At 40.3% G+C, this 72,089-nt stretch overlaps 3 protein-coding genes and 1 pseudogene across 9 annotated transcripts; 3 read left to right on the forward strand and 1 right to left on the reverse strand.

The window, feature by feature from the left end:
• The first annotated feature begins 6,155 nt into the window (after positions 1-6,155).
• Positions 6,156-13,901, forward strand: LOC143888449 (serine/threonine-protein kinase/endoribonuclease IRE1a-like). Of its 4 annotated transcripts, none has more exons than XM_077392889.1 (6): positions 6,156-6,443; positions 10,845-10,986; positions 11,098-11,145; positions 11,692-11,837; positions 11,945-12,263; positions 12,582-12,887. In XM_077392889.1, the coding sequence occupies exons 4-6, from the start codon at positions 11,824-11,826 to the stop codon at positions 12,630-12,632; spliced, it is 384 nt and encodes a 127-aa protein (XP_077249004.1). In that variant the 5' UTR covers positions 6,156-6,443; positions 10,845-10,986; positions 11,098-11,145; positions 11,692-11,823; the 3' UTR covers positions 12,633-12,887. The 4 variants fall into 4 exon arrangements, 3 of the variants coding, with proteins under 3 accessions (XP_077249004.1, XP_077249003.1, XP_077249005.1); XR_013254599.1 differs by lacking the exon at positions 12,582-12,887 and adding an exon at positions 13,290-13,901 and having other exon boundaries at positions 6,157-6,443; XM_077392888.1 differs by having other exon boundaries at positions 6,157-6,443; positions 12,601-12,887.
• Positions 13,902-21,893: 7,992 nt separating this feature from the next.
• On the forward strand, positions 21,894-30,627 carry LOC143888450 (serine/threonine-protein kinase/endoribonuclease IRE1a-like). Of its 3 annotated transcripts, none has more exons than XM_077392894.1 (7): positions 21,894-22,180; positions 25,569-25,710; positions 27,532-27,719; positions 27,819-28,068; positions 28,173-28,491; positions 28,820-28,933; positions 30,490-30,627. In XM_077392894.1, exons 2-5 carry the CDS (start codon positions 25,571-25,573, stop codon positions 28,408-28,410), a joined length of 816 nt encoding a protein of 271 aa, XP_077249009.1. In that variant the 5' UTR covers positions 21,894-22,180; positions 25,569-25,570; the 3' UTR covers positions 28,411-28,491; positions 28,820-28,933; positions 30,490-30,627. The 3 variants fall into 3 exon arrangements, with proteins under 3 accessions (XP_077249009.1, XP_077249008.1, XP_077249007.1); XM_077392893.1 differs by lacking the exon at positions 30,490-30,627 and adding an exon at positions 29,988-30,363; XM_077392892.1 differs by lacking the exon at positions 30,490-30,627 and having other exon boundaries at positions 28,820-29,189.
• An 8,719-nt stretch (positions 30,628-39,346) lies between these two features.
• LOC143888451 (uncharacterized) lies at positions 39,347-44,569 on the forward strand. 2 transcript variants are annotated; one of them, XM_077392896.1, is made up of 3 exons: positions 39,347-39,425; positions 41,720-41,974; positions 44,151-44,569. In XM_077392896.1, the coding sequence occupies exon 3, from the start codon at positions 44,192-44,194 to the stop codon at positions 44,423-44,425; it is 234 nt and encodes a 77-aa protein (XP_077249011.1). In that variant the 5' UTR covers positions 39,347-39,425; positions 41,720-41,974; positions 44,151-44,191; the 3' UTR covers positions 44,426-44,569. The 2 variants fall into 2 exon arrangements, with proteins under 2 accessions (XP_077249011.1, XP_077249010.1); XM_077392895.1 differs by having other exon boundaries at positions 39,364-39,425; positions 44,190-44,569.
• A 2,624-nt stretch (positions 44,570-47,193) lies between these two features.
• LOC143887451 (heme-binding-like protein At3g10130, chloroplastic) lies at positions 47,194-47,860 on the reverse strand (annotated as a pseudogene).
• Positions 47,861-72,089: the final 24,229 nt, after the last annotated feature.

Raw genomic sequence — 72,089 nt, forward strand, 5'->3', positions numbered from 1 at the left:
AGAAGGTTCAATCGCGGGAAAAGAGGCATCTGTTTCCAATGTTGTAGGCTTGCTGGTATTTGTAAGCTGAGATAGCACTTGAGAACAAAGATTAAGATAAAACAGCTTGCTTTTTTACTTATCGCATATCTCCTTTTAAACCTTAACTGCATCCGCAACAGCCAACTCTGTATCCTTAGTCATACAAACAACAGGGAGATTTGCTTTCCTCAAGTAGTGCCCCGTAAGGCGATAGAGTTGCGCCTGTAAGATAAAGCTTCAGTAAGTGGTCTATCACTAAAAAGAAAAGTGATGAATAATATCCACAGACATTGTTCAGTAATACAGTCTTGGCATGAATTTTGATAAATCAATTAAGTTGGGAAATTGAATATTTAAATTATTCTAAATCAACATCCACAGATGAAAGAGGGGTAATTACAGACTTCATGGACTCTAGCGACAAGGTTACGTCTTACTTAGACTTACCAGATACAAATGCTTCGGTGATGGTAACATAGGACCGGTTAGTAAGAGGATGGTTGCTTATGACTGATTAGTGAGGGGACCGATTGCATCAATGATCATAGATTTTTATTTAGAAGAGCTAAATTCTTCGGCTATCATAGTTATCCCTTCCATGCTATGTGAGGATCCATTCCGAACAAGGAATCCAAAGGCTTCAATTTCTTCTTGCTAATTGTCATGCATCTTCTTCTTCTTTTTGCAAAGGCAAAAGGTTCAATATTCGGGATCTGGTGATTGAAGATCTCAAGCTTAGGATTCATATTTCCTGCGACTTGATTCATCCATGAATCCAGAAAGCCGAAGAAGGGAAATCTTACTCTACAAATTGTCCATTTTACATCTTTAGATATGGTTGCATGATTATTGGATCGTACGGAAACTTTGGTTGTTTGACCATCGCCTTCAGCTTTTGGTTTCTCCAATACAATGTCCAAGCTTTCTTAGAGGGGATATATCCCAAGCAAATCATTGTTTCGAATGCTCAACACTAGACCTGGCAAACGGATGGGTCGGGCCGGGTCAACCCGCGGGTGATGTGGGTGCGGGTCACACGGGTCGGGTCAGGAGATGACCCGCATTTTTGCAGGTCAGAATTTAGGTGACCCGCGCGGCCCACTGGTGGGACGGGTCAACCCGCGGGTCACCCGCAAACAGGGGATTGTAATTCTCATGATTTGACCGCATCACTTTTTTCCCATAATTGTCTTAACTTTATTCATTTTATTGGTATTTTTTCCGTAATTTTAAAACTTTATAACCTTTTTAGGTATTTTTCATTTGAAACTCTATAAATTTAGCTATTTTACTTTTTTTTCTTATTTTTGTTTTGCTAGCGACCTTTGACATCTTTGCCATCTGTGCGCATCTTTGCAACAATGATGGCCACATGCGGAGAAGTGGCATAGGAGAAGTTTGCTAGCAAATTCCTATAAAAAAAACAAAGAAGGAAATGTTATCAACACTACTGTTTTCTTATGAGCGCACTCTCACTTCATTAAAAGTATGGTATGGCCCACACCATAGGATGATCCAAACCGTCCATTAGATGGGCCATAGCCTAAATAGGTTATGCTCCAAAAATCATTTCCATAGGATGATCCTAACCCTCCAATCTGAATGTTAGAGAGTTGATCCTAACCCTCTATAGATCGGAGGGTTAGAATCAACCAATGGAAATAATTTTGGGGCATAACCTATTTAGGCTATGGCCAATCTAATTGACGGTTTGGATAATCCTATGGTGCGGGCCATACCGTACATTTTATAAAGTGAGGAGTGCCCTCATCAAAAATACTAGTGCTAGTAACATTCTCCAAAAAATACGGTAAAAATGCGGGTGCCCGCGGGTTGACCCGACCCGTGTTTTTGCGGGTTGGGTCACCTGCGGGTTAGTTTTGACGGGTCACTAAAACTCAGACCCGTGCCCGCAAATTTGCGGGTGGGTCAGGTCGACCCGCGGGCATGGGTCGCTTTTGCAGGTCTACTCAACACAAATGGTTCCTGGACTGCCCTCTCACTCCCCTTGCAGAAAACATGGCTCCTCATAGGACTACCCTCTTACTCTCCTTGTAGAAAAAATGGCTCCTCATATGCAGCATGTAAGACAAAAGGCTTGATGTACGGCATCTCTTTTTTTGTGAGCAGTATAAATAGTTGGTACCCTAGATTTATCGAGTGCCGATAAGTTCAAATGGTATTTATGACGATGACATTTGAAATGCCACCATGTTTACGATTGACCATATTCTCTCTTATGGACCCAAGGAAGGAATGTACTTTGTGGGATCAAATGTTGCTTCTTCTGCGATGATGACATTGACTCTAGCAGGTCATGGTAGTGCATGAGTTGCTACATTGGACTATCTTCCCTTCCTTCAACAAGTTTTACACATAGTTTCAAAACCCCCCGCATCATCATGGTCCATGGACTCCCCCAAGTCAACTCCCTTTTTACCTTGGTTGTGTTCTTGTCCGAGCCCGCATTTTGCACTATAGGGTAGAACAAAACTCCTTTGACTCTCTTGAATTATGCCCACCTCAACCAAGTACTCGCCCGACATTGTGCGGAGTCAACTAGGATTTGCTTTGGTCGCGTGTTTTACCTCATCCACATTTAGAAATGCTGGTTTTGCAGGACATGCTTGAGGGTCATGCACTTGTCCATCAAATGTGTCGGACTTGGTTCTATGCACATGATCTATTGGGATTGCATCCTCTAGGGAGGGGATCGGTCGGTGCTTTGCAGTTGCCTTAAAATGGAGCTCAAAGACACTTTCAATTGGGTGAACACGGTCTTTATGTTGTTGTGGTTGCTGTTGATGCAATTGTGGTTGAATAGACAAGGCTTCCAACCACTACAACTGAATGGTAGTCACCATCTTATACATTGTTCACTCCACTCTTTCGTGGTTGTACTACTTTCCTCTGAAAATTGGAATTCTTGGCCAATGCCCCAATTTGCCCGAGTCTATATTCTTCATGGCTTCCCGCTTGGGAAGGAATTATGGAAATGGGCTAAAAAGTATTGGAAATTCTTGCTAAATTTCTAAGTACCATTTGAACTTTCTCAGTCTCCTTATGTGGCCTTCCTCTTCCAGCGGGTGATAACGGGCGCGGGTGAATACAGAAGCTTTTGTTTGGTCATTTTATTGGTCTCTGATTGTCAATTTGGCATTTTTGTTTGGTCATTTATAGGCTTCCACGTGTGACGGAGAATTGATTTATCAGGCAATCGTTTCTGGATCTCTAATAGTCAATTTGGCAAATAGAGGCCATACGAGACTAAGAGGCCGTTTGGATACATGGATTTTAGAATCTTGGATTTCCTCAAAATCGTAGATGAAATATGAGAGAAGAAGGAGATCAACCGTCGTATTCTAATTTCTTGCCCTTCTTTCCGTCACTAAGAGAGTAGGTGTTAAGTACCTTACCGATACGCCAAAAGCTCCAAAGCTGATGAAACGTGTTAGGGAAGGCCCTTTAAACCTATACCATACGAGGCCGGGTCCCACCCAGTCCCATACGTAGGCGCGGGGTGTAACAGTAGGATATCATCCCACCGTTCCAGCTTTTAGAAATCTCAGGATGGGGGGGAGATTTCTAAAACTTGGATTTCTGAGTTAAAATCCAAGATTCTATAATGAAGCGTAGCAGAGGGTCTCCTCTCGTTTCCCATCCATGATTTTGAGGAAATCCAAGATTCTAAAATCCGCGTATCCAAACTCATCCTAATCCCATATTGCCCCAATAACCCCCACATATATCCTAAACGTGCATATATTGAACTTTTTCCCTCGCATTTTGGGAAGAGAGTTCGGCTAGATCTTTCAAATGCTCATCTGCTACACCTTTCATCTTCTTAATGGACTGTAGAAATCAGGGAGGGGACTACCAACTGACCTAGTTCATTGCTGAATGAGGCAAGATGATTATTCTGGGTCTATTTGGCTGCCATAAAAATTGTGTTTCCCTGGAAAGCAAAGTAAAAATGATTTCCTTTCCCTTTTTCTTTTCCCAGGGACGTTCAGTTGCCATGCACGGTTTATTCTATTTTTCTTGCATGGAAGGAGGAATTTCCAAATTATAGCCTTTTGGGTTTCCCCCCAAATCAAAAGGAAAGAAAAGTATAACATCATTTTCACTTCTACATTGTTTGTACTCAGACCTGCATCCAAACTCCGGAAGTCATATATTCCCTCCTTTATATTTACTTGTGACAGCCCCTCTTGTGCATTTATGAGTTAGACTACCGTTTTGCACTAGAGGTGACTGTCCCAAGTAAAAGAACAGTCAAATATGTCATTTCCTTATTTTCAGTAAAATTTGTGAATGTAGGAATACACACTCTTGTAAAGGATTTTCCTAACAGCCCTTCCTATTATGCCGCGCTGAAGCTTATGGGCACATTTGGCTGCGAGGAATTTGTTTTCATGATAAATCGGCATCTTCAAGTGTGAAGTCCCTGAAAATCAGGAAAACAAATCCCGGACACGACTGTCTCCGTGATGAGAAGTTGCTACAGAATCGGAAAATGTTGATCTGGTTTTGAGCAGAGTTTTTTTGTTTCCGATTTTTCTCAACTTCTCGTCATGGAAACAGTCGTTTCCAGGATCTTGTTTCCTTATTTTCAGGGTCTTCACAATTGAAGAAGCCCGATTTATTATGAAAACAAATTCCTGGCACCCAAACGTGCCCTATAGGAATTACTTTTTTTCATGACAGAACTACCCTTGTTTTTTTTTTTTTAAAAAAAAACCCTTTCTTCAAGGATATTCGAAGTCATTTTTTGTAAAAATCACTTTTGAGAGTTTTTTGAGAAGGAAATGATATCAGCACATGCTTTGATATTTTCACTAGCGCACCTTGTTAGTTGTAAAAAAGTTATTACAGTTCCCAAAAAGCTCTCACAAGCCAATTAGAAAAAGGGCAAGATGGGTTTGTGCAATTATTATAACATGGTTGTGCTGATATCATTTCCCCTTAGGAATTTTTGTTAAGCTTTGATGGCTTGTTAAATTATAAATGACAACGTGAATTAGTGCAATTATCAAATTTGTAGTGCGAACATCAATAGCCTTCACTTCATTGCCTCATTTTTATAAAAAGCTTCATTCTATCCATGTAAAATTACTACTTAAAAATCATATTAGCAAAAAAGAGGAATGATAGAAAAAAACAGCAGTGGTGGTGCTCACTTTTCTCACTTTTCTCATGGCTTCGACTTTAAAAGTGGTGGTGCTCACTTTTCTCAGCCCCTCGTGTTCCACATTGGTGTGATAGAGTCCGTTGAACTGACACCGGCCCATTTTCATTGACCCCATCTTATCAGATGATCCTAGCATTCGATCCGTTAACATTGTTAGTCTTCCACCAAGAAAAGCTAAACCATTGATTTTTCTAGGCCTGCCTTGGGCCGGCCGATGAGGGGTTGACTCATAATGCCTTACAAGATCAACGGTCTCAAATTCACGTCCCCTTGTGGACCCAAAAATCGATTATTAGAATTTCACTCAGATTGAGTCTAAAAATCATCAATTCACACTCGCCCAATTAACGGTTGAGATGAAAATCGTTATATGCCAAATTACCTGTAGATCGCTCAGTCAACAGTCAACGGACGAGATAAAAACAATATCCACCAAAATCCCATCTCATATGAACACCGCACCATTCACGATTCTTTTGGATGGTGGAATCATTTGGCATCAAGCTCGTTAAAAAATGGGATTTGCTAGGCAATATAGCCTCAGGTGAATAAAATGAATAAGACAAAATCTGCTAGCAAATGGCCCACTCATGCTGGAGTGATCCAGACCATTCATCTGATCGGTCCCATGCTCTACAATATCACCGCCCCGAAATGATAAATTTGTACGCTCTGTAGGATGATTCGCACCCAATTGTAACGTGAAATATGGCGGACTTCAAAGCTTTTCAACATTAAATTACGTTTAATGTGGTGCGAATTATTTTAAAAGAGGTGCGAATTTTTCATTAGCCTTATAAAATTGACCAAGACACGTGATTCTCGTGTCCACTCTCCTATAAAATTACAAAAACCAGCCATGTTTTAATTTTTTTTTACAAAAGAGAGGGGTGGCCAGGAACAAATGAGGGCTTAATTTTAAAGACTAAAAACCTAAAGCCCTAAACCTAAATCGACTATTCTCCCATTACTCTTATCTTGCGCAGCTTCCGCTCCACACAGAAATCGAAATCGCCACCGCCATCTCCCTCCTTCGAGAAAAAAACCTTGTTTCTTCGTTCTTCCTTGCACTAAGTCACTAACCCTCTGCAAAAAACCTCCATCTCTGATCTCCCACCCTCTTTCGAGAAAGTCGAAACCCTAAGCCTCAACCTCTCCGAAAACCCTAGATCCTAATACCCTTTTGGCAAATCTTCTCGTCTCTATCAAGCTATTCATCAAAGATTGGAAGGTATTCTCTTTGAATCTCTTTTCTCAATTCTCTTTTCTCTCCCTCTCCTAATTTCTATTTAATCTGTATATTCTCTGGGCAAATATCATTTTGATGGATATCCCCCCCTGTAGCATAAATCATTTATTTTTAATGCTTTGGGAGTTCTTTTTTTCAACCTAGGGTTTTATGGTCGATTCTGGAGTTGGTTTCAACCTAGGGTTTCATTCTTCTCTCTCTGCAGCCCTTCTCTCTTCTTAGTTTTATTTGTGGAATGCTCAACAAGGCATGAAAATCTGCATTTTTATTTGTTAAATTTGGAGTTTTGTAAGAACTCTGCATTTTTATTTTTTAAATCTGCAGATAAGAAAGTTTTTCTTAACCATATTACTTACTATCATTTTCAATAGATAGCTTGCAAACTCTAGGATTAACAACAAAAGTTGAGGACCAACAAAAAAGTAATACACAGGAAATAAAACCAAAGTGCATTAGAAAAGATGGGAGTTATGAAAGGTAGCATTTGAAGCACAACAGTGATAAGGAGCTTCACAAAGTAAGATGGGTAAAATCATTCACAGCAAAAAAATGGGATTGGCTCCGCCTGATAAACTCTTCAACTGAAATGCAAAGATTCAACTAGAGCCGAACAAGACCTAATAAAGTCCCACGAAGTACAAGCCTACAATCAAAGGAGATATTAAAGGAAAAACAACATAAAAATATATTACGGATAATGAGGATCATAATGCACCATTTCCCTTACAACTAGTTCAGGTTCAAATAAGATAGTGAGAAAAATGCCAAGAAAGCCAAAAAAATGAGGATATAACCAGACTCAACATATTAAAAACTGTTACTAAAATTTATGAAAAGCATAAATCGGACATACAAAAATTGCTAGCATAAGCTACTTTATCTGTTTTTTCTAGTTAAAAAAAAATCTATTGATGCTGAATATACAAAATCAAACCACTAAATAAATTGAACACCAATTCAAACAAAGATTGCCAGAATTACAAATAAATTGATGTAGCAATACTTCATGAACAAGGATTGCGTCCAGTTTCAATCATCCTAGTTGCAAAGGCTGATCATGTTCCTATTTTGAAAGACAAAAAAAAAAAAAAACAATGATATTTTATCGCTACAGATCGATCAAACATCCTAATCAAATACAAATATAGAAGGGGGAAAATCTCCATTGATCCATTACTAGCTTCTTTACACAAGTAAATAAGATCAAACTTAGGATGCACAAAAGCGTAACTTTCTAATAGATCCCTACTGAGAAACCCTAATAAGCCCTAAAACGACATTAGAGAGAGAGAGAGAGAGAGAGAGAGAGAGATTACGGGCAGTAAGATTTGGACAAAATGACAATATCATGTTGAGAAATAGTTTTCTTGACGAGAAATGCGGAAGCATGTTGGAATGTTACCGTGCTAAGTGGGAGTCTGCCTAGGTATGGGACGAGGAGGGACCCCATCCAAATCTCTTATCGGTTGGATTGGATTCGGATCATAATTCATACATCTTGATCACGATCCATTTCAAACTAGACAGTCTATCGGAGTGTCCTAGTAAGTCCTACGTACATTTACACAGTTAAACCCCTGAGTGGGGGTTAGTCGCTTCTGATTTCAAGTCCCTAATGGACTTTGACAAATTGTCCATGACTCTCTAGGGACTTGGACTCTAATGTGCGGACACTTGGGATTTTGAGTACTCCAGGGGGGAACTTTTTAGAGTCACGTAGATATTACAATCACACGTTAGTCATCAACAAATACATGAATTTGAAGTCCTAGAGTTCTAATAATCAATTTTTTCTGTGATGCCATGGATTTATGGGCCCTATTAAAATATCTAAGTAATATTGTGCATTAGAAATACAGGCAATTATTTCAATTCTACAAGTTATATTTGTATCAAGGCATTAAAGGATAGGATTTCTATCTTCTTTGAGTGGTTAGGATCCAAGGATCTTCACACCAGGTTAATGCCCAGGTTGTCAAAATCTCAGATGAAACAGGGCCTTAGGAATTCGGTTTCAAATCACAATCCGCTGTCAAAACTTTTTAGAGTCACGCAGATATTAAAATCACACGTTAGTCATCAACAAATACATGAATTTGAAGTCCTAGAGTTCTAATAATCAATTTTTTCTATGATGCCATTGATTTATGGGCCCTATTAAAATATCTAAGTAATATTGTGCATTAGAAATACAGGCAATTGTTTCTATTCTACAAGTTATATTTGTATCAAGGCATTAAAGGATAGGATTTCTATCTTCTTTGAGTGGTTAGGATCCAAGTACCTTCACACCAGGTTAATGCCCAGGTTGTCAAAATCTAAGATGAAACAGGGCCTTAGGAATTCGGTTTTGAATCACAATCCGCTGTCAAAATCTAAAAGAACAAGGCCTTAGCAATCCAAAGCTCTAAGCATGAGCTATATGAGAAATGTTTTGAAGGGCCTTTCATACAAGTTTAATAGAACTCTCCATAAATTAAACCCAGTTTCAAAACGAACAGAGCCTTGATAAATTAATAGCTATAGCTACTGGTGTGAAAACGAACAGAGCCTTTCATATCAGTAGCTTTGGATTGATAAAGCCATGCATTTTTTAAACCCTGAAAATTTAAACTTTAAACCATTTGACTAAATCCAATACCACCATCAGCTTGTCATCTTTGTAATTTAAACCCTAAACCACTTAAAAAACATAAAGCATAAAGTATAAACACAACACAGAGCACAATAAACCCATTCCAGTTTTGAGAGAGAGAGAGAGAGAGAGAGAGAGAGAGAGTGAGTGAGGCGTCTTCGTTGTGGGAGGTTTCTGAAAGGGAGTAAAAATAGGAGAATGGGTACAGAAAATACCTTTTCTTGTGGGTTTGGTGGGGAGATTTTTTGTGCGGTGTGGAGGGAAACAAACCGGAACCTTCTTGTGATGGTAAGGAGGGAAACAAATGAGAAACCCCCTGTAATGGTGGGGAGGGAAACGAACTAGACCAGAGGGATACGAGATTAGGTTCCATGCTCTTTCTTACGGGTTGGGATGGGATGAAAAAGTCGAGATAGGGTTGATTTAAAAGTTCACTGTTTACGGTGAACTTTTAAGGTTGAGTGTTTTATGTTAAATGCCGTGACTTTAAGTTATGGCCGCTACGAAGTACACCATTTACGGAAACTTGCCACTTACGATGATTTTTAAAACGCGCACAAAAAGTACTCTGTGACTAATGCGTGACTTGTCAAATCTGCCAAAAAACCACGAATATCCCCCCCCCCCCCCCCCCCCCCTCCTCTGTAAAAGGGCGAGTGCAAGACATGTATTTGAGCGGGTGAGCTCCATTGGCGGCAACAACACAGTGGTCTTTTTATGAGATATTTTATTTTTGTCTTTTCACGTACAAGGACATTTTGGTCCTTGTAAAAATGAGTCCAAAAAAATCTGTCTTGGGTATTTTGGTCACAAATTGATGGTATGAGCTGATTTGCAAAGTTTACTGGATGACTTTATCTGCAAATTGTCAAATTTGAAGACTCTTTTTTGCAAATAAAGTGACATAGAAGACTTCATTTGCAAAAACCCCTAAAAAAATAATCAAAGAAAGTTTTTTTTTCATTGAGGGGCATTTTTATAATTTCACATAAAACAGGCTACAAACCCTAACTCGTCCTCGTTTTTCCTCTTATAAATCTCTCCCTTCCGAGTAATACAACTATGCGTTACAAACCCTAACTCCACTCCGTATAGGTAATCAGATATGCGTTTTGGAAGCATTTATTTTGTGTTTTCGTTTGATTTCTTTTCTTATTTGCCTTCTTAGGGTATGGTTCTTGAAAGATTTACTGTGTTCTAAAGCATACCTATTCATCACTTTTGTTTTTGATTTTTCATCAATCTATGTTTTTCAACTCAACTCAACAAAGCCTTTGTCCCAAACTAGTTGGGGTCGGCGATCTATGATTTTTCAGATCTAGCCTTAAATGTTTTCTGATAAGATGGCTTGTTTTCTTCTATATTTTTTATCTAGCTTGTTGAGATTAGAGGCTAAGGCCATTTCTTCTTGAAATACCCATTTTTTCCCTTTATTTTTACTTCGTTTTATTATGTTCTAAAGAATATCTATTTCTCCTCCTGTCTTTATTTTTTAATTGATCTATGATTGTTCAGATGTAGCTTTCTAGGCATTTTTTATCTAGTTTGGTGAGGTTAGAGGCTAGTGCTTCTTGAAATAGTCGTTTTTTCTTTTAATTTTACTTCCTTTTTTTTATTTTCTAAAGAATATAACTTATGTTTTAGTTTTTTTAATTGATCCATGTTTTGGTAGTCCAGTTTGTTTTCTTTGATTTTTTACCCAATTTGTAGATATTAGGGGCTAAGGCTATTGCTTATTGTTCATACAGTAATGATGGACCTATCCATGTCATTTCTTTCAATGCCGAGTTCCGCTTATATACCAGACGACGGCCTACGATTTATCTTTTGTTGTTGCCATTGCCTGAATTGCCGACCACCTCCTCTTAGAGACAAGGGTGGAGTAGATTGGTAAGCTTTTGCTATCATCCTTTTTCTTCATAATGGTCGAAACTCCTTTTTCTTTATCTTTTGATTATATACTTATATATAGCTGTTTTAATACCCATTTGTGTTTTGCAGTTATACACACACACATGGAACCGGTGATATAGGAAAAAAAATAAGCAGGTATATATGTACTTCACTTTATCTTTTATGTTTGGATGGAGTATATGAATTTCTTCATTATAATCTAGAACCTCTAAACAATATCACAAATCAATCAGATTCTTTTGTTTATTACTGTCAAATATGTTAAGCTTGTATTGTTTATTACTATATGCATTTTTCTAAGTAATTTCTAGTCTTGTTAACTATTACTATATGCATTTTTCTAAATAATTTTTAGTCTTGTTAACAATTATGGCCAATCTTGTGAGCAGTTTGCTGTCAATTTTTGGGAATTATGGTGCTTTTATTTAAAATCTTATGTAGCTATTTCTTATTCGACACGGTATTAATTATGAATGCCATTACGGGTCTGGGCAATGTATAAAAAGAAGATATTTCTGTTCTTCTCAATGTGCCCCCTTTTTAGAGTAAACTACTTTGCCTTCCTCCCTTGCTATGGGTTTGTAGATCTACGTTTTTAAGATGTTTTGATCATGCTTTCATCTATGATTTAGCCGACACTTTGAATTTATTGCTGACACACATGTTGTTTCGTGTCCACAGTGGATTTATTCAGCCTGGGTTGCATTCTTTTCTTCTACATTTCAGGGGGTGAACACCCATTTGGTCTTCCTTCTGTGTGTGCTAACCACACACAAAGAAGCTGTAGATGTTATTTCTTCTTTGCTAAACCCCATGCCAAAACTGAGGTAAGCAAATCTTCAATGTAATCGAAGTGGTATTTTATTATTGTTGTTGTTATTGTTGTTGTTAATAAGATCACACTTCTGACAAAGCACATGAAAATTGTTCCCAGGCCAAAAGCAATCACAGTTATGCGTCATCCTCTACTTTGGAATTCTGAAAAGCGCATGTCGTTTCTTCAGGATGTGAGTGACAAGGTAGAATCAGAGAGGCAGCAGGGTAAGGTAGAATCAGAGAGACAGCTGCAGGGTCCTCTTTCTAGCAAAATAGAAAGGATTGTGGCAATTAAAAGGTGGGATAGAAACTTGGGATTTACAGTTATACAAGACATTTCTTCTCATAGAAGGTACTCTTTAAACTGCACTTGCGATCTGTTGCGAGCTATTAGAAATATGTTACATCATTATGAAGACCTACCTCCACATGTCCAGGTTTGTTTCTAAACACAATAATTATATGATTTCTATTTTATTTCTCCTCCAATATGTGCCTATTGGGTTCCTTATTTAAATTAATTAATTTATTTGAATTTATTTCATATGGATAAAGTTATGGTGATAGTTAACACAGACCCACTCCCATGATTGAACATACATGTCCTCACTATGCTAAAAAGATTTATGCATAATTATGATGCCATTACCAAATAAAAAAAGTTGTAGTGATAATTGACTATCGTATTGATACTTTTATCGCTTTTACCAAATTTATTTTCTCTTACTATGTTCCATACTGAATGCTGAGTACAGCTTATTGTTTCTATATCAGGGACTTCTTGGGCTAATTCCCAAAGGATTTGACGATTATATTACAAGCCGATATCCAGATTTGTTAATTAAAGTGTATAAAATTGTATCTCAAGACTTCAAGAAAGAGCAATGCTTTAAGAAATATTTTCAATAGTGACTTTCGATCTCTGGGTGAGTTTGCAATGTGTAGTCTCATACTTATAAGGTTCACGAGTGATTAAGTAGTAAGTTCAGCACCTATGTTGTGATTACATTGTTGAGGTTTGGAAGATTGGAGCCTTTAAATAAATTGGTTTGTTTCTTTTATTACTTAGCATAGAAGTTACGAAGATCTCATTTGTTTGCAAGAACAAACAACCTAGGACAATTTTATTTATTTTGCTTGTGTTATTCAATATAAAACCCTTGTTATATTGATTATTCTTAATGGTTGTCATTTCGGTTGGTGCACAAAATGCATGGTCAAATCCCGATCATTCATGAATTATATTAAACTTTTTGAGAATCCACACAAGTTTTCTTTGTAAAGATTCACTTCCCAGGTAGGTTATGCTAGCAAAAATTTTACTGGAACCCATCTTCCGGGTATCATGATTAGCCTTTCATCATAAAGGCTGAGCAATAAACTAACTATAAACCCCCATCTTTTCCAAAAGAGTTTTGTCATAAAATTTGGGTCCTTTATCTAATATGTGGATCTTATTTCAGCGTGGGATTCGACCAACAGTATATCCCAATGGTGGCGTATTCAGATTGACGGTTCTGATCATCCATCACAGCAACCCAATCAAACCAGCTTTATGCATTTGTCATTTTTTTAACCAGTGATTTGTGGTTCAAATCTTAGACACTGACGTCGCTGATGTTGATTTGGCTGATTTATGCCCTGCACGTTTTGGATTTTTGGAATTGATATTGAGCCCAAACTGATTATTGGAAACAAAAGTAAATGTAAATTCGAGTCTAATGATCAGTTTTGGACTCTCACAATCGGTTCTCGAAACCAAAAACAAATAAGACATAAAGAGAATAACCCAAAAGCTCCAATTTGAGAGAAGTGATAGACTGTTATAAAACCCTCTAAGGGGCTTGTACTATCCAATTATCTCTGGGAGAATGAAAGAGCAATTTTTGGGATGAAAATAGGAAGCCTATAACTAAAGACATCTTTATAAGTTTATTTAAGAATACTAACATAGCATCAACCCTTGCCAAAAATACCCGACATGATATGCAGAAAGTATAACTAGTATAACTAATAACATGATTTTCTTTTCATTTTACCCAGATATGGAAGTAAAGACCATCTGCATCAATTGCCGACTATGCCGACTATGCCGATTGATGCTGAAATAATTAACTGATAATCCTAACTTTGTTTATGTAAAGTGGATGCTACATTGTGATTCTACAATTATAGGGTATGGAGTTACGCCCGATTTCTGCACAATGGGGTTCCCTGTTTCAGCATTTATACGATTTTCAAGTTCCAGTTAATTGAAGGCACAAGGATGAGGGAAAAACTGCCCAAAGCAATAATAGTTATTTTTGTTAGTATATGATGCCCAAAATACACAAAATGAGAATATAAACTTATGTTATATATCACTATACAATTTATATACATTCATAAAGGGAAGGTACAGATGATGTTGTGAAGTTTGAACGGTCATGGCTCACATTTTCTCCTTGGCAGCCTGAACATACTGCTCTGCGAACTTTTTTACCTTTTCGCCTTCCTCGATGAGGAAATTCGCACTTTTTGGCTTTGAAATGCTATTTCATAACTTCTCGGTTGTTTTCCCAACAGCCCAACGACACTGTTCAACTGTGATCACCCTGCTTTTGCACGGTGGCCTGATGTGCTCTTTGATGTAGGCTTCCGCCTGCAATAGTTAATTTGGATTAACATTCTCTAATGAAAAAAAGAGACAAGCCAAAAAGAATTTGATAGGAGAGAATGGAAATTATGGTTGAAACTATTCATATCAAGATTATGAGAGGAAAAAAAAAATCACAAATCTCATGGTCCTTCTTGTTTATTTAGAATATTTCTAGGCACAATGCAGATAGAAACCAATGAGGTCATACCGATCTAAATTGGTATTTCCAAGAAGCCATACAAATATCTCAACTGGGTCCTTGTTTTTATGGCACTGCATCAAATTATCTAAACTATTAACATACTGCCATGACACTTGTACCTGTACCTCTGAAACTTAGTTCGATGTTGCAACTACACCATTTATGAAGATAAGTACACATAGCTAAATATGTTTCCACCAACGGAGCATAAGGAAAGAACAAACATGCACACTGCTGAGATAAAGTCTTTCATGGATTTATTAAACTGTTTTTTCATTCATTATCCACTGACACTAAATGATAAAGACGGGTCCAAGTTGGAAAACAAAAAAAGAGTAATTCAGAGATCTGGTACAACTGTTGGTGACAAAATGGCAGTTTAGAAATATTTTTTCTGTTTCCCAGTAGAATTAAACAAGCATGCCATCTACACTTGCATTTGCAAGGAAGATAAGACTTGGGGAAACCACATAAACCAGTAGGCTTTTGGATTAGAAAATGTTAATGGCCGGATGTTTCAGGATTTGGAAAATGTTACAAATGCAGTGAAAACACAACACCCTTGTACCTTTTTTAGATACATATAGACAGAGACCAGGCTCCTGTTTAGTATTGGGTCTCGCCTCTTTTCTCCAAACATTCTGACTTGTAAAAGAATGATTTGGCGAATTTTCACCTCCATAGGAGTTGTGGTCGACAGAGAAACGACATCTGAAGTTATTTTCGGCACAGAACTCAGTCACAAACTCAGACACCACAGCTGCTTTATCTGACCGATAATTTTTACCCTCTCCAGGAGTTATGTCTTCAGATGTTGCTTGCTTTTCCATAACTTTGTTTGGCTCCTTCGACACATTGTCAGAAATCATATTCACCAAAGGTTCTTTGTCCGGGCCATATAATTCTTCACACTATGCAATGGAAGGATCTTCATCTCTTTCACCATGAAAGGGTTTTTTTTGGAGGACATTGACTATCCATCTCGACCTCCAAGATCAAACTTCCTGTGACTCTGTCTTTAGAGGCGGGGATATCCATTCGAGCATGGAGGATCCCCAATCTGTCAGGATCATCTATTGCTTCCTCATTTTTACAATTAAAATGTTCTATGAAACCATCTATCAAGTCCAGGGCATTACACGTTTTTTCATAGACGGTGGAAATTACCACCTTCATTGTTGAGACCCCATCGTCCGGTTGTAACTTGAATGCTCTCAAAGCACTTGACATCCCGGAAGGACCAGTATAGTCCTCATCTTCCAAATCATACTCAAAAACTCCACATATGTCGAGCTCCGGATGAGAATCTATGTCAAATACATTCTCAAGGCCTTCCTCTTTGACCTCATCTTTCTCATCAAGGTCATTTTTCAATCAAAATGGACTGCTTGGTGGAGAATCAGAGAGAAGGCTAGCCAATTTCAGTGCGGCTTCTGCATTTTCACATGTTTCCGCAAAATCAAATGATGCTTTTCTGACCGCTTGTTCTGCACCTTCAGAAGGTTCAATCGCGGGAAAAGAGGCATCTGTTTCCAATGTTGTAGGCTTGCTGGTATTTGTAAGCTGAGATAGCACTTGAGAACAAAGATTAAGATAAAACAGCTTGCTTTTTTATTTATCGCATATCTCCTTTTAAACCTTAACTGCATCCGCAACAGCCAACTCTGTATCCTTAGTCCTACAAACAACAGGGAGATTTGCTTTCCTCAAGTAGTGCCCCGTAAGGCAATAGAGTTGCGCCTGTAAGATAAAGCTTCAGTAAGTGGTCTATCACTAAAAAGAAAAATGATGAATAATATCCACAGACATTGTTCAGTAATACAGTCTTGGCATGAATTTTGATAAATCAATTAAGTTGGGAAATTGAATATTTAAATTATTCTAGATTACTCTTTATCCCAAAACCTGATAGATAATGATACTGCAAAGGATAACTGCTTATATATTAAACTAACAGTGCTAGATAATCCAATATGTTGTGGCCTTCTTGCTATAGATTAACATAAAATAGCAATTCCGTTAAATGGAAAAATCTCTCATATGACAGTAACTCATGCACAATAATGAATCAATTCATAATTTAGTACACAGTCTAGGCCACTGCCGTTACATAGCGAGTAACCACTATATCTGTGCTAAGTCCCAACATATCTTCATTGGACCATGCAACGACGTCTCTGTACTCTTGGAACATGTCCATCATTTTTGCATGTTCCTCCAAGGATAACATGGTTCCAATTCAGATTTTCTTAGGTCGTCTTTAGTTTCTTAAATGATAATGTTTTTCTTTTTTATTTCTTGTCTTTAGTGTATTTACTGATAGTGTTTATAATTTGAATTTGTTCCATTATAATTTGGGCTCGACGTTTCTTTGTTTGCTTGATGATTTTGAGAATCTCAATTGGAGGTCCGCCTTCTTCAGCCAAAGGGTTTCATTATCATTAGAAATTTCATGACTAGATACGCTAACATACTCAAAATCAACATCCACTGATGAAAGAGGGGTAATTACAGACTTCATGGACTCTAGCGACAAGGTTACGTCTTACTTAGAATTACCAGATACAAATGATTCGGTGATGGTAACATAGGACCGGTTAGTAAGAGGATGGTTGCTTATGACTGATTAGTGAGGGGACCGATTGCATCAATGATCATAGATTTTTATTTTGAAGAGCTAAATTCTTTGGCTATCATAGTTATCCCTTCCATGCTATGTGAGGATCCATTCTGAACAAGGAATCCAAAGGCTTCAATTTCTTCTTACTAATTGTCATGCATCTTCTTCTTCTTTTTGCAAAGGCAAAAGGTTCAATATTCGGGATCTGGTGAGTGAAGATCTCAAGCTTAGGATTCATATTTCCTGCGACTTGATTCATCCATGAATCCAGAAAGCCGAAGAAGGGAAATCTTACTCTACAAATTGTCCATTTTACATCTTTAGATATGGATGCATGATTAATGGATCGTACGGAAACTTTGGTTGTTTGACCATCGCCTTCAGCTTTTGGTTTCTCCAATACAATGTCCAAGCTTTCTTAGAGGGGATATATCCTAAGCAAATCATTGTTTCGAATGCTCAACACAAATGGTTCCTGGACTGCCCTCTCACTCCCCTTGCAGAAAACATGGCTCCTCATAGGACTGCCCTCTTACTCTCCTTGTAGAAAAAATGGCTCCTCATATGCAGCATGTAAGACAAAAGGCGTGATGTACGGCATCTATTTTTTTGTGAGCAGTATAAATAGTTGTTACCCTAGATTTATCGAGTGCCGATCAGTTCAAATGGTATTTATGACGATGACATTTGAATGCCACCATGTTTACGATTGACCATATTCTCTCTTATGGACCCAAGGAAGGAATGTACTTTGTGGGATCAAATGTTGCTTCTTCTGCGATGATGACATTGACTCTAGCAGGTCATGGTAGTGCATGAGTTGCTACATTGGACTATCTTCCCTTCCTTCAACAAGTTTTACACATAGTTTCAAAACCCCCCGCATCATCATGGTCCATGGACTCCCCCAAGTCAACTCCCTTTTTACCTTGGTTGGGTTCTTGTCCGAGCCCGCATTTTGCACTATAGGGTCGAACAAAACTCCTTTGACTCTCTTGAATTATGCCCACCTCAACCAAGTACTCGCCCGACATTGTGCGGAGTCAACTAGGATTTGCTTTGGCCACGTTTTTTACCTCATCCACATTTTGAAACGCTGGTTTTGCAGGACATGCTTGAGGGTCATGCACTTGTCCATCAAATGTGTTGGACTTGGTTCTATGCACATGATCTATTGGGATTCCATCCTCTAGGGAGGGGATCGGTCGGTGCTTTGCAGTTGCCTTAAAATGGAGCTCAAAGACACTTTCAATTGGGTGAACACGGTTTTTATGTTGTTGTGGTTGCTGTTGATGCAATTGTTTTTGAATGGACAAGGCTTCCAACCACTACAACTGAATGGTAGTCACCATCTTATACATTGTTCACTCCACTCTTTCGTGGTTGTACTAATTTCCTCTGAAAATTGTAATTCTTGGCCAATGCCCCAATTTGCCCGAGTCTATATTCTTCATGGCTTCCCGCTTGGGAAGGAATTATGGAAATGGGCTAAAACGTATTGGAAATTCTGGCTAAATTTCTAAGTACCATTTGAACTTTCTCAGTCTCCTTATGTGGCCTTCTTCTTCCAACGGGTGATAACGGGTGCGGGTGAATACAGAAGCTTTTGTCTGGTCATTTTATTGGTCTCTGATTGTCAATTTGGCATTTTTGTTTGGTCATTTATAGGCTTCCACGTGTGACGGAGAATTGATTTATCAGGCAATCGTTTCTGGATCTCTAATAGTCAATTTGGCAAATAGAGGCCATACGAGAGTAAGGGGCCGTTTGGATATATGGATTTTAGAATCTTGGATTTCCTCAAAATCGTAGATGAAATATGAGAGAAGAAGGAGATCAACCGTCGTATTCTAATTTCTTGCCCTTCTTTCCGTCACTAAGAGAGTAGGTGTTAAGTACCTTACCGATACGCCAAAAGCTCCAAAGTTGATGAAACCTGTTAGGGAAGGCCCTTTAAACCTGTCCCATACGAGGCCGGGTCCCACCCAGTCCCATACGTAGGCGGGGGGTGTAACAGTTGGATATCATCCCACCGTTCCAGCTTTTAGAAATCTCAGGATGGGGGGGAGATTTCTAAAACTTGGATTTTTGAGTTAAAATCCAAGATTCTATAATGAAGCGTAGCAGAGGGTCTCCTCTCGTCTCCCATCCATGATTTTGAGGAAATCCAAGATTCTAAAATCCGCGTATCCAAACTCATCCTAATCCCATATTGCCCCAATAACCCCCACATATATCCTAAACGTGCGTATATTGAACTTTTTCCCTCGCATTTTGGGAAGAGAGTTCGGCTAGATCTTTCAAATGCTCATCTGCTGCGCCTTTCATCTTCTTAATGGACTGTAGAAATCAGGGAGGGGACTACCAACTGACCTAGTTCATTGCTGAATGAGGCGAGATGATTATTCTGGGTCTATTTGGCTGCCATAAAAATTGTGTTTCCCTGGAAAGCAAAGTAAAAATGATTTCCTTTTCCTTTTCCTTTTCCCTGGGACGTTCAGTTGCCATGCACGGTTTACTCTATTTTTCTTGCATGGAAGGAGGAATTTCCAAATTATAGCCTTTTGGGTTTCCTCCCAAATCAAAAGGAAAGAAAAGTATAACATCATTTTCACTTCTACATTGTTTGTACTCAGACCTGCATCCAAACTCCGGAAGTCATATATTCCCTCCTTTATATTTACTTGTGACAGCCCCGCTTGTGCATTTATGAGTTAGACTACCGTTTTACACTAGAGGTGACTGTCCCAAGTAAGAGAAGAGTCAAATATGGGTGACTGTCCCAAGTAAAAGAAGAGTCAAATATGTCATTTCCTGATTTTCAGTAAAATTTGTGAATGTAGGAATACACACTCTTGTAAAGGATTTTCCTAACAGCCCTTCCTATTATGCCGCGCTGAAGCTTATGGGCACATTTGGCTGCGAGGAATTTGTTTTCATGATAAATCGGCATCTTCAAGTGTGAAGTCCCTAAAAATCAGGAAAACAAATCCCGGACACGACTGTCTCCGTGATGAGAAGTTGCTACAGAATCGGAAAATGTTGATCTGGTTTTTAGCAGAGTTTTTTTGTTTCCGATTTTTCTCAACTTCTCGTCATGGAAACAGTCGTTTCCCGGATCTTGTTTCCTTATTTTCAGGGTCTTCACAATTGAAGATGCCCGATTTATTATGAAAACAAATTCACCAAACGTGCCCTATAGGAATTACTATTTTCCATGACAGAACTACCCTTGGCTTTTTTTTTGCTTCAAAGATATTCGTAGTCATTTTTTGTAAAATCACTTTTGAGAGTTTTTTGAGAAGGAAATGATACTAGCATATGCTTTGATATTTTCACTAGCGCACCTTGTCTTTTAGTATTTAAAGAGTTGTAAAAAAGTTATTACAGTTCCCAAAAAGCTCTCACAAGCCATTTAGAAAAAGGACAAGATGGGTTTCTGCAATTATTATAACATGGTTGAGCTGATATCATTTCCCCTTAGGAATTTTTGTTAAGCTTTGATGGCTTGTTAAATTATAAATGACAACATGAATTAGTGCAATTATCAAATATGGTAGTGCGAACATCAGTAGCCTTCACTTTATTGCTATCATTTTTATAAAAAGCTTCTTTCTATCCATGTAAAATTACTACTTAAAAATCATATTAGCAAAAGAGAGGAATGATAGAAAAAAAAAGCAGTAAAACACTCTGCATGGCTTCAACTTTAAAAGTGGTGGTGCTCACTTTTCTAAGCCCCTCGTGTTCCACATTGGTGTGATCGAGTCCGTTGATCTTATCAGATGAGGGTATTTTCATTGACCCCATCTTATCAGATGATCCTAGCATTCGATCCATTAACATTGTTAGTCTTCCACCAAGAAAAGCTAAACCATTGATTTTTCTAGGCCTGCCTTGGGCCGGACGATGAGGGGTTGACTCATGATGCCTTACAAGATCAACGGTCTCAAATTCACGTCCCCTTGTGGACCCAAAAATCGATTATTAGAATTTCACTCAGATTGAGTCTAAAAATCATCAATTCACACTCGCCCAATTAACGGTTGAGATGAAAATCGTTATATGCCAAATTACCTGTAGATCGCTCAGTCAACGGACGAGATAAAAACAATATCCACCAAAATCCCATCTCATATGAACACCGCACCATTCACGATTCTTTTGGATAGTGAAATCATTTGGCATCAAACTCGTTAAAAAATGGGATTTGCTAGGTGAATAAGACAAAATCTGCTAGCAAATGGCCCACCCATGCTGGAGTGATCCAGACCATTCATCTGATCGGTCCCATGCTCTACAATATCACCGCCCCGAAATGATAAATTTGTACTCTCTGTAGGATGATTCGCACCCCATTGTAACGTGAAATATGGCGGACTTCAAAGCTTTTCTCCATTAAATTGCGTTTAAAGGGTTGCGAATTATCCTAAATGAGGTGCGAATTTATCAATAGCCTTATAAAATTGACCAAGACACGTGATTCTCGTGTCCACGATCCTATAAAATTACAAAACCAGCCATCTTTTAATTTTTTTTTACAAAAGAGAGGGTTGGCCAGGAACAAATGAGGGCTTAATTTTAAAGACTAAAAACCTAAAGCCCTAAACCTAAATCGACTATTCTCCATTTACTCTTATCTTGCGCAGCTTCCGCTCCACACAGAAATCGAAATCGCCACCGCCATCTCCCTCCTTCGAGAAAAAAACCTTGTTTCTTCGTTCTTCCTTGCACTAAGTCACTAACCCTCTGCAAAAAACCTCCATCTCTGATCTCCCACCCTCTTTCGAGAAAGTCGAAACCCTAAGCCTCAACCTCTCCAAAAACCCTTGATCCTAATACCCTTTCTGCAAATCTTCTCGTCTCTATCAAGCTATCCATCAAAGATTGAAAGGTATTCTCTTTGAATCTCTTTTCTCATTTCTCTTTTCTCTCCCTCTCCTAATTTCTATTTAATCTGTATATTCTCTGGGCAAATATCAGTTTGATGGATATCCCCCCCTGTAGCATAAAAATTGCTAGCATAAGCTACTTTTTCTGTTTTTTCTAGTAAAAAAAATCTATTGATGCTGAATATACAAAATCAAACCACTAAATAAATTGAACACCGAATTCAAACAAAGATTGCCAGAATTACAAGTAAATTGAAGTAGCAATACTACATGAACAAGGATTGCGTCCAGTTTCAGTCATCCTAGTTGCAAAGGCAGATCATGTTCCTATTTTGAAAGACAAAAAAAAAAAAAACTAACAATGAGATTTTATCGCTACAGATCGATCAAACATCCTAATCAAATACAAATATAGAAGGGGGAAAATCTCCATTGATCTATTACTAGCTTCTTTACACAAGTAAATAAGATCAAACTTAGGATGCACAAAATCGTAACTTTCTAATAGATCCCTACTGAGAAACCCTAATAAGCCCTAAAACGACATGAGAGAGAGAGAGAGAGAGAGAGAGAGAGAGAGAGAGAGAGAGAGAGAGAGAGAGAGAGAGATTACGGGCAGTAAGATTTGGACAAAATGACGATATCATGTTGAGAAATAGTTTTCTTTAGGACAAATGCGGAAGCATGGTGGAATGTTACCGTGCTGAGTGGGAGTCTGCCTAGGTATGGGACAAGGAGGGACCCCATCCAAATCTCTTATCGGTTGGATTGGATTCGGAGTGTTCTTCGGATCATAATTCATACATCTAGGTCACGATCCATTTCAAACTAGACAGTCTATCAGAGTGCCCTAGTAGGTCCTACGTACTTTTACACAGTTAAACCCTTGAGGAGGGGGGGGGGTGTGGTTAGTCGCTTCTGATTTCAAGTCCCTAATGGACTTTGACAAATTGTCCATGACTCTCTAGGGACTTGGACATTAATGTGCGGACACTTGGGATTTTGAGTACTCCAGTGGGAACTTTTTAGAGTCACGCAGATATTAAAATCACACGTTAGTCATCAACAAATACATGAATTTGAAGTCCTAGAGTTCTAATAATCAATTTTTTCTATGATGCCATGGATTTATGGGCCCTATTAAAATATCTAAGTAATATTGTGCATTAGAAATACAGGCAATTGTTTCTATTCTACAAGTTATATTTGTATCAAGGCATTAAAGGATAGGATTTCTATCTTCTTTGATTGGTTAAGATCCAAGGATCTTCACATCAGGTTAATGCCCAGGTTGTCAAAATCTTAGATGAAACAGCGCCTTAGGAATTCGGTTTCGAATCACAATCCGCTGTCAAAATCTAAAAGAACAGGGCCTTAGCAATCCAAAGCTCTAAGCATGAGCTATATGGGAAATTTTTTGAAGGGCCTTTCATACAAGTTTAATAGAACTCTCCATAAATTAAACCCAGTTTCAAAACGAACAGAGCCTTGATAAATTAATAGCTACAGCTACTGGTGTGAAAACGAACAGAGCCTTTCATATCAATAGCTTTGGATTGATAAAGCCATGTATTTTTTAAACCCTAAAAATTTAAACTTTAAACCATTTGGCTAAATCCAATACCACATCAGCTTGTCATATGTGTAATTTAAACCCTAAACCACTTCAAAAACATAAAGCATAAAGTATAAACACAACAGAGAGCACAATAAACCCAATTCAATTTTGAGCAAGAGAGAGAGAGAGAGGAGAGGCGTCTTCTTTGTGGGAGGTTTTCGAAAGGGAGTGAAAATAGGAGAATGGGTACAGAAAATACCTTTTCTTGTGGGTTTGGTGGGGAGATTTTTTGTGCGGTGTGGAGGGAAACAAACCGGAACCTTCTTGTGATGGTGAAGAGGGAAACAAACCAGAAACCCCCTGTAATGGTGGGGAGGGAAACGGACTAGACCGGAGGGATACGAGATTAGGCTCCATGCTCTTTCTTACTGGTTGGGATGAGATGAAAAAGTCGAAATAGGCTTGATTTAAAAGTTCACTGTTTACGGTGAACGTGTAGGGTTGAGTGTTTTATGTTTAACGCCGTGACTTTAAGTTATGGCCGCTACGAAGTTCACCATTTACGGAAACTTGCCACTTACGATGATTTTTAAAACGCGCACAAAAAGTACTCTGTGACTAATGCGTGACTTGTCAAATCTGCCAAAAAACCTTGAAAATCCCTCTTCACTAACCCACCCCCCCACCCCCCCCCCCCCTCTCTCCTCTGTAGAAGGGCGAGTGCAAATGTGACATGTAGTTGAGCGGGTGAGCTCCATTGGCGGCAACAACACAGTGGTCTTTTTATGAGATATTTTATTTTTGTCTTTTCACGTACAAGGACATTTTGGTCCTTTTAAAAATGAGTCCAAAAAAATCTGTCTTGGGTATTTTGGTCACTAATTGATGGTATGAGCTGATTTGCAAAGTTTACTCGATGACTTTATGTTTAAATTGTCAAATTTGAAGACTCTTTTTGCAAATAAACTGAAATAGAAGACTTCATTTGCAAAAACCCCAAAAAAATTAATCAAACAAAGTTTTTTTTCATTGAGGGACATTTTTATAATTTCACATAGAACAGGCTACAAACCCTAACTCGTCCTCGTTTTTCCTCTTATAAATCTCTCCCTTCCGAGTAATACAACTATGCGTTACAAACCCTAACTCCGCTCCGTACAGGTAATCAGATATGTGTTTTGGAAGCATTTATTTTGTGTTTTCGTTTGATTTCTTTTCTTATTTGCCTTCTTAAGGTTTGATTCTTGAAAGATTTACTGTGTTCTAAAGCATACCTATTGATCACTTTTGTTTTTTTATTTTTCATCGATCTATGTTCTTTCAACTTAACTCAACTCAACTCAACTCAACAAAGCCTTTGTCCCGAACTAGTTGGGGTCGGCGATCTATGATTTTTCAGATCTAGCCTTAAATGTTTTCTGATAAGATGGCCTGTCTTCTTCTATATTTTTATCTAGCTTGTTGAGATTAGAGGCTAAGGCCATTTCTTCTTGAAATACTCATTTTTTCCCTTTATTTTTACTTCGTTTTATTATGTTCTAAAGAATATCTATTCCTCCTCCTGTCTTTGTTTTTTTATTGATCTATGATTATTCAGATGTAGCTTTCTAGACATTTTTTGTCTAGCTTGGTGAGGTTAGAGGCTAATGCTTCTTGAAAAAGTCGTTTTTTCCTATAATTTTACTTCCTTTTTTTTTAATTTTCTAAAGAATATTACTTATGTTTTAGTTTTTTAATTGATCCATGTTTTGGTAGTCCAGTTTGTTTTCTTTGATGTTTTTACCCAGTTTGGTGATATTAGGGGCTAAGGCTATTGCTTGTTGTTCATACAGTAATGATGGACCTATCCATGTCATTTCTTTCAATGCTGAGTTGCGCTTATATTCAAGACGACGGCCTACGATTTATCTTTTGTTGTTGCCATTGCCTGAATTGCCGACCACCTCCTCTTAGAGACAAGGGTGGAGTAGATTGGTAAGCTTTTGCTATTATCCTTTTTCTTCATAATGGTCGAAAGTCCTTTCTTTATCTTTTGATTATATACTTATATATAGCTGTTTTAATACCCAGTTGTGTTTTGCGATTATACACACACACATGGAACAGGTGATATAGGAAAACAAATAAGCAGGTATATATGTACTTCCCTCTATCTTTTATGTTTGGATGGAGTATATGAATTTCTTCATTATAATCTAGAACCTCTAAACAATATCACAAATCAATCAGATTCTTTTGTTTATTAATGTCAAATATGTTAAGCTTGTATTGTTTATTACCATATGCATTTTTCTAAGTCATTGCTAGTCTTGTTAACTATTACTATATGGATTTTTCTAAGTAATTTCTAGTCTTGTTAACAATTATGGCCAATCTTGTGAACAATTTGCTGTCAATTTTTGGGAATATGGTGCTTTTATTAAAAATCTTATGTAGCTATTTCTTATTCGACACGGTATTAATTGTGAATGCCATTATGGGTCTGGGCAATGTATAAAAAGAAGATGTTTCTATTCTTCTCAATGTGCCCCCTTTTTAGAGCAAACTACTTTGCCTTCCTCCCTTGCTATGGGTTTGTAGATGTACGTTTTTAAGATGTTTTGATCATGTTTTCATCTATGATTTAGCCGACACTTTGACTTTATTGCTGACACACATGGTGTTTCGTGTCCACACGTGTTGACACTCCTTTAGACACTTGTAAATGTATTGCTAGAAATGATAGACACTCAAACTTAATATAGGCGTGTCGACACATTTTTTTACCTTTTCAAGTGTGGCATTCTGTTTTATTATTGAATGTTGTATTTACCTCTTATTATTATTATGTTTTGAAATGGTAGGATTTTATAAATGAATGAAAAGAAAAATGCAACCAAGAAGTTCACAGGTGCAATGATCGATAAAAGAAACTTTACAAGAAGAAGACAAATTTTCATCGCCATGGCTTAGAGCATTACAATGAGGCCAAAGTCATAAACCACAAGGCTAGCCTTCGACACGCCTTCCTTAAGCCATTCAGTTCGCTTCCCTTTTGGCCGTCCTTTTAACATGAGAATAAGTGATCACCAAACCCTCTAACTTATCTTAAATTTCATCAAACCAGTGTGTAAATCTCCAAGGGATGGGGAGATCTCCCTTAAGCCATTTGATTACACCGAGAGTCCCCTTCAATCGATGCTATGTTGAGCGGTCAATTGACCACTTCCCTTGAAGAACTGCCTTTACTTCCGCTTCATTTGAATCCACCGACCCTATTGGCCCTGTGAAGGCCCATAGGGTGTTACCACCATCATCTCTAAGGATCCCGCTTATCCCTGCCGGCCCTGGATTACCCAAATTGGACCCATCAAAGTTGAGTTCTAATCAATGAAAATTCTTTGTTCTCTCTCTTTTGATCTTCATTGCTACATATTCATAGCTGATTTTGGAGTGTGTGCACCACCTCTCCTTAATAAATTTCTTTCTCTTTTTTATCTTTTTTGTCCATAAGATTTTAATAATTATACCCCCCCCTAAACAGATGGTGTTGTGGGTAAAATTTATTTAATCTGCAAGTATTAACGGTTAATCAGATGATGGACTGTGTCGAATATAGGGGAAAATTTATTAAATCTCCTATTTCAGCACATTCGTGGGCCAATGTATTCAAATGTATTCTCACTCTTTATCTGAAATCTCTGGAGCATAAACTGAATGGTTATTTCAGAAGGCTAATAATCTTCCCAATTTTTGTTTCCCCAAGTTTTCATATTCAATAATGCATCATATTAACTTTTCCTTATGTGTGATTAGGGATGTGGTCAATGGGCTTGTCTATTTACACGAAAATAGAATTGTACATAGAGATTTAAAGCTCTATAATATATTGATAAGCACCAACGAATTGGCAAGCACTGAAGGACTTTTACGTGCGAAACTATCAGACATGGGTCTAAGCAAGCGCCTTCCTAGGGGCATGACATCTTTCAGTCATTCGGAAGGTAAGGGTAGTTGTTGAACCTAACTAATAGTATAATAATGGTGAATATATTGTAGGATATTGCGATTTTTAAATTCATCATATTTGTCTTTATTTGTAGATGGTCATGGAAGTTTAGGTTGGGTAGCACCTGAAATTGCTGAGGGTGGTCATCAAACAAATGCAGTGGATTTATTCAGCTTGGGTTGCGTTCTTTTCGTCTGCATTTCAGGGGGTGAACACCCATTTGGTCTTCCTTCTGTACGTGCTAACAATATTGAGTCTAGCAATTTACAACTATTTCCAATAGACCACAACAAAGAAGCTGTAGATGTTATTTCTTCTTTGCTAAACCCCAAGCCAAAACTGAGGTAAGCAAATCTTCAATGTAATCTAAGTGGTATTTTATTATTATTGTTGTTATTGTTGTTAATAAGATCACACTTCTGACAAAGCACATGAACATTGTTCCCAGGCCAAAAGCAATCACAGTTATGCGTCGTCCTCTACTTTGGAATTCTGAGAAGCGCATGTCATTTCTTCAGGATGTGAGTGACAAGGTAGAATCAGAGAGGCAGCAGGGTAAGGTAGAATCAGAGAGGCAACAGCAGGGTCCTCTTTCTAGCAAAATAGAAAGGATGGTGGCAATTAAAAGATGGGATAGAAAGTTGGGATTTACAGTTATACAAGACATTTCTTCTCATAGGAGGTAGTCTTTAAACTGCACTTGCGATTTGTTGCGAGCTATTAGAAATATGTTACATCATTATGAAGACCTACCTCCACATGTCCAGGTTTGTTTCTAAACACAATAATTATACGATTTCTATTTTATTTCTCCTCCAATATGTGCCTATTGGGTTCCTTATTTAAATTAATTAATTTATTTGAATTTATTTCATATGGATAAAGTTATGGTGATAGTTAACACAAACCCACTCCCATGATTGAACATACATGTCCTCACTATGCTAAAAAGATTTATGCATAATTTTGATGCCATTACCAAATAAAAAAAGTAATTGACTATCGTATTGATACTTTTATCGCTTTTACCAAATTTATTTTCTCTTATTCTGTTCCATACTGAATGCTGAGTGCAGTTTATTGTTTCTATATCAGGGACTTCTTGGCCAAATTCCCAAAGGATTTGACGATTATATTAATTGTATCTCAAGACTTCAAGAAAGAGCAATGCTTTAAGAAATATTTTCAATAGTGACTATCGATCTCAGGGTGAGTTTGCAATGTGTAGTCTCATACTTATAAGGTTCACGAGTGATTCAGTAGTAAGTTCAGCACCTATGTTGTGATTACATTGTTGTGGTTGGGAAGATTGGGGCCTTTAAATATACTTAGCATAAAAGTTACGAAGATCTCATTTGTTTGCAAGAACAAACAACCTAGGACAATTTTATTTATTTTGCTTGTGTTAGTCAACATAAAACCATTGTTATATTGATTATTCTTAATGGTTGTCATTGACATTTCAGTTGGTGCACAAAATGCATGGTCAAATCCTGATCATTCCTGAATTATATTAAACTTTTTGAGAATCCACAGAAGTTTTCTTTGTGAAGATTCACTTCCTAGGTAGGTTATGCTAACAAAAATTTTACTGCACCCATTTTCTGGGTATCATGATTAGCCTTTCATCATAAAGGCTGAGCAATAAACTAACTATAAACCCCCATCTTTCCCAAAAGAGTTTTGTCATAAAATTTGGGTCCTTTATCTAATATATGGATCTTATTTCAGCGTGGGATTAGACCAACAGTATATCCCAATGGTGGCCTATTCAGATTGACGGTTCTGATCATCCATCACAGCAACCCGATCAAACCGGCTTTATGCATTTGTCATTTTTTTAACCAGTGATTTGTGGTTCAAATCTTAGACACTCACGTCGCTGATGTTGATTTGGCTGATTTACGCCCCGCACGTTTAGGATTTTGGGAATTGATATTGAGATGAAAATAGTTAACTGACAATCTGTTCTCAAAACCAAAAACAAATAAGACATAAAGAGAATAACCCAAAAACTCCAATTTGAGAGAAGTGATAGACTGTTATAAACCCCTCTAAAGGGCTTTGTACTATCCAATTATCTCTGGGAGAATGAAAAAGCAATTTTTGAGATGAAAATAGGAAGCCTATAACTAAAGACATCTTTATAAGTTTGTTTAAGAATACTAGCATAGCATCAACCCTTGCCAAAAAAACCCAACATGATATACAGAAAGTATAACTAGTATGACTAATGACATGATTTTCTTTTCATTTTACCCAGATATGGAAGTAAAGGCCATCTGCGAAGTACAAAGTACGCAACCATTGCATCAATTGCCGATTGTGCCAATTGATGCTGAAATAATTAACTGATAATCCTAACTTTGTTTATGTAAAGTGGATGCTACATTGTGATTCTACAATTATAGGGTATGGAGTTACGCCCGATTTCTGCCCAATGGGGTTCCCTGTTTCGGCATTTATAAGATTTTCAAGTTCCAGTTAATTGAAGGCACAAGGATGAGGGAAAAACTGCCCAAAGCAATAGTTATTTTTGTTAGTATATGATGCCCAAAATACACAAAATGAGAAAATAAACTTATGTTATATATCACTATACAATTTATATACATTCATACTGTATCTATCCAAGAAAATTGTTCATTGAGGTTAATTTCATATACCTCTGGAATTCTGATCTTTTGTGGGTGAAACTACACAATTTTGGATGACCCTTATTACCCAAATTGATCAAAGTGCATCCTGTGATTTTTCATCTGCAGAGTGCCAAAAAAGAAAAAAGGGAAGGTACAGATGATGTTATGAAGTTTGAACGGTCATGGCTCACATTTTCTCCTTGGCAGCCTGAACATATTGCTCTGCTAACTTTTTCACCTTTTCACCTTTTCACCTTCCTTGATGAGGAAATTCGCACTTTTGGCTTTGTCATGGCGCTAACTTTTTCACCTTTTCACCTTTTCACCTTCCTTGATGAGGAAATTCGCACTTTTGGCTTTGTCATGGCGCTTCTTGTTTATTTAGAATATTTCTAGCCACAATGCAGATAGAAACCAATGAGGTCATAAAGATCTAAATTGGTATTTCCAAGAAGCCATACAATTATCTCAACTGGGTCCTGGTTTTTATGGCACTGCATCAAATTATCTAAACTATTAACATTCTGACACGACACTTGTACCTGTACCTGTACCTCTGAAACTTAGTTCGATGTTGCAACTACACCATTTATGAAGATAAGTATACATAGCTAAATATGTTTCCAAGTCACCAACGGAGCATAAGGAAAGAAGTAAAGAACAAACATGCACACTGCTGAGATAAAGTCTTTCATGGATTTATTAAACTGTTTTTTCATTAATTGTCCACTGACACTTAAATGATAAAGACGGGTCCAAGTAGGTCATAAAGATCTAAATTGGTATTTCCAAGAAGCCATACAATTATCTCAACTGGGTCCTGGTTTTTATGGCACTGCATCAAATTATCTAAACTATTAACATTCTGACACGACACTTGTACCTGTACCTGTACCTCTGAAACTTAGTTCGATGTTGCAACTACACCATTTATGAAGATAAGTATACATAGCTAAATATGTTTCCAAGTCACCAACGGAGCATAAGGAAAGAAGTAAAGAACAAACATGCACACTGCTGAGATAAAGTCTTTCATGGATTTATTAAACTGTTTTTTCATTAATTGTCCACTGACACTTAAATGATAAAGACGGGTCCAAGTAGGAAAACAAAAAAAGAGTAATTCAGATATCAGGTACAACTGTTGGTGACAAAATGGCAGTTTAGAAATATTTTTTCTGTTTCCCAGTAGAATTAAACAAGTATGCCATCTACACTTGCATTTGCAGGGAAGATAAGACTTGGGGAAACCACATAAACCAGTAGGCTTTTGGATTAGAAAATGTTAATGGCTGGATGTTTCAGTATTTGGAAATGTTACAAATGCAGTGAAAACACAACACCCTTGTACCTTTCTTAGATACATATAGACAGAGACCAGGCTCCTATTTAGTATTGGGTCTCGCCTCTTTTCTCCGGACATTCTGACTCGGTAAAGAATGGTTTGGCGAATTTTCACCTCCATAGGAGTTGTGGTCGACAGAGAAATGACATCTGAAGTTATTTTCCGCACAGGACTCAGTCACAAACTCAGACACCACAGCTGCTTTATCCGACCTATAATTTTTACCCTCTCCAGGAATTATGTCTTGAGATGTTGCTTCCTTTCCCATTACTTTGTTTGGCTGCTTTGACACATTGTCAGAAATCATATTCACCAAAGGTTCTTTGTCCGGGCCATATAATTCTTCACACTCTGCAATGGAAGGATCTTCATCTCTTTCACCATGAAAGGGTTTTTTTGCAGGACATTGACTATCCATCTCGACAGCCAAGATCAAACTTCCTGTGAGGTCTTTAGAGGCAGGGATATCCATTCGAGCCTTTAGGATCCCCAATCTGTCAGGATCATCTGTTGCTTCCTCATATTTACAATTAAAATGTTCTATGAAACCATCTATCAAGTCCAGGGCATTACACGTTTTTTCACAGACGGTGGAAAGTACCACCTTCATTTTTGAGTCCCCATCGTCCGGTTGTGACTTGAATGCTCTCAAAGCACTTGACTCCCGGAAGGACCAATATAGTCCTCATCTTCCAAATCAAACTCAAAATCTCCACATATGTCGAGCTCCGGATGAGAATCTATGTCAAATACATTCTCAAGGCCTTCCTCTTTGACCTCATCTTTCTCATCAAGGTCATTTTTCAATCGAAATAGACTGCTTGGTGGAGAATCAGAGAGAAAGCCAGCCAATTTCAGTGCAGCTTATGCATTTTCACATGTTTCCGCAAAATCAAATGATGCTTTTCTGACCGTTTGTTCTGCACCTTCAGAAGGTTCAATCGTGGGAAAAGAGGCATCTGTTTCCAATGTTGCAGGCTTGCTGGTATTTGTAAGCTTAGATAGCACTTGAGAACACAGATTAAGATAAAACAGCTTGTGTTTTTATTTATCGCATATCTCCTTTTCAACCTAAACTGCATCCGCAACAACCAACTATGTATCCGCAGTCCTACAAACAACAGGGAGATTTGCTTTCCTAAAGTAGTGCTCCGTAAGGCGATAGAGTTGCGCCTATAAGATAAAGCTTCAGTAAGTGGTCTATCACTAAAAAGAAAAATCATGAAAAGTATCCACAGACATTGTTCAGTAATACACAGTCTTGGCATGAATTTTGATGATTGAATTAAGTTGGGAAATTGAATATTTAAATTATTCTAGATTACTCTTTATCCCAAAACATGATAGATAATGAAACTACAAAGGATAACTGCTTATATATTAAACCAACAGTGCTAGATAATCCAATCTGTTGTGGCCTTCTTGCTATAGATTAACATAAAATAGCAATTCTGTTAAATGGAAAAATCTCTCATATGACAGTAGCTCATGCACAATAATGAATCAATTCATAATTTAGTACCCAGTCTAGGCCACTGCCGTTACATAGCGAGTAACCACTATATCTGTGCTAAGTCCCAACATATCTTCATTGGACCATGCAACGACGTCTCTGTACTCTTTGAACATGTCCATCATTTTTGCATGTTCCTCCAAGGATAACATGGTTCCAATTCAGATTTGCTTAGGGTCGTCTCTAGTTTCTTAAAGGATAATGTTTATCTTTTTGGTTTCTTGTCTTTAGTGTATTTAGTGATAATGTTTATAATTTGAATTTGTTCCATTATAATTCGGGCTCAACGTTTCTTTGTTTGCTTGATTATTTTGAGAATCTCAAATGGAGGTCCGCCTTCTTCAGCCAAAGGGTTTCATTATCATTAGAAATTTCATGACTAGATAACATACTCAAAATCAACATCCACTGATGAAAGAGGGGTAATTACAGACTTCATGGACTCTAGCGACAAGGTTACGTCTTACTTAGACTTACTAGATACAAATGATTCGGTGATGGTAACATAGGACCGGTTAGTATCAATGATCAAAGATTTTCATTTGGAAAGGCTAAATTCTTCGGCTATCATAGTTATCCCTTCCATGCTATTAGGTTTAGTAGCCATGTGAGGATCCATTCCAAACAAGGAATCCAAAGGCTTCAATTTCTTCTTGCTAATTGTCATGCATCTTCTTCTTCTTTTGCAAAGGCAAAAGGTTCAATATTCGGGACTTGGTGAGTGAAGATCTCAAGCCTAGGATTCATATTTCCTGCGATTTGATTCATCCATGGATCCAGAAAGCCAAAGAAGGGAAATCTTTTCCTTACTCTACAAATTGTCTATTTTACATCATTAGATATGGATGCATGATTATTGGCTCGTCCAGAAACTTTGGTTGTTTGACCATCGCCTTCAGCTTTTGGTTTCTTCAATACAATGTCTAATCTTTTTTAGAGCGGATATATTAGAGGGGATATAATATCCCAAGCAAATCATTGTTTCGAATGCTCAACACAAATGGTTCCTGGACTGCCCTCTCACTCCCCTTGCAGAAAACATGGCTCCTCATACTACTGTCCTATTACTCTCCTCGTAGAAAAATTGGCTCCTCATATGCAGCATGTAAGACAAAAGGCTTGATGTACGGCATCTCTATTTTTGTGAGCAGTATAAATATTTGGTACCCTAGATTTATCGAGTGTCGATCAGTTCAAATGGTATTTATGACGATGACATTTGAAATGCCACCATGTTTACAATGGACCATATTCTCTCTTATTGACCCAAGGAAGGAACGTACTTTGTGGGATCTAATGTTGCTTCTTTTGCGAAGATGACATTGACTCTGGCAGGTTGTGGTAGTGCATGAGTTGCTACATTGGACTATCTTCCCTTCCTTCAACAAGTTTTACACATAGTTTCAAAATCCCCCGCATCATCATGGTCCATGGACTCCCCCAAGTTGACTCCCTTTTTACCTTGGTCGTGTTCTTGTCCGAGCCCGCATTTTGCCCTAAAGGGTCAAACAAAACTCCTTTGACTCTCTTGAATTCTGCCCACCTCAACCAAGTACTCGCCCGACATCGTGCGGAGTCAACTAGGATTTGCTTCGGCCACGTTTTTGACCTCATCCACATTTTGAAATGCTGGTTTTGCAGGACATGCTTAAGGGTCATGCACTTGTCCATCAAATGTGTTGGACTTGGTTCTATGCACATGATCTATTGGGATTGTATCCTCTTGGGATGGGATCAGTCGGTGCTTTGCAATTGCCTTAAAATGGAGCTCAAAAACACTTTCAATTGGGTGAACACGGTTTTTATGTTGTTGTGGTTGCTGTTGATGCCATTGTGGTTGAATGGACAAGTCTTCCAACCACTGCAACTGAATGGTAGTCACCATCTTATACATTGTTCACTCCACTCTTTCGTGGTTGTACTACTTTCCTTTGAAAATTGTAATTCTTGGCCAATGCCCCAATTTGCCCGAGTTTATATTCTTCCTGGCTTCCCACTTGGGAAGGAATTATGGAAATGGGCTAAAAAGTATTGGAAATTCTGGTTAAATTTCTAAGTACCATTTGAACTTGCTCCATCTCCTTATGCAGCCTTCCTCTTCCAGCGGGTGATAAAGGCCGCGAAGGAATACATAAGCTTTTTTTTTTTGTCATTTTATAGCTCTCTTATTGTCAATTTGGTGCTTTTGTTTGGTCGTTTATAGGTATTTGATTGTCAATTTGGCTCTTTTGTTTGGTCATTTAAAGGTCTCCGAATGTCAATTTGGCTTCCACGTGTGATGGAGAATTGATTTATCAGGCAATCGCTTCTGGATCTCTGATAGTCAATTTGGCAAATAGAGGCCATACGAGACTAAGGGGCCGTTTGGATTCACGGATTTTAGAATCTTGGATTTCCTCAAAATCGTAGATGAAATATGAGAGAAGAAGTAGATCAACCATCGTTTTCTAATTTCTCGCCCTTCTTTCCGTCACCAAGAGAGTAGGTGTTAGGTACCTTACCGATACACCAAAAGCTCCAAAGTTGATGAAACGTGTTAGGCAAGGCCCTTTAAACATGTCCATACCAGGCCAGGTCCCACCTAGTCCCATACCTCGGCGCCCCCTCCACTCAGGACCGTAACAGTAGGATATCATCCCACCTTTCCAGGTTTTAGAAATCTCAGGATGGGGGAGAGATTTCTAAAACCCGGATTCCTTACTTAAAATCCAAGATTCTAAAGAGAAGCGTAGCAAAGGGTCTCCTCTCGTCTCCCATCCAGGATTTTGAGGAAATCCAAGATTCTAAAATCCGCGTATCCAAACGGCCGCTCAGAGTTTTATAAGGGTCTTCTAAAACAATTGTCCCAACTGATCATCCTAATCCCATATTGCCCCAATAACCCCACATATATCCTAAACGTGCGTATATTGAACATTTTCCCTGGCATTTTGGGAAGAGACAGAGTCGACTAGATCTTTTAGATGCCCATCTACGCCTTTCATCTTCTTAATGGACTGTAGAAATCAGGGAGGGGACTACAACTGACCTAGTTCATTGCTGAATGAGGCGAGATGATTCCTCTTCTGGGTCTGTTTGGCTGTCACAAAAATTGTGTTTCCCTAGAAAAGCAAAGTTAAAATGATTTCATTTTTTCCCAGGGACGTTCAGTTGCCATGTTCAGCTGCCATGCACGGTATATTCTATTTTTCTTGCATGGAAGGAGGAATTTCCAACGGGATTTGCTAGGGTCCATCGCAAAAGGCATTTTGCGGCTGGTCTGTCGCATGTCGGACCAGCCACCTCGTGAATGGAGACAACAACTAGCGAAATGCCTTTTGCGATGGACGCTAGCAATTCCTATTTCCAAATTATAGCCTTTTGAGTTTCGTCCCAAATCAAGAGGAAAGTATAACATCATTTTTACTTCTACATTGTTTGTCCTCATACCTGCATCCAAACTGAGAAAGTCATATATTCCCTCCTTAATATTTACTTGTGACAGCCCCTCTCGTGCATTTATGAGTTATGACCATGGTTTTAAATTTCGGTTTCTGCTAAAATATCAGACTTATCCGAAACCGAAATTTCGGGCAAATTTTGGTATTAACGCTTGAAATACTGGTTTTTTTGGACGGAATTTTGATCTAAATTCTTTAATGGAATAAAAATTTATATTTTATTATAAATTTCGATGAAATTCCTGAAATTTATGAAATTTAGAACGAAATTTCAATTTCGGCATGTTTCGGTTTCGTTCCTCACCGAAATCTGAAATTTCGGTCGAAATTTAAAACCATGGTTATGACTACCGTTTTACACTCGAGGTGACTATCCCAAGAAAAAGAAGGGTCAAATATGTCATTTCCTGATTCTCAATAAAATTTGTGAATGTAGGAATACACACTCTTGTAAAGTATTTTCCTAACAGCCCTTCCTATTGCCCCTCGTCAAAGCTTATTATGGGCACGTTTGGCTGTGATGAATTTGTTTTCATGATAAATCAACATCTTCAAGTGTGAAGTACCTGAAAATCAGGAAAACAAATCCCAGACACGGCTGTCTTCGTGATGAGAAGTTGCTCCATAATCGGAAAATGTTGTTCTGGTTTTGAGCAGAGTTTTTTGGTTTCCGATTTTTATCAACTTCTCGTCATGGAAACAGTCATTTCCGGGATCTTGTTTTATGATTTTCAGGGTTTCAAATCGATGATGCCCAATTTATTATGAAAAGAAATTCATGGCAGCCAAAAGTGCCCTACAGGAATTACTTTTTTTTTTTCATGACAGAACTACCCTCGTTTTCAAAGAAAAAAAAAAAAAACCCTTTCTTCAAGGATATTCGAAGTCATTTTTTGTAAAAATAACTTTTGAGAGTTTTTTTAGAAGGAAATGACATCAGCACAACCTTGATTTGATACCTTCACTAGTGCACCTTGTCTTTTAGGAGAAATTATATGGTGCAAGGCCTTACAACAATAAGGCCCTTGTACGGTGGAAGTACCAACCTTGATATTTGATCCAACAACAGCTTCTCAAAAAGTGAGATGTTGTTGGATCAAATATAAAGGGTGGTACCCCTACCGTATTGTTGTAAGGCCTTACCCATATAAAAACTGTCTTTAGTATTTAAAGAGTTGTAAAAAGGTAATTACAGTTCCCAAAAGCTCTCAGAAGCCAATTAAAAAAAGGACAAGATGGGTTTGTGCAATTATTACAACATGGTTGTGCTAATATCATTTCCCCTTAGGAATTTTTGATAAGCTTTGACGGCTGGTTAAATAATAAATGACAAGGTGTATTAGTGCAATTATCAAATATGGTAGTGCGAACATCAATAGCCTTCATTTTATTGCCATCATTTTTATAAAAAGCTTCATTCTAACTAGGGCTGCAACTCGGGTCGGGTTTTGGAGAACCCAACCCTACCCGAGAAATATCTCGGGTTGGTCGGGTCGGGTTTTTTTTCAGAAAACCCACGATTCCCGAACCTGGCCCTACCCATGATAAATCTCGGGTCGGGTCGGGTCGGGTTTTTTCACGTTGACGCAATTTTTTAAGGAAAATTCTTGTTTGTCAAGGCAACTCAACTCATAAAAGCAGAAATTACACTCACATTGCACTTGAATCAAACAATGATGTAATTACACTCACATTACACTTGAATCAAACAATGCTGTAATCAAACAATGTTGTAATTACAATCAAACAATGCTGAATCAAACACTTGAATGAACTCAACTCATAGAAGCAGAAATTACACTCACATACAATAACAGTGGGTGCGTGGGTTTTCACTTTTAACTTTTAACTAACAATAGAAAAAAATGTACATACTATAACTTATGTAACTCGGGTCGGGTCGGGTCGGGCCCCTTCAAACCCGGCTCGACCCGAGATTCATGCGGGCTTTTGAATGCTCAACCCGGCTCGACCCGAAACCCATGAAACCTAAACCCAACCCAGGCTATTTTCGGGTCGGGTCGTTGCGGGTCGGGTAAAACCCGGCTCGAGTTGCAGCCCTAATTCTAACCATGTAAAATTACTATTTAAAAATCATATTAGAAAGAGGAATGATAGCAAAAAAAAGCAATAAGACACTTCGTGTGGCTTCAGCTTTAAAAATGGTGGTGCTCACTTTTCTCAGCCCCTCGTGTTCTACATTGGTGTGATCGAGTCCGTTGATCTGACACTGGCCCATTTCCATTGACCCCATTTTATTAGATGAACTAGCATTTGATCCATTAAGAATTTTAGGCTTCCACCAAGAAAAGCTAAACCATTGATTTTTCTAGGCCTGGCTTGGTTCGGCAGATGAGGGGTTGACTCATGATGCCTTACAAGATCAACGGTCTCAAATTCACGTCCCCTTGTGGGACCCAAAAATCGATTATTAGAATTCCAATGAGATTGAGTCTAACAGTCATCAATTCACACTCTCCCAATTAACGGTCGAGATGAAAATCGTTATATGCCCAAATTACTTGAGATCGCCTAGTCAACGGACGAGATAAAAACAATATCCAGCAAAATCCCACATCAGGTGAATAAAATGAATAAGACAAAATCTGCTAGACACGAGATTCTCGTGTACTCATGCTTATAAAAATCACCCACTCCCAGTACCCCGCACAAGACGTTTTAGGCAGAAAAGAACATAAACCCTCTTCTTTCCTTTCTCAAATAGCTCTCTTCGTCTACCTCCTCTCGAAGCCTCTCTACAAAAGTAGGTACTCGTTGTTCTTACCCCTCCTCTCTCCAACCATTTTTGAGTTATTTTTTGGTCTTTTTTTTCATGTATATTTTTGTGTGTTTTTTTTTCTCTTTCTAACAGATCTTGGGGGTTTTATCATTGAGTAGTTCGGTTTTTCTCATGGGTGATTTAAGGGTTTTTTTGTGGCAGGTTTGCTGGTTTTTAGTGCCACGTTTTTTGGGTTTTTGCAGGGGATTGGTGGATAGGGGTTTTTCCTCAAACTGGTTAGGGTTCACTTAGAAATTGTTAGGTTTTACATTTTTCCCAAAATACATCGGCTTTTGTGTTATCATATATATATATATATATATATATATATATATATATATATATATATATATATATATATATATATATATATATAGAGGAAAGTGTCTCTAGTCTCTCCCCAAGATAAGCTTATCTATTCCTCCCTTTAAAAAAACACAGTGGGCCCACGCTGTTTGGATGATCCAAAGCATTCATTTGATAGGTCCTAACATAGATAGGGTGTGCCCAAAAAATCAGCACCAAAGGGTCATCCTAGAACTTCGTTTTGTGGGGCACACCGTGTCCAAAATGGACGCATATAAACGTGGACGTTTACGTTTATATGTGTCCATTCTGGGTACCACAAGGCACCACAAAACGAAGTTCTAGGATGACCCTTTGGTGCTGATTTTTTGGGCACACCCTATCTATGTTAGGACCTATCAAATGAATGATTTGGATCATCCAAACAGCGTGGGCCCACTGTGTTTTTTTAAAGGGAGGAGTAGATAAGCTTATCTAGGGGAGAGACTAGAGACACTTTCCTCATATATATATATATATATATATATATATATATATATATATATATATATATATATATATATAGGAAAGTGAAGCTACATCAGTGGTGTAGCTAACTTAGCTACACCGCCGGCTTAAAATAGAATGGGCCCACATTGTTTTGGTGATCCAAAGAATTCATTTGATTGGCCCTCACATAGATAGGGTGTCCACCAAAAATCAGCTCCATAGGATCATCCCAACCCTACGATTTGTGGAGGCAAAAATGGACGTGTAAAAACCTTCACAAACTTGTCCATTTTTGCCTCCACAGTTTGAAGGGTTGGGATGATCCTATGGTGCTGATTTTTGGTGTACACCCTATCTATGTGAGGGCCAATCAAATGAATTCTTTGGATCACCAAAACAATGTGGGCCCATTGTATTTTAAGCCGGCGGTGTAGCTAAGTTTTTGCCTCCACAAATCGTAGGGTTGTGATGATCCTATGGAGCTGATTTTTGGTGGACACCCTATCTATGTGAGGGCCAATCAAATGAATTATTTGGATCACCAAAACAATATGGGCCCATGGTATTTTAAGCCGGCGGTGTAGGAAAGTGAAGCTACACCGCCGGTGTAGCTCATCCCAACCCTTCAAATTGTGGAGGCAAAAATGGACAAATTTGTGAAGGTTTTTACACGTTCATTTTTGCCTCCACAAATAGTAGGGTTGGGATGATCCTATGGAGCTGATTTTTGGTGGACACCCTATCTATGTGAGGGCCAATCAAATGAATTCTTTGGATCACCAAAACAATGTGGGTCCATTGTATTTTAAGCTGGCGGTGTAGCTAAGTTAGCTACACCGGCGGTGTAGCTTCACTTTCCTCATATATATATATATATATATATATATATATATATATATATATAGAAAGGTGTGCGTACTCGGTCGAGTAGATAAGCTTATTTACTCGGTCGGGTTAAAAACAGTGGGGGCCCACATTTTTTGGGTGATCCAAGCCATTCATTTGAAAGGCCCTTACCTAGATAAGGTGTCCACCAAAAATCAGCCCCATAGGATCATCCTAACCCATTCAACAACGGAGGGAAAAATGGGAAAAAATGGACAAATACAGCTTGTCCACAAATCTAAAGAGGGAATCACGTTATGGAAACTTCTATAGATCAGACGGTTGGGATCATCCTATGGAAATAATGTTTGGGGAACAACCTATTTACACTGTGGCCCATCATATGGACGGTTTGGATCATCCTATGGTGCGGGCTCTACAGTCCATTTTAGAAAACACGGGGTGAATTCGTCCTAGGAGGGTGTGAATTTATCACCGACCAAGCGTGTTGTGAGCTTGTTATGCACGATGAACAATTAAACCTACTTACCTTATGGCCCTCAAATGGACAGTTTGGATCATCCAATGGGATGGGCAGTATAGATTGTTTTTAAAAAAATACTGGCATATACGGGCTTACATCATATAAAAACACGCAGGACCATGCTGTCAAAATTTCAGTCGTCAAATCGTAGTAACGCTCGCAGAAAGAGACACTTATCTTTTCATTTTTCAATCGTTCATTTACACGTCACGAATCCAAGGGTTATGATCGTCCTATGGCGGGGTAGTTCCGTAATTTCCGACTCTTACCTAGCCCCCAAAACCCTAGTTTTGGGCCTTTTGGCTCTCTCTTATTCTCTCAGCTCTCAGCAGTCCGAGCGCGCGGGACGGGAATGAACATCTGCTCCAAGGTATTTTTTTCGCTTTCGAGCGTTCAATCTTTGTTAAATTTCTTCATTTTATGCTGTTTTTGATATGTTTCTGAGAGATTGATGGGATCCGATCTCTTCCATTGGATCTCTCTGTCCACAAGATGCTCTACAACTCTCGAGTTTTTTTTTTCTTTGCTTCGATTGTACGGTCCACTAATGTGTAGATCAATCTTGTGGACTATTCATGCTTATGTTGTTGGAGACGGAATCATAAATGCTCGCTTTTATAATAGTACTATTGTTTTTGTTTCCTTGTTTCTTGTTTTGAATTTCGATTGAGTAGTTGGGTTCGATTTTCAGTTGAAGCTATTGATTCAAAATTGCTAGTTAATCCCCTACATTTAGGTAATGCCACATTATAAGCCCACTTATAAGACACATGATGAAGAACACCCACACGCCTAAAATACATATCTATAACCAGATAATAACTACATTGTAACTTACCCCATATACAACACAATAACATGCACATCTTTTCTTCTCCCCTAGAAACGACCTTGTCCTCAAGGTCGAACTATTGAAGAAAACGACCTTGTCCTCAAGTGGCATAAAGGAAAGTGTGCAAGGACGGCTGGGTTAGGCTTGGGTTTGGAGTAAAAACAGGGGCTGATTGGTTTTAGGGTTTGGGCTGTTTAGGCTTGCGTCAATAGAGAATCAGAAAATCTGGTCCGTGCGAGAGACCTATGGCTGGGAGTAGATGACCCCAGAATTTCTGGGTGCTGTTTGGTCTGTGAGGTAAGGGCTGGTCTTCAGATCAGTTTTAGGAAAGAGAGAAAGGGTATGGGTGTCGTTTGAGTTTAGTGAAGGAGGAGAAAAAGGGGGTTGGGTTTTGGGTTTGGAAAGATGGTAATTTGTCAGGAGAAAGAAAGAGGGGTTTATGGGAGGAAAAAGAAAATAAGAGGTGAGAGAGTGTACGGCTCCAGAGATGGAGGTGAGAGTGTATGGCTCCAGAGATGGAGGTGTTGGGGTTTCTGGGAAGCACGATGGGCTGCAATCTTGCATAGGTGATGGGATGATGAAGATGCCTAAAACTATGTTAGTAGGGTGGAAATATGGTTGTTATATGTAGGACAAAGAGCTGCTGTTGAAGAAGAAATCGTAAGTCCTTGGAAATATGGCCGTTGTGTGGCGGATTTGATGTATGACCGGGAAGAAGAGAGAAGAACCCTAGAATCCACTAGAAAAGAAGAGAGAAATAGAGGTGGGATCTTTTGTTCTGATATCAAATTGATGTGGCCCAAAGGAAGAGAAAAAAGAGAAAGAGGGGAATAAAGAAGAATAAGAGGAGAGAAGAAGAATCAGAGAAGGGAAAGAGATTAGTAGAGGAGAAAGAGGGGAAGGAAGGGAGAAGAAGAGGAGAAGGGGAAGAAGAGGAGAAATAGGGGAGAATCTCGGTTCTCAATTCATTCATTCATCATCAAAATCTAAAAACCCTAATACATGATGCCTATATATAGGCAATTAAAATAACGTGGAAAATAAATAACTTGGAAAATATCTGAGCAGGGGAAGAAGAGGAGAAATAGGGGTGAATCTCGGTTCTCAATTCATTCATTCATCATCAAAATCTAAAAACCCTAATACATGATGCTTATATATAGGCAATTAAAATAACCTGGAAAATAAATAACGTGGAAAATAAAATCCCTAAATATTTAAATATTTAAAATAGTGTAAGATTTAAATATTTAAGCACTTGAGAGTTGTGACCAGCCCAGCTAACAAGAGAAACATTTTGAATGTTCCCCTTCTGTTGAAGAGCCTGAGTGGCATTTACATGTTTGAGCCATGTTGTTGATGGTCTGTTTTGATCCTACTAAACAAGCATTCATTTCTATTTTGTACTCTGGTTTGATGTGTCCTTTTTATTCTATAGTCATTCGACAATTGTACTTGGCCAAGCTTTCTGTTGCTATACTGCTAACTAAAATTCAACTGTTGGTTAGCTCTTTCTATTGCTATACTGCTAACTAAAATTCAACTCTTGGTTAGCTCTTTCTGTTGGTATACTGCTAAGTAAAATTCAACTATTGGTTGGCTCAACTCAACAAAGCCTTTGTCCCAAACTAGTTGGGGTCGGCTAAATGAATCCTTTAGAAAAATTTCATCGACTCTTGGTTAGCTATTGATAAAAATTACTTCTGTTTTGAAGGATAATTTCTGAATTGAAATAGTGGCCCCTATTGTGCAGAAATGGGTTTGTGGACACTGCTTGAAGGCTTTCTGCTACTTGCAAATGCATTGGCTATACTGAACGAGGATCGATTTCTTGCTCCCCGAGGTTGGAGCTTTTCTGAAGTTCAAGGAGGGAGGGCAAAGTCACTTAAGGGACAGGTAATGGGGCTCATCTATGCAACCCAATACTTGAGACTGCCCCTTATAGCTCTCAATGCCATCACCATCGTTGTAAAGTTAGTGTCTGGATGAGGTTTATCTGGAGATCACTGCTCTTATGGCTTGTATTATACATTAATCTTGTCTTCTGGATGATGACTCAGCTTAAGTTGCTTGATTACGTGGTTTGTGATACTTTTTTTATTAAATGAAAAGTGGAATTTCTTTTCGGAGCCATTGTTAGCTCTTTAGGGCATGTTCAATTAGACCTGGCAAACGGGTAACCCGCGCGGGTACGGGTACGGACCCAACGGGTACGGGTAAAAAATACCCGCGATTCTGCTGGTAGCCATTTCATGTACCCAGACCCCACCCAGGCGGGTACGGGTCACCCGCAAATATATATTGTAATAATTCTCTGATTTGACCGTATCTGTTTTTCCAGTAATTGTCATAACTTTCTATATCTTATTAGTATTTTTTTTGTAATTTTACAACTTTATAACCCTTTCTACGTAATTTTTTATTTAAAACTTTATAAACTTTAGCTATTTTACTTTTTCTGTGTAATGATTACTTTTTTTTGTTTTTTCTATAGCAACATTTGCCATTGCGCAACTTTGCACCCAGATGGCCACATGCCGAGAAGTTGCCAGAGGAGAAGTTTGGTAGCAAATTATTATAAAATTATAAAATAAAAAATAGACGGAAATGTTATCAACACTCTGTTTTCTTATGAGCGCACTCTCACTTTATTAAAAGTATGGTATGGCCCACACCATAAGATGATCCAAACCCTCCAATCTGAATGTTAGAGGGTTGATCCTAATCTTCTATAGATCGGAGGGTTAGAATCAACCAATGGAAATAATTTTGGGGCATAACCTATTTAGGCTATGGCCCATCTAATGGACGGTTTGGATAATCCTATGGTGCGGGCCATACCGTACTTTTTATAAAGTGAGGAGTTCCCTCATAAAAAACACTAAAACAGTAGTGCTGATAACATTCTCAAAAACTTGAAAACCCCCATTCAAAACTCCAGCAACCTGTGGGCAATTTTAAGGGACTTGATAAGCCCATTCGTAAATTGGTAACCCCATTTTGATACTAGATAACCCCAATCCCAAATACTTGAAAACCCCCTTTCAAAACTCTAGTACCCTCCGCCAATTTTCAGGGACTTGATAAGCTCATTCAGAAATTGGTGACCCCATTTTGATACTTGATAACCCCAGCCCCAGAGACTTGAAAACCCTCTTCCAAAACTCCAGTACCCTCGTCCAATTTTCAAGGACTTGATATGCCCATTCAGAAATTGGTGACCCCATTTTTGACACTAGATAACCCCAATCCTAGAGACTTGAAAACCCCCTTCCAAAACTCTAGTACCCTTGGTCATTTTTTAAGGACTTGATCACCCCATTCGGAAATTGGTAACCCCATTTTTTATACTAGAAAACCTCATTCCTAGAGACTTGAAAACCCCCTTCCAAAACTTCAGTACCCTCTGCCAATTTTCAAGCACTTGATAAGCCCATTCGAAAATTGGTAACCCTACTTTTGAGAGTTACTAACCCTCTTCCAGAGAGTTGATAAACCCCTTCTGCTACAAAACCCCCCTGCCTATATCAACTCTTCTAATGGCATTACAATTCTGCTCATGATAGAAATAACAAAAGAAATGGATGTTGTTATCATTAAATGTACTTCATGTATTACATCCCAATTTGTGAATTACAAAAAAAATAATTTAAGTAAATCAAAAAATGTGTAGCCATCCATTCATGTATTATATTAACTTTTTCTTATACAACCACTTGTCTTCCAAAAAAGTGAGTGAAGCCATCCATGCATTATCTCCAGAACTCACCCTAAAATACAAACTGCTTAAATCCTAAACAAGATAAATCAGAAATAGAGGAATGAAAAATAGTGCAGAACCTTAAAAAAAAGAAAAACAAAACATAAATACAAAGAGATAGATGGTAAGAACTCAACATTCAAGTTTTCAAGATTTGCCAGCAACAATGGTGGCTGAACAAGGAGGAATACGACTAGTAGGGTAAAAAATCAAAAAGGTGATAATGGAAAAGTAAAAGAAGAGGGAAGAAGGAAAAAACAAGGTCAAAACGTGTTGTAAATGTCAAAGGGCATTTTCGTCCAGCTTTTATTGACAAGACCTCTTTTGTCCCTCGTTGATAATTTTTGAAAAGCATGGGTCCTGTTGATAATTTTGCCTAATGTTTGTCCCCCATTGGTAATTGTTCCTATTTTAATGTTAATGTAGGATTTCATTTCCCCAAGCTTGACAAAATGGAATTAAAGCTAAGTTGCCAGTTGAAGAGTTAAGATTATACGGGTTATCAGGAACTATCCTAGTCTGGGTATCTGCGCCATTGCCTGGAAATTGCTTAGATTAGACATCTGATTGCAGCAATTTTGAGGGCATCCCACGGGCAGTTCACCTTTTGTTGGCCCTACACTTGAGAAGGAGTACAAAAGTATGTATGAAGTAACAAAAAGTACTCAAGGAGTTAGAAGCATAAACTTTTTTTTTTTTTCATGGGTATAAAAGACAATCTTAGAACAAAGATCACACTATGCTCGTTTTAAATCAATCGATGCACGGCAAATCCTCACATAAATCATCAAACAAGTTACCTATGATTTGCAGTATCTTCCTCAATTTTTGTCTCCATACCAACTGAAAGTTTTAGTTAACTATCTCCTCTATCACTTAATCCAACTCCTATTAGAAACCTTCATAGATTATAAACAGAAACAGCAAAAAAACATACAAAGATTCTTCCCAACTCTTATTTGTAAGACAAAGTCTAATCCATGTATCCACTTCCACTTCACTCAACAGGGACCATGATCTCATTAGTCCTGAAAACTGGCAATGTCCAAGAAGAACTGCCCAACAACCTTAAACCCATCTCTCACCAAACTCTTCTTCAACCTCTCCACCCTCTCCTCCACCACCTCATCACTTGCCACCCCACTAAATCTCCCCACCCCATATTTCCTCTCACCCTCCTCTCTTATAACCACCCTCTCATCCACCGGCGCTGGAACTTCCTCAATTCTCTTATATTTTCCTGGCAATACAAAGCATTGTCACCGTCTTCTTCTCACTTCCACCATTGCCTTTAGTGATAACTGGAGCAGTCATGGCAATCTTTTCACTAGTATTATCTGGTGTTTTGGCTATGGCTGGTGCTATCATGGCAATTTTCTCGGGTTTTTTGTTTTGCGGTTGGTCTAGAGCGCCAATGTAGTTGGCGAGAATGGTGAAGCCTCCATCTCGATTGCCTCGGAGCTTCGACGGGTCGTAGGTGACTTCGGCTATGATCGACGGCGAGTATTTTCGGATTTCGTAATCTTGGGTGGTTTGGAGGACTTCGAATTTCGGGATTTTGACGTCTACTTTTCCAAATACAATGCCCATTTTTTGCAGTTGAGGAGAGGGAGATGGAGAGAGAGAGGAGAAATGGAGAGGTTAGAGATCAATGGGTGGTGTGAGATTTCTTGTTGGGTTGGTTTCTTCACTTTGATTTTTGAATAGAGAAGTGTTTTGAATAAGTGGTGGGCGGAGCAAGGAATGTACACTTGGGGGGCCGGGCTAATTTAGCCTGCATTGGGCATTGGGGCATAGCCGCTATACTACCTATGCATGCATGGATGTACATGCACCTTTAATGGAATTTTTCAAATCATATATGTGCCTCCGCCCAGTGGAGGATAGTTTGTGGAGTTGGTTACTCCACGTTTGTGCTTTTAAAATTCTGGTACTTTCTCGGAAAGGTTGCTCTTTCTTTCTTTTTTTGGAATCTTTTGGTGGGTAAGATTTGAGGGGTTGTGGGGTCCCAACTTTGATTGATCCAAACCGTTCATTTGATAAATCTTGATGGATCTCATATGGCCCAAAATCAGAAGGATTGGATTATTGTCTTTCTTTGTGTGTGTGTGTGTGTGTGTGTGTGGTGACTGGGCGAATTTGTCATTTTTCCCAATTTGAAAACAAGAGACTAATACAATTGAGATTTACCCATTTGAGACACTTGTAAGACAATCCTTGATTGGGCCCATCCAGAAGATGTCAAAATGATCTTGACCATTCATATGTAAAAGATCATATTGAATATGCCCAACGACATATTCCCTAAAAGAAATTAGACAAAGCTTTGTGTGTGTTTTTTTTATTCCTTTTTTTCGTAGGTAAGCTGAACCTGGTTGAGAAAGAAAGCCTCAACCATTGAGCTACAGGCCAAACCCCTTTGTGTTTCTTATTAAGAGCAAGGTTTTAAGTTTTGGTCAAGACTGAAACCGAAATTGAAATCAGCGAAATGTACAGAATTTCGGTCGTCAATTTCAGCGAAATTATAAAAAAAATATTAATTTTTTAATGCTTTACCGAATTTCAGCCGAAATTACCAAAATTTCGTGTCTCATTACCAAATTTCAGCCTAAATTTCGGGATTTCGGCTGAAATTTCTGTTTCGGCGAGGACCAAAATTAACCCCGAAACCGAAATTTAAAACCTCGGTTAAGAGTGAATGAAGAAAAGCCACCTTGACAAGTCACTGGTCAGGCCCTTTATCCATTAGATAGTTGAGTGTTATATCGCATAAGAGAAAAATAGGAGACCGCCATGACAAAGAACAGAAGAATTATAAGAGACCAGAGGAAAGCCACAGGATTATAAGAGAAATTTGCAACTTTTTCCTTTTTTGAGAAATGAGATGTGAAGATATGAATGGGCAATCCCTTCCAAAATATGAATCTGGAATATTTCATGATGGGGTGTAAAAACTCCAGCCACTCACAGGCTGCCACCTGCCCCAAAGCAGGTGAACTCCAGCCACTCACAGGCTGCCACCTGTCCCAGAGTAGGTGAACTCCAGCCACTCACAGGCTGCCACCTGTCCCAGAGTAGGTGAACTCCAGCCACTCACAGCCTGCCACCTGTCCTGGGGTAGGTGAACTCTAGCCTCTTACAGGCCGCCATCTGTCCTGGACACCTGTCCAGGACACCTCACCAGGTTTTCCCTATAAAAAGGGATTCAAAGCTCAAACCAATGGGTAATGCGAAAATCCCTTCTCTCCCTAAACTCTTAGACATCTCCCATTCACTCCTGCTCATACTGACTTGAGTGTCGAAGGGCCTGTCCGGAGTAAAACCCGGTCTGGTCTTCTGACCTCGCTTGCCTTGTGCAGGACTCAGCCCTCATAGCAGGACTCTTTCTCGACTACCTCACTCCTCGTTCACTCCGGTCCTTCAGGACTCAGCTCCCCTAGTCATCCAGCTCAGCTCTTACATCACTGCTGTACCTGTTACCGATTTTAGGCCTAACAGATTGGCGCCATCCGTGGGACCCCAGAACTAAAAGCTGTCTTTACATCCCACTCACAAAAATGGCAGGACGCAAGAGTACGCGGATGCCTACTGCGCGGGCGCGGACTACCCAAACCGCGCTACCCCGCAGGACCCGGAGCGAGCGAATTGCATCACTAGTAGTAGCAGCTTCTGCTACTGCAGATCAGAGCCCGGCTCGCTCAGAACATCTGAATCCCTTGCCCACCCCGGAGCAGGTTCAAGCTCTATTTCAGCAGATGACAGCCCTCGTTGGGCAGTACCAGCAACTACTCCAAGTACCCCCTCAACCTCCCCCAGAGGCTCCGCGATCTGTCCAAGGAAGGTCAGACGTCCAGAGGGGAGAGTCATCACACCATGGTGAGGGCCGAACTCATCATTCCACTAGACAAGTCCCTCACCCCGCGACGAGACATGCCCAAACAGAGCCTCATCGCCGTGAAAGGTCACGTTCCCCCTCCGTACAGAGGCGCCGAGCTCATGAAGATCGCGCGCCACCAGTGAAGCGCCGACCTCGTCGTATGAGTCGGGAGAGCCAATCCGGCTCTGCGGCGAGCCAGTCTGTGGAAAGGATCAGGTCCTTGGACCACAGGACGGATCCGCTGCTACAGAGAATGGAGGAGATGGACCATCGGATAGAGGAACTGGCGAAGGACCAGAGCCGGCCCGTCTCCAGGGCGTTCTCAAGTAAGACTCCATTCACTGATGATGTTCTGGGTGCCCCAGCACCCAGAGGGTTTAAAATGCCCGCCGTCCCTCAGTATGACGGCACTACAGACCCCGTGGACCACTTGGAGACGTTCAGAACAATTATGCTCCTCCACGGAGCTTCCGATGGCTTTCTTTGCAGAGCGTTTCCAACGACGCTAACTGGCGCAGCAAGAGACTGGTATTCCAGGATCAAACCGAACTCCATCAACAATTTTGATGATTTTGGAGAGGATCTTGTCCGCCACTTCATGAGCAGCCGCAGGCCAAGGAAAACAACAGCTTCCCTGATGGCCTTGCGGCAGGACGACAACGAGCCTCTGAAGGTGTTCGTCCGCCGATTCAACAGGGAGGCACTTCAAGTGCCAAATCTAGATCCCTCAGCAGCAATGAATGCGCTCCTCGCAGGCGCCAGGTCTAATGAATTCCGTCGAGCGGTGGCTCGACAAAATCCGCGCTCACTAGCGGATCTTATGGCCGGAGCAGAAGAGTACATCACGGTGGAAGAAACACTGGCAGCTCTTAATTCAAATCGGAGGATAACCTCTGAAGAGAAGAATCTCCCTAAGCAGCGCAGGGAGGATAAACCTCCCAGGAGAGAGAAGTCTCCGCCTCCTCAAAGAAGAGAAGAAAACTTCACGCCTCTCAACACCTCCAGAAAGCACATACTGGCGGCGATCAGCGAAGAAGAGTTCGTGAAGTGGCCTGCTAGAATGATCTCCAAGGGAAACAGGCGAGATCCCTCAAAGTACTGCCGGTTCCACAAGGACCACGGCCACGACACAGATGATTGTTGGCAACTCAAGCAGGAAATTGAACAACTCATCAGCCGGGGCTATTTGAAAAAGTATATCCGAACTGACGGCCGCAACCAAGAGCGCAGAGGAAAGAGCCCTCAGGGCCGCAGCCCCCGAAGATCACAGCAGCCCCCTGCTCGGGACAAAACTCCTCAGCTGGGCAATGCGCAACCTGAGGCACCCCAACCTCAGCCAAGGGGGGTCATCGGTACAATTATGGGTGGGCCTGCAGCTGGGGGCACCTCTTCTACCGCCCGCAAAGCATATGCACGGCGAGTTAACGCCGTGCACACAACCAGCAAAAAGACGAGAACGGAGAATGAGATCTCCTTCTCAGATGCAGATCTGGATAATCTTATCCTGCCCCACGACGACGCACTGGTTTTAACCATGCTCGTCACCAACTGGGAGGTGAAGAAAATCCTCATAGACAATGGGAGTTCGGCGGACATTCTATACTACCACGCCTTTGAGAAAATGATGATAGGCGACGACCGTCTGAAGCCGGCAAACTCAGATTTATTTGGCTTCTCCGGAGAGGTCGTGAAAGTGGTGGGGCAGATCGAGCTCCCTGTTCTTGTCGGAGATCCACCTTGTCAAGCTTTCGCCATGGTCAACTTTCTAGTAGTAAGGGCCACTTCGGTCTATAATGCTATCTTGGGACGGCCTGGCCAGAACCTCATCCGTGCAGTAGCCTCGGCCTACCACCAAAAAATGAAGTTCATAACCCCCAATGGTGTGGGGGAAGTTCGAGGAGATCAGCCTCAATCCAGAGAGTGCTACGCAACGGCACTTAAAGGCAAAAATGCAGTGGAGTCACTGCCAATTGAACTGCTCGATGTAAGGGACGAGCTCAGAGGGACTCAACCTGCTGAAGACCTCCTCTCCATCCCACTGTGCTCAGAGGGACTCAACCTGCTGAAGACCTCCTCTCCATCCCACTGTGCCCAGAGGACAGTGAGAAAGTCGCTCTGATCGGTTCCTCCCTCAGCACCGACATTCAGCACCAGCTCACCACTTTTCTCCAGGACAATGCAGATGTCTTTGCATGGGTTCCCGCCGATATGCCCGGCATTGATCCAGAGATCAGCACACACAGGCTTGGTGTTGATTCAACCTGCAGACCGGTGAAGCAAAAGAGACGACATTTCGCCTTCGAAAGGCGGCAGGCAATAAAAGAAGAAGTGGAGAGGCTTCTGAAGGCTGATTTCATTCGCGAGATTCGATACCCGGACTGGTTGGCAAACGTAGTCTTAGTCAAAAAGACTAATGGGAAATGGAGGACCTGCGTCGACTTCACCGATCTAAATAAGGCTTGTCCTAAGGACAGCTATCCACTCCCGAAGATCGACCAACTCATTGACACCACAGCGGGTCATGAACTGTTGAGCTTCATGGACGCCTTCTCCGGATACAATCAGATCAGGATGTATGAGTCGGATATACCAAAGACCTCCTTCGTCACAGATCAAGGGACTTACTGCTACCGAGTTATGCCCTCCGGCCTCAAAAATGCCGGAGCCACTTACCAAAGGCTTGTGAACAAACTTTTTCAGAATCAGATCGGCCGTAACATGGAAGTCTATGTAGACGATATGCTGGTCAAAAGTCGGAGTGCGCAGGATCATGCGTCTGATCTCAGAGAAACATTCCAGGTCCTGAAGAAGCACAACATGAAACTTAACCCCACCAAGTGCACATTTGGTGTCAGCTCGGGGAAGTTCTTAGGATTCATGGTAAGCCAGCGAGGGATAGAAGCAAATCCAGAAAAGATCAGAGCCGTCATGGAGCTTACTGCCCCAAAAACCATCAGGGAAGTCCAGCGGCTCACAGGAATGATAGCGGCGTTGGGTCGCTTTATCCCCAAATCAGCGGAAAGGTGCCTCCCCTTTTTCAGCGCGGTCAAGGGACTCAAGACCGCGCCCTGGACGGAAGAATGCCAGGTCGCATTCGAAGAACTGAAAAGATATTTGTCCTCTCCGCCATTATTAACAAAGGCGGAGCCGGGCGAGGAGCTATTTTTGTATCTCTCCATCAGCTCCACGGCTCTGGCAGCTGTACTCGTCCGTGAAGAGCACCGTCAGCAAAAACCAATTTATTATGTTAGCAAGGTTCTTCACGACGCAGAAACAAGGTACCAGCGGGTCGAGAAATTGGCTTACGCGCTGGTAATGGCCGCCAGGAAGTTAAGGCCGTACTTCCAAGCTCACACTGTAAAGGTCTTGACTGATCAGCCACTTCGACAAGTTCTCCATCGACCAGATATCTCCGGGCGACTTGTGAAATGGGCTGTGGAGCTAAGCGAGTTCGATATTCAGTACGCACCCAGGCCAGCTATCAAGGCCCAAGTACTGGCAGATTTTGTAGCAGAGTGCACTATCCCCCGGCAGGTCGTCAACCCTGGAGCATTGCAGCTCCCAGTTATAGAGAAAGTTGTCCCTGAAGAGCGTATGACAGAGGAAATTCGGACAGAAATCAGGCCACCTTCAGCCGAACAGGACTCCATAACCAGCACACCAACTTGGGAAGTATATGTCGACGGATCTTCAAATAAAAACGGCTGTGGAGCTGGCCTCATCCTCACTGGGCCTGATGAGTTCACTACGGATTACGCCCTGAGATTCGGGTTCCGTGCATCAAATAATGAGGCGGAATATGAGGCCCTCCTTGCCGGAATGAGCCTAGCAATTCAGACCGGCGCCCAAAAATTGAAAGCATACTGCGACTCGCAGCTGGTAGCAAACCAGATCCAAGGTGTCTACGAAGCCCGAGACGAGCGTATGATTAAGTACCTCGCCAAGGTTCGCCAACTTTCCAGCCGGTTTGCAAGTTTCGAGGTCATTAGAGTGCCAAGAACGGAGAATGCCAAAGCTGACGTGCTGTCAAAACGGGCTGCCTCTGGATATACCACTCTCGGAAGCATACACATGGAGTTTCTACAGAAGTCCAGCATCGACAGTAAAGCCATGGAAGTCATGCAGGTGGAAGATGAGCCGTGCTGGATGGATGAGATCGTGGGTTATCTGCGCGATGCTAGACTCCCGGAGGATAAGAAAGAAGCTCGTAAGGTGATACAGAGAGCTGCCCGATTCTCCCTCAGTGGCGACAATCTATACAAAAGGTCATATACTCTCCCATATCTGAAGTGTCTGAGGCCGAGCGACGCCGCGTATGCACTACAAGAGACTCATGAAGGAATTTGCGGAGAACATCTGGGGGGCAAAGCCCTGGCGATAAAGGTGCTGCTCAGAGGACTGTATTGGCCTACTATCAGGCAGAATGCCCTGGATCTGGTTAAAAGGTGTGAGAAGTGTCAGAAGTTCTCTCCTACCATCCACCAGCCTGCCGTAGCAATGGCTCCAATTATTAGTCCGCTTCCCTTTGCAGTATGGGGGATGGACATCCTAGGCCCTTTCCCACCGGCCTCTGGAAAGCGCATGTTCGTGGTAGTGGCGATCGACTATTTCACTAAGTGGGTGGAGGCAGAACCTCTGGCCCAGATCACTGAGCAGAATGTGCAGAACTTCTTCTGGAAGGCAGTAGTCTGTAGATTTGGGATTCCCCGTATCTTGATCACAGACAACGGCAAACAGTTCGACTGCCGGAACTTTCGAAAGTTCTGCTCGGACCTAAAAATTGAACAGAGATTCACTTCGGTTGCTCACCCCCAGACCAATGGGCAAACGGAAGTAACTAATAGAATCCTGCTCCAGGGGATAAAGAAGAGGCTGGACGAAAAAGCTGGCCGTTGGGCAGATGAGCTCTATCACGTTCTGTGGGCTTACCGCACTACTCCTCGCACGACGACTGGTGAATCGCCATTCAACCTTTCCTTTGGTACTGAGGCTGTGATACCAGTCGATATAGGCGCTCCGTCTCCCCGAATCACCAGCTTCAACGAGCAGCTTAACGGCGACGGGCTCCGTGCCAATCTCGACTTACTAGAAGAAGTCCGGGAAGAATCTCGAATCCGGGTCGCCGCTTATAAGCAGAGGGTATCAAATTATCACAACTCCAAGATTCGCCCCAGAGAATTCAGGACAGGAGATTTAGTCCTGAGAAAGGCAGTCGTCTCCCAACCGACGAAAGTCGGGAAACTCTCCCCGACTTGGGAAGGGCCATATCGAGTGAAAGAAGTTATCCGGCCAGGAAGCTATAAACTGGAGACACTGGAGGAGCACTTGTTACCTCACGCATGGAACTCCAAAAATCTCAGGAGATATTATCAATAGACAAAATGTACAGCGTAAAAAGGTGACTTTGTAAATTTGTCAATTTGTTATAAATAAATAATCTTTTTTGCAGACTTTGTTTCACTTTTTACTCTCTGGAAACCCAGTTCTTAAACTTGGGTACTCACTGGAAACCCAGTTCACAAAACTTGGGTACTCACTGGAAACCCAGTTCACAAAACTTGGGTACTCACTGGAAACCCAGTTCACAAAACTTGGGTACTCACTGGAAACCCAGTTCACAAAGCTTGGGTACTCACTGGAAACCCAGTTCACAAAACTTGGGTACTCACTGGAAACCCAGTTCACAAAACTTGGGTACTTGTTGTTCCTGAACTTGGGTACTTGTTAAAAGACCAGTTCGTCACAATTCGACTATCAACATCCTCAGTCCCAGGTTATCAAAATTAAAAAGACAGTCAAGCAAATCACTCAGTTGAGAAGTATCAGAAACAGACACGATTTCATTGATCAGAATATGTGGGGCCTCGAGGGCCATTACAAAATTCACTTTAAAAAGGCTGGTAAGAGCTGTAGGGTCTCAAGGACCATTACAAAAAGAGATCAAAACAAACAAACAAAAAATATATATAATACTAAGCATCTGGAAGAGAGGTGATGTCAGCAGGAGTATCAGTAGGAGCATCTGGCTCCTCATCAGTAATCTTCGGCCTGGCAGGGAGAGTCATGTTCTGCATCAATAAGTTTGGATTGCAGGCCTGGAGCTCCTGGAGGCAGTCGTAGTATCCAAGACTATAAGCCTCGCTCGACAGGCTGAAAAGTTCAGCCTCCTTCGCCTCTGTGGCCTCCTTCACTGCCTTCTCCTGCCTCTCAGTAGCTCTTCCTCTTTGAGCCTCCATGGCTTCAGCAGCCTTGGCCAGTTTCCTCTTCTCTGCGGCCAGATCCTCTTTCAACAACCTCCTCTCCTCCTCTATTCGTCCGATGCTCGTTTGAAGCTCCTGCACCTCAGCGGCCAACTTTCCGTTCACCTCTTCAGATGCAGTAATGGCTTGGGAGAACTTCTTACTCTTCTCCTTGAGGTCATTATAGTAGAGCAAGATCTGAAGAAAGAAACAGGCATCAGTATGGTGAAAGGAAGAAATGGGCAGAAAGTTAGCAAATGGATCACCACTTCCTTACCTGGTAAGCTGAGGATAACACAGCCTCCTCTCCTGTAGCTGGCGGCTCGTAAAGGATCTGTTGCTTGTCCTTCCGCAGCAAACACTTGCTCATGAGCTCTGCTGCTACTCGGCTCTCGCCTAGGGCAGTGTCATCCTTCAGAACGGCCCAATTGGGTCGAAAGACGTGCTCACTAAGTCCCGTAGGAGGACGAGCCCCAGAACCGGTTCCGGTAGAAGCACCACCGGACTTAGAAGAGCCACCGCCCTGAGCAAAGGGGCCTATTAGCTTCACCGTAGTCTTGGGCCTCTGGGATGGGGGAGGAGTGCCCTGTGACGGGGCCGGACTCCCCAGTACAGTCGCCTTTCTCTTCTGGCGCTCCTGTTGTGCCTGTGCAGCACCCTCCTGTGCCCGTGGCTGGGCTCCCTGCCTTATCTTCTCGACAGTCGATTGTTTCTTCATTTCTGCCAGACAAGCAAGCAGTCAGAAGCAAGCATATAAAAGCAAACATATTTAAAAAAAAAAAAAAGACAAGTCTAGCTACATACGTTCTGGAGTCGCGGCACTCACGCCCAGTCCAACTAGCACTTCCTCTCTTGAGAACTCTGCACAGCGGATAAGGCCTGATTGCTCAATCTCCTTCCGCATCAAGGCGAAAGTATCTTTGTCCTCACTCTCGAGGAGCGGCTTTCGACTTAATTTGGAAGTGTCCGGAGTGTCCCACACTAGAGGGACAGGCCAGGGCTCACTGGCCTCCTTATCCTCGACGTAGAAGAACCTATTCTTCCATGAATGTATCGACGAGGGGATACCAGTGATGATTTTGAGTTCAGGGCGCTGGCTGATGTAGATCCAGCCCCCTTCCTTATGCCTCTTCAGATGTGCACAAGCACGGAATAGCGACAAGCTCACGCTCCTCTCTAACCGGCCGTGGACAAGATACAAGAACCCAGTCAGTAGTCTCCATGAGTTCGGAGCTACTTGAGCTGGGGCCAGTCCGTAGTATCGAAGCACCGCTGCGAAGAATGGGTGCAGAGGAAATCGGAGTCCCGCCCTCATCGACTCCTCATAAATACAGAGATCTCGACTCTCGTTACAGGCTCTGTCTCCCTCTATAGCTGCCTTCAGTTCAAATCTTGGAGGCACACAGTACTTATTCCTAATGTCGCCTAGCATGGACCTGGTGAGGTAGTTCTCTTCGACTAGAGCTCGCAGGTTGTATTTTGGGTTGGCATCCATCCGCGCTCTAGCGACTACCTCCACCGCCTGACCAGGAGGGAATGTTGTAGACGCCTCAGCAACGTCACTGTCAACACTCCCTTCTGCTCGGGAGAGACTAACAGTGGGGAGTGGAGTGGCGTTCAAGTCTAAAAACACCTCCTCCTTGTCCCCTTCGTCGTCACTATCTACAAGATCTACTCTAGCGGACGTCCTAGCCATTACAGGCTCCTGCGGCGGCCTAAATTCTGAACTACCGCTAGTGGAGGACTCCGTACCGGACTCGGAACTCGAATTACTATCAGACATGTAGTAAAGAGAAGGGCTGAGAGGAATACCGGTGAGTGGAGCTCGTCAAGTCCTTGCGCAACTCGAACTGCGGACTGCGAACTGCGGACTGCGAACTGGGAACTGCGAACTGAGAACTGAGAAGTCGAAGCTCCCAGAGCAAGAAAAAGAAGAAAAGATGAAAAGTAAAAAGTAAAGAATGAGAGGGGGTAAAACCTCCTTTTATAGCTTTTCAGAGGCGGTGGGGCATTAAATGCGATGCACGCATCTCGAGGACACTCAAATGGCGCCACGTGTCCCATATTTATGACGGACACATTCTCCCACTCAAAAATACGATCAAGCACGCGCATGTTCCTACGTGTATGAAAATTCACATCCCCGCTCCACTCCGTGCTCCAGACTCCGTGCTCCACGCTCCGCACTCCGTACTGGATTTTTAAATCCGAACTGGATATAACGCGTTTCAACAAAACGACAAAAACCAGTCCGGTCCGAACCGGACTGGCCGCAAGACGACAAAAATCAGTCCGGGAAAATCCGAACTGGATATAACGCGTTTCAACAAAACGACAAAAACCAGTCCGGTCCGAACCGGACTGGCCGCAAGACGACAAAAATCAGTCCGGGAAAATCTGAACTGGATATAACGCGTTTCAACAAAACGACAAAAACCAGTCCGGTCCGAACCGGACTGGCCGCAAGACGACAAAAATCAGTCCGGGAAAATCCGAACTGGATATAACGCGTTTCAACAAAACGACAAAAACCAGTCCGGTCCGAACCGGACTGGCCGCAAAACGACAAAAATCACTCCGGACTCAAGTCCCAGCCGGACTCCGGACTCAACTCCCAGCCGGACTCCGGACTCAACTTCCAGCCGGACTCCGGACTGGACCTCCGGACTCCACTTCCAGCCGGACTCCGGACTGGACCTCCTGACTCCACTTCCAGCCGGACTCCGGACTGGACCTCCGGACTCCACTTCCAGCCGGACTCCGGACTCGACTTCCAGCCGGACTCCACTTCCAGCCGGACTCCGGACTCCACTTCCAGCCGGACTCCATTTCCAGCTGGACTCCGGACTGGACCTCCAGACTGAACCCTCCGATTCACTTCCACACAACACCTGTCCATCCAGATAAGCGATCAACCACACTTTCCCAAGTCACTCAATGACTTGGAAAACTGGGGGGCAACTGATGGGGTGTAAAAACTCCAGCCACTCACAGGCTGCCACCTGCCCCAAAGCAGGTGAACTCCAGCCACTCACAGGCTGCCACCTGTCCCAGAGTAGGTGAACTCCAGCCACTCACAGGCTGCCACCTGTCCCAGAGTAGGTGAACTCCAGCCACTCACAGCCTGCCACCTGTCCTGGGGTAGGTGAACTCCAGCCTCTTACAGGCCGCCATCTGTCCTGGACACCTGTCCAGGACACCTCACCAGGTTTTCCCTATAAAAAGGGATTCAAAGCTCAAACCAATGGGTAATGCGAAAATCCCTTCTCTCCCTAAACTCTTAGACATCTCCCCTTCACTCCTGCTCATACTGACTTGAGTGTCGAAGGGCCTGTCCGGAGTAAAACCCGGTCTGGTCTTCTGACCTCGCTTGCCTTGTGCAGGACTCAGCCCTCATAGCAGGACTCTTTCTTGACCACCTCACTCCTCGTTCACTCCGGTCCTTCAGGACTCAGCTCCCCTAGTCATCCAGCTCAGCTCTTACATCACTGCTGTACCTGTTACCGATTTTAGGCCTAACATTTCACTTTAATTATGGCTAACAACTTGGGCGGATGGCCCTGCCAAATTGGGAGCCACTAGATCTATTTTGGGCATGTTTGGCAACCATGAAAAATTATTCCATGGAATATTCGTTGGCCCAATTGCAAGATAGATGCTGAGGGTGAGGGAGAAACTTGAGGATGATGGACTAGAGAAAGCATGAGAAATCCCTGAGAAACAGTGAAAAAAAAAATGCTCTAGTTCAAATTGTTTTTTTCCCTGTTTTTCAGGGGAGCTTTTATGGTCCCCTCCTTCCCAGCCTCCAATTTGCAATTTCCCACAACTGGCCCTACTAGTATTCCATGAATATTTTTCATGGTTGCCAAACATTTGTATTCCTGGCTGTCCTTGCCTGTTGATGTGCACTTGTAATCTTTGCTTTTCCTTTAAATCAGTCATCTTTTTTCAATTTAAATCATGCTAATCCTTCTCTAATAATACAATTTGGGGCTTAGGAAGGATGTGCCCTTGTAATCTTTGATTTTCCTTTTTTCTTTTCAACTTAACGCATCTCTCACAGTAAAGCATGGACTGTAATCACAGCAAAGCAGGCAAGCTATAATCAACAATCTTATAACCCATATGTATAAATGTCTAAATTGCTTTGAAAACCATTTTCTATTTCATTATCGTTTCCCCTTAACAAACCCTTCAAATAAGGGAGGTGTAAAGCACATTGTTTGATGGATACAGCTTGAGACTACATAAAGAATATCTGACCTCATAAGATTACAGCACAAGCAATAAAATTAGGGCCCTAAAATTAAAGATCAGGAAAGAAATGATAAGTTTTAGAATCTAAGCCTCGAGGCAGCAACTGCCGCCGCTGATAGGATTCCCAATCCATAAAATGGAAAATAACAAGAAAGGATAGATAAATCGCCTAAATTCGAGAGAAGGCGGGACTCTCCTATTTCTATTCAAACCAAAGTTCTTTCTCTGCGTTACTTCTTTTACTCCAAACGCTATTTGAAAGCAGTAAATGAAGGGATAAGGATCAACTAATTACAGCCAATAAGAATAAAGGCCTAAACTAATTATAAATGATGAAAATATGCTAATTAATCAAAATAACAACTAATTAGTGACGTGCAAAGAGGAGAGATTATTTAGGGATCGTAACATTCCCTCCCCCTTAAAGGGCGCCTTGGCCGCAAGGTGCGAAATCATGAAATTGTTGTTGAAATTGCGACCATTTCTTCCATGTGGCATCTTCATATGTTGCGATTTTGTGAACAAAAGGAGGTTTGATTGTTGCCTGTAAAAAAGAATAAGGCCAAATAAGTGAAGGTTAATGGCAAACAAAATCCATAGATGAAGGAACTCTTTGCATTTTTTTTTGAAAAGCTACAGCTATTTCACAGGCAGTAACAAGATGCTGAGATTTTGACCACTTGATATGAGTAGTAGATGTGAAAATCAACGGAAGTTATACACCATGAAGAATTCAGGTTACTTGAAAAAAAAATCTAAGTCCTTGTTCAAATTGCAAGAGAAGTTTGGAAAAGTTTAACTTTAGAAAGGAAAAAATTTCCATATTCTCACTGACGAAATTTAATACTGTTTCTTCAGTTACTACCTACTACTACTGGAATTTTTTTTCCTTTCCAGGCTTAGTAAACCAAACAACAGAAACATGTTTCTTGGGATTGTCCAGGAAATTGTGGAAAGAAAAAACAAATCCCAAATATCCCAAGAAAAAAATTCTGCCATAAATTTTTTTTTTTTTTTTCTGGAATCTAAATAGGGTCCAAGGGAACTTCCATATTGTTCCGAGCAGCCTCACGATTCAATCTGCAATTCTGAGCTAGATCAATAAAACAAATGTATGATGTCCAAGCAGGTCGATTATTTATCATTTAAAAAAAAATAAAAATCATTGCAATCTATAAGTATAGAGGCCAATTGAGCTATTCTATAGACAAGACCCTTTACATGTCATTTGACTTGAGGAGTCATATCGGCCTGTTGTCAAGTCTCTCATTTTTTTTTTCTATCTAACCGTGATTCTCTTGTAGTCACCAGAGGGTAGTACTTGAGTGTTGGACAAACCGTCGAGGTCAATAGTGATGCCAAACATGGAATTCTCCACCTATTTAATAGGATAACATCTACGGTTTTGGTCAGAGCAGTAGGCTTAGAAAATACCTGGTCAGGTGGATTTGATAAAATGTTTAGCAAAAGGTTTTCACCAAAAAAGTTTTGAAATGGTTTTAGCAAATGCATTTCCGGGCCAACACTACTTGACTAAAAGGTATACCATGAGTGAGCCCAGAGGGAGTTAATGTCCACTCCTCGTAGGACTCAACTAGGTAGATGTGGACTTGGAGAAAGAACTTTTACATTTGATTTGATTAGGGGTATGATGATTTGACAGTTATCTTCAGGGTTACGTCTTGATGGAGGCCACTGACTCAATGCGATTGTAGCATTAGCTAAAGAGCAATAATCGCAGTGGGGCCCATTTATGGGTTCTGCAGGATCTACCTTTAAATTCCTGCTACGATCTCACTTACTACTCAATTGACTTATTATAATGTATTAGATAGAGGTCTCGCATTTATTTGGTTGCATATACGAACTAGTTTCGTAGCATTGGATGCATTGAAAGGATATACACAATGTATATAGTGTATATGCACTATGGGATACATTGGGAATACCAAAATGATTAAGTATTAACCATAAAGGTTATTTTGGAAATTAGAGAAAAATATGGATGGAGCTTTTATCCCATTGGATGGGAGGAATATGTTTATTTAATTAAAAAAATTAAATAAACAATTGTAATTTTAGCTTATAGACTGGTTTTACTAAACAGTCATAACTTAATCATCTCTTAGCCAAAATGAATGTGTGGGTACTTGTTTCCAAGAACTTTGAAAGATCCACAACTTTGTAGTTTATGATTTTTTCTAATTTGGCCATTTACTTGTCCAAAAATGAGGTCAAAATTTGACCTACAGCATTATAACAGGAATGTAGAAAAAGAAAAGAGTGTAGGAGATATTTTAGGGATTGTTTTTATCTAATAAAGTACCCCAGGTTTTTTACTTGGAAAAACTCAATTTAGGGATTTCTAAAAGTCAAAGAATTTCTAAAAACATTTCTCACATTGTTTGGTTTCTATTTTGAAAAGATAAACTAGCTTGTTTCCAAATTAGAGCTTCTAATTGTAGTTAGTTTCCATTATTTTTGGGATTTCTCTAGAAACTTTGGATTGTGCATATGAACATTGAGTACTCTATAAATTCAAGACAAAGGAATAGACTTTTCAACAGCTCTTCCATAATTCCATGTGCTGAAAATTGGTAGACACCTCAAAGTCTTTCTCTTCTTCTTCAATTCTATCGACTAGTTTTGTCTTTTCTAAGTCAAAGACAAACATCCAACCAAACTCCATTGATCTAAATACATATTCCCATATTATAATTTGATTTAGATCAGATTATAAAGTAAACAAAGAGTTGTTTACAAGATCCTTTGTGCAACGAAAGGAATCCATCGGTTCAACTTACGGTTTCGCATCGATTAGATTGTTGGCCGATTTTCGAGGAGTAGATCATGCAAATGTTTTTCTTCTCATCAGCAAAATAAGGTATTTATATTTATGTTTATTAAATCACTATAAAATCAATTTGTCCTTAGGAATCCTGGGTTAGAGCAAAATTTTGTTCTACATGGTTTAATTTTTCACTACGTGTAGCAATTTTGCTCGGGGTTTTTCTAACATTGAGGCAACCCGGGGACACCTTTCTAGACTCACTGGACATGTCCTATGTGGGCCAGAGGTTTAGTGTATTCCTATTTTGGGAATCTTCTCACATCTCTCGAGAGTAACAGGTTTTGGCTTTGCCTAATTCTAAGCTCAACATCCCTATGGGGGCATGATATATATCTATGTGCGTATACTGGGCTTATGCATTGTGATGAAGGCTTGAAGGTCCCTCTTGCCGAAATGCATGAAGAACCCTTACCAGGGAGCCCTGGTGCGGCGGAAAGTTTAGTACAGTTTTGTTTTAAAGCCACCACAAGCGCGGCGTGCAAAGAGGTGGTGCTTTCACATCAAATGGAACCGTGGCAAACAACAATCCAGGTAATGACATCCCAAACGCCACCCATCCAGACCAAGCGCTAGTTACTCCCGACGGTAGTAGGTATGCAAAACATGGTGTGTGCAGTGTTTGACATAAAATAAATGGGTAAGCCTATGTGCCTCCCGGGGCATTTTCGTGCGATTGACGGTAGTTTTGAGCATTGGCTCTTGCGAACCTGCAGAACAAGCATATGGTACTGAAAGTAAATCTAAAACTTGTTTTATTTTGTTCATGAGGAGCATCCGTAACTTACGAAGTGTTCGCAACTTACGATTGCCCCTAAGAGCTACGTAGGGTTAAGGCTAACTCTGATAAAAGCGGAAAAAGCCAAATTTCCTAATAATTTTTCTTAAAATCTGCCTAGTCAATTCAATCTAGAGCTATAGCCTTTTTTATTTTTAATTATCCCCAGCAGAGTCGCCAATTTGTGTGAGCCGGTTTTTTCCTGCGCGCGCTAGGGGCGGCAGGGGATCACCACTCCGGGTTTTCTGGGAGTGTTTGTTGATCTACGTTTCTTGTGAACTCGGGATCGTGGTACGGATTTCACAAGAAAGAGAAACTCAGAGTCGCCACCTAGCCTAGGACCCGTGTCTGCTCTTCCGATGAAACGTGAATACATATCCCAATTTCATTGAAAGAACACTAACCAAAGGGGTTCTCTTGCTCTGGGCCTAGAACTCATAATTTTTCTCTGTTTGTTAAGGCATGGTCCTTACAGATATCTGGGTAAGGGTTATAGTTACATTCGGGAAAGGTGTTAGGCACCTCTCATGCCCAGGTAAACCTGGTCACTTGACTTGATTTGGCATTTTTGATGAATTTAATAAAAAAACTTCTCTTTTTATCCTTTATTTGGATTAGGCTTAATTCCATAATGTAAATAAAATGAATTTACAAAGAAAAGAAAATAATTGATTTTGGTTGTTATCCAGATTGAAGTTGTATGCTGTAGCATGAATCCCAGAAGGATCTCACAGGTAACCACAATCAAGATAACTAAATCAAACGGAAAAGACAATACATAAGAGAAAGAAAACTCTGGGTTTATAATTCTCTCCGTTTGTTCAACACCGTGGAGCACCATGGCTCTCATCTCTGTCTCTTTTGTCTATGGTAGGACCGAAGACAGAGTGGTGGGATAAGGAGAGGGAACGTAGCCCTATTTACAAAGAGAGGAGAGGGATGTACGTTATAGGATCTAGGGTAACAAGAACCCTAAATTACATAACTACCCTGCACCGGTTTTTTGTAATAGAAGTGCAGAAAGCAGGGAAATAAATATAATTTTATCGAAAAATGTGCGACGATTTCTTATAAGGAATCGGCAACGTAACGACGCTAGTTGGATGATGTAGCTTCGTGTCTTCCGAAAATTCGGCAAAACAACGACGCTATTTGTATGAAAGGGGCCTTGAGTTTGCTAAGATTTAGGCAGAACAACGGCGCTTTCTGGACGAAGGGGCCTTGAGTTTGCCAAGATTTCGGCAGAACAACGGTGCTATTCAGATAAAGGAGCTTTGGTTTCTCCTAAAATTCGGCAGAACAATGGCGCTATTATGGGAAAATAGCCCAAAGTTCTCCGAAATTCGACAGAACAACGACATTATTTGAAGGATGTCGCTCCGAGTCTTCAGAACTTCGGTAGAGTGCTGATGTCCAGTGTGAGCTACCTAAGAATTTCTCTACTTTCTCTCTCCTAAAGTAAAGAAACTAGAGTTTTCTGAAAGTCAGAAGAGGTTTTAAACTAAAAACCAAGTAAAAATTTCCTCTAAAAATAACTTTTGGAAGTTAAAATCTGATTTTAGTCTCACCCCCTATTTATAGGAATCCAGGGAGAATTTCGTACCTTGCGAAAATTTTCACAAATTGCGAAATTGGAATGTGAGTTTTTGTCTTTTTATGACTTTTGGGGAAATTTCGGCCAGCCGTAACTCCTCCTATGGACTCCGAATCGCACGCAGTCAGATCCATTGGATTCCTTATTCCGAGGATATTCCAACGAGTCTAATATCGTTAGAGTTCAAGATGTGAAGTATTTTTGGGTTAAAACGTATGTTTTTTTTACTCAAAGTTAAATACTTTGTTGGAATACCGTGTGAAAACGGGCTCCTTGGGTGTGTTGTAAAAGGAGGGTGCCGTGTAAAGACGGGCTTTTTGAATCTCTGGGATAAAAATCATTTTTGATAGGTATTCTCTTGTTTTAATAACCTAAAGAGAGAGATTGGGAGAAAATAAAGTGCTCTGGGACTCATCATGAGACTCTTTCTCGCGACAACCGATCATTAGTTCCACCTTGACAAAATTGGGTGTCTACAGAACTCCATGCGTATTTTGTAATTTATGTGACTCTTTTTAAGAATAGTATGTCTATCTCTTGCTTCTTTTTGTCGATTTAACTGTTTGTCTGAATTTTCTTTACAGGTAGTTGAAGATCACATAAGAGTTTTTTTTCTTGTAAATTTATTCTTCCCATGTCTCTAAAAGATCTCATTTTCTAATCACAAGTCCTTGCTATTCCGATTTCTAAGAACTCCATGCATATTTGAAATTTATGTGACTTTTTTAAGAATAGTGTGTTTATCTTTGCTTCTTTTTGTCAGTTTAATTGTTTGCTTGACTTTTCTTTACAAACAGTTGAAGACCACATAAGAGGTTTTTGTATTTTTTTTAAAAAAGGACTTTTACCAGCGGTCATGATCGTCGGTAAATAGAACATGACCTTCGGTAAAGACCCCGTTTTTTTAAAAATCAATAAAGTTATACCGACAATTTTTCAAACTTTTACCGACGTCCATGTTGTCCATACCGGCGGTCATGACTGCCTATAAAAATATTTTTTTTCTTAAACTACAAAAAACTCTTATGTGATATTCATCTTGCCTGTAAAGGAAAGTCCGGCAAACATGTCTAGTCTACAATAAGGTATATACGATAGACAGTATATGTAGACACCCAATTTTGTCAAGGTGGAACTAATGATAGGTTGTCGCGAGGAAGAGTCTCATGATGAGTCCTAGAGCACCTTTTGTAATTCTCTCAATCTCTCTAGGTTATGAAACTAGGATAATTTTTCAAAAATGAACTTTACCTAGAGGTGAAACAAAAGCCCGTCTTTACACAGTATCATGCCTTTTACGGCATGGCCAAAAAGTTTGTTTCCACATGGCCTTTCAAGCGAGAAGTTAACTTTAGGAAAAACATTCGTGTTTACCCAAAAAACACTTCATATTCTGAAAAGCACCGATATTGGGTTCATTGGAATCTCCTCGGAACGAGGAATCCAACGGATTTGACCGCGTGCGATTTGGAGTCAAAACGGAGGAGTTACGGTCCGCCGAAACTTCCCAAAACCCCGTCAAAAGAGATGAAAAAATACGTTTTTCAAAACCAAAGAGACAAAAATCACATTTCTCAACTCTTGCCGACCTGACACTGTCAATGTCAACCAACTTCGTCAGCCAAATTCACACCCTGTGAATTTGGATTTCTCCCTTATTCGCAATGTGCAAAATTTTTGCACCTTGCGAAATTCCAGGCCTGAACCCTATAAATAGGGGGTAAGTGTAAATCAGACTTTAACTTCTCTCTGAATAGTTTTTAAATTTATGAAATTCGTCTTTCTGGTTTTTCTAGATAAAAAATCCTTCTGCGTTCCAGAAAACCCTAGTTTCTTTGCTTTAGAAGAGAGAAAGTAGAACAATAAGTAGGTAGCTTACACTGGGCATCGGCATTCTTCCAAATTTTTGAAGACTGGGAGCGACATTTTCTAAATAGCGTCGTTACTCTACTGAATTTCGCAGAACTACGGACTATTTTTCTATAATACCACCGTTGTTCTGCCGAAATCTCGGCAAACCCAAAGCCTCTTCATCCAAATAGCGCCGTTACTCTGCTGAATTTCGCAGAACTACAAGCTACTTTCCCATAATGGCGTCGTTGTTCTGCTAAAAGCTCGGCAAATTTTGAAGTCTCTTCATCAACATAACGCTGTTGCGCTACTGAATTTCAGAGAACACAAGGCCCTATTATCTAAATAGCGTCGTTGTTCTGCCGAAATCTCGGCAAAAATCGAAGCTCGTTCGTCCAAAAAGCGTCATTGTTCTGCTGAAATCTTGGCAAAACCTGAGCCTCCTCATCTGATCAGAGTCGTTACGCCACCGATTTCTCGATAAGCCCTCTCACACCACCGGTAAATTTACATTTATTTCTTAGCTTTCTGTATTTACTTTACAAAACTCGGTGCAGGGTAGTTACGGGGTTTAGGGCTCTTTTTGCCCTATATCCTATAACATAAACCCCTCTCCTCTCTGTAAATAGGGCTAACTTCCGTCTCCTTATCCCACCACTCTGTCTCCGATCCTACCATAGACAAACGAGACAGGGATAAGAGCCATGGCACTCCACGGTATTGGACAAATGGAGGGAATTATAAAACCAGAGTTTATTTTTCTTCATGTACTGTTTTTTCTGTTTGATTTAAGTTAACCTTATTGTGGTCAGCTGCGAGATCTTTCGGGACTCATAAACAGTATATGATCTCAATCAGGATAACTACCGCTTATTTTTTGTCTTTTGTACATTTATTTTATTTACATTATGAAATTAAGCATAATCCAAATAAAGGATAAAAGGATAAGTTATCCTGATTAAATTCTTCCAAAAATGTCAAATCAAGTCAAGAGATCGGATTCGTCCGGACAAGAGGGGTGCCTAACACCTTCCCCGATTATAACCATAACCCTTACCCAGATATCTATAAGGACCATGCCTTAACAAATAGAGCAGAATTACAAGGTTCTAGGCCATCAGCAAAAGAACCCCTTTGGTTACTGTTCTCCCAATAAAACTCGGGTACTACTCTCTTTTTCATCGGAAGAACAGGCACGGGTCCTAGGCCCTGACCTAGGTGGCGACTTTGAGTTTCTCTTTCTTGCGGAGTCCGGATCACGGTCCCAAGTCCACAAGAAATGCAGATCAACAAACACTTCCAGAGAACCCAATGTAGTGAACCCCTGCCGCCTCGCCTCGCGCGAACGTGAAAAAACTGGCTCCCACAGTATATAAGCCTTAGGTTTGTTGGAAGAGTCGTAACCCCCGGGTAAAATTGCCACGCGCAATGGAACTAGAAATCACATAGAACAAAAAATTTCTTATGAATTTTGCCAATTAACACAATAACCTAGGGTCTAGATGATCTTATGGTGATTTAAATAAAAATATAAGACATAAAATACCTTTGTGATTGACCGTAATATCAGTCTCTGCTTAATCTACTCCTCGAACGGCCATGAACGATATGATCGTTGCGGACCCACAAGTTGAACCGATGGATTCCTTCAAATTGCACGAAGGGAATTTGAAGAACTTTTCTTCAAACATATGTACCGATCTTATTAGCACTCTTGGATGAAAATTTGATTTTTCTTGATGGAGCTTTTGGTTTTACAAAGATATTGAACTAGAAAGCAAAGAATTAGAAGGGAGAGAAGAGAGGAGAAATTTTGGACGTTCTCCCAAAGAAGAGCGAATGTTTTTGTGGGACCCTCGAGGTAGATGGCAGGATGAGACCATGCGGCCTCAATCTCCACATGAGATGGAGAGCTCCGTGTGGCTCTCGGTGATGCCCTCACAGTATGAGTAGTGGCGTGCGATACCACTTAATTTGGAGTAAAAACTCGAAACCAAGTCGTACCTGAATAAATGTCCTCACACAGATCCAAGGATCCGATGGGAAACTAATAACTAGAGTCGCCATCCAGGATGAAGTACTGAAACCCATAAATGAACTCTGTGAAATGGATAAAAGCATGTCCCAGAAAGGAAGGGTTCGTGCCTGGTTACGAGTGAGGAAGGTGTTAGGCACCCTACTTGCCCGGGAAAATTCGGTCTCTAATGCCATTTTTATTAATTTTAAAGAATTTTAGGCGAAAACATGTAATGGGAACCGGCATCCTCAAGAAGACAACCTATCTACAGCATACATAGCTCAGGGATGAGCAATCACATCCACAACAGAAAAGGGAACCATCCACAACCTAAGGAGGGTTGATATCAGTATCGCTCAACATTGGAAGAAACACTAGAGTTCGTCGTCTCCCCCTCTCAATATATATACTGACCATATGTAAAAATGTGAATTAATAATCCTCACATATCTCATGGGGAGGTGAGAAAGACTAGTGCAAACTCCAATATTGGATGACCCTGATACCTGTCTCCTCTACTGTCTAGCACATCTCATATAAGAAAGTAGTAAGCAATCTCAAACATGCTACAGCAAAGCAGATAAGCAGATATATGAGCAGATAACTACAACTAAGTAGATATATGAACAGCTATCAAAAGATAATAAGCAGGTAATCAAGAGATAAAATAAGCAAATAATGCTACATCTAAACATGTGAATTAGCATGTGATCAAAACAAGAAAGAGATACAGATAATGCTACAGCTAAGCATGTTATCAAAGCAGTAAATAAATACAGATAATGCTACAGCCAAGCATGTGATCAAAGCAATAAAGAAACAAATAATGCTATAACAAAGCATGAGTAAGCATATATGATCAAAGCAAAGCTATGCTAAACATGTCAACATACAAGTCAAAGAATCTAAGAATTAATAAAGGGGTTTGCGAAAGAAAAGGGGCTTGATAGGCTCGAGAGGGCAATCGTCCTTGCCTATAGCCAGTGTCTAATGAAATCGACTCTCATAAGAGTGTTGACTTCATAATGCCGTCGACAACTACCTTTTCTTCCTTGTTATTGGTTGAAAACTGTTTTTTCTTATGTTTTCAAAAACTGTTTTATCAATTTTGAACAAGGTTTTGAAAAGGTTTTTGTTTGAAAAGTTTTGAAAGGTTTGAAAAGTTTTCTTGAAAGGTTTGACTGGACTTAGGTGAACCCAAGCTGCCGACGTACCCTGTGGAAAGGGATCAAGCCAACGTAGTTCGGAAACAGCATTTCGAAATATGTTCTTAGTGTTTTTAAGTTTTTTATTTCTTTTAGTATTTTTGATATTTTTGTATTTTTTATGTGTTTTCACCCTTTCAGCTAAAGGGAACCTACAAGACTGTCCGTGATCAACAACCTGGCGAAATGTCGACACTAAGGACAGAATTCCTGAAGTTAAAGAAAATCCCTAAACAAGAGAATAAGTCCCTGTAATGACGTTATGATTCCAAGAAGAAGACATAATCTATAAGACTGAGCTAGTCACTAAATGAGGGAGATAAATGTCTAAGCTACAGGATAGAATCTATGCTATAGGATAGACTCCTAGACTATAAGACAGACACCTAGACTATAAGACTGTCACCTAAGCTAAAAGATAGTCTCCTAGGCTAAAGGACAAACTCCTAGGCTAAAGCTCTAATAAGAGGATTGGAATGCTAATGAGACTTAGCAAGTCTCCTAAGGGTGGGCTCAAAGTAACCTTATCTTTGCCCCTGTAATAAGGGATAAACTAGAAAGATTATGTTAGTCTTTAATCATAGGGGTGTTCTTTTTAATGAGACTAAGCAAGTCTCGAAGGGAAAATAAGAGAGGTTCTAATGAGACTAGGCAAGTCTCCTAGGGGTGGGCTCCAGGTATCCCTATCACACTCCCTGCCATGAATAGGGAGTAACCTAGAAAACTAGGCAAGTCTATAAGGAAAGAAGATAGGATGCTAATGAGACAAAGCAAGTCTCCTAGAGGAAAAGGACAGAAATAATAGGGGTGGACTCCAACAAACCTTTAAAGGCCTTGAATATAGTAAGAAAGTCCAAGGAAAATGATAGAAAACCCAATACTTACACCAACTTGCCTTATATGAAACATAACCAGAGTCATCAAATTTTCTTCATTGATCAGACTATCTCATAAAGAATAAAGTCAAATTGGTTAAAACAATGAAACACTCATTTCAATATGCTAATCACATAAAGATTAAAATTATATGAATTTTAATATCAAACCAAGAGTATGAATGTATCCTATAACTTCGATCCTAAGGTACAGACTATCGGATTTTATACAAGTACCAGAGTATAATAATACTAACATTAATTGATATTAACACAAAACTATTTCAATGCTTATGCTTTTCTTAGCTTCACTTGCTCCTTTACTTCCCATTTTAGAACAACAAAAGGTTAA

Source organism: Tasmannia lanceolata, unplaced genomic scaffold (genome assembly GCF_043159265.1).
Source record: "Tasmannia lanceolata isolate RefF3 unplaced genomic scaffold, GAP_Taslan_0.1 ptg000012l, whole genome shotgun sequence".
In the NCBI taxonomy this organism is placed as follows: Eukaryota; Viridiplantae; Streptophyta; class Magnoliopsida; order Canellales; family Winteraceae; genus Tasmannia; species Tasmannia lanceolata.

Bases quoted from the DNA above. Each gene is read 5' to 3' on its own strand.
- LOC143888451 (XM_077392896.1), top strand. From the start codon at position 44,192: ATGGGTTTGTGGACACTGCTTGAAGGCTTTCTGCTACTTGCAAATGCA.
- LOC143888450 (XM_077392894.1), top strand. From the start codon at position 25,571: ATGATGGACCTATCCATGTCATTTCTTTCAATGCTGAGTTGCGCTTAT. The intron at 25,711-27,531 runs GTAAGCTTTTGC...ATGTGTGATTAG, and splicing joins GACAAGGGTGGAGTAGATTG to GGATGTGGTCAATGGGCTTG. The intron at 28,069-28,172 runs GTAAGCAAATCT...CATTGTTCCCAG, and splicing joins AACCCCAAGCCAAAACTGAG to GCCAAAAGCAATCACAGTTA.
- LOC143888449 (XM_077392888.1), top strand. The intron at 12,264-12,600 runs GTTTGTTTCTAA...TTTCTATATCAG, and splicing joins ACCTACCTCCACATGTCCAG to GGACTTCTTGGGCTAATTCC.